Below are 72,089 nucleotides of genomic sequence, written 5' to 3'. Positions count from 1 at the left end.
ACAAGACTTTCACCAAAAATGGCTCAACACAAGTATGAGTTGCCAAATGAAGATGATATTCAATATGGTGATTATAATTTCTGCAAATTAGAGATTGATACAAGAAATTCAGACATCTTGGCAGATTTTCACTAATGAAACAGGGACCAACATTCAGCCAATAAAAGCTGTGAATGAATGTATCAACTTCAACATGTTGTGCACCAAGTTCTCCTTGCAATTTCTTACCGGTGGACATTTCAAGTACAGATTTTGTTCCTTCAAGGTCATTTGGTGTTTTACATAAGCTTTTTTGAATCTGAGGACTTGGTCCCAATTTCTGAAATCCTGAAACTGAATTCTGAATGCAGCAGTTCTTCAGCGGATCAGAATCTGATTCTCTGAATTTGGCAGCCTTAATTCCTTGAGCTGGAGTCTGAATTTGATGGTGGAATGTGAATTAGAGTTGCTAGATAATTGAACTAATCTCATTGTCTCCCCATTCTTATGCAAGAGCAAAACCAAACCTGCTGGAATCCAAGGAAGAGTGGCTGAATTGCTGCACATGTGTGGAACTTATGAAGAGGAATCTGAAATTGGTATATTAGCAGTGTGCCAATTTCTATTGCATTTTCTGGCCACCAACAACTTGAATTTGATCTCCTATCATTTTAGTGGTAAATGATACATTTATCTGAGCTGAATTCTTCATGACCTTCAATGAAATTACATTGAATTCAGAATTCTGAAATTGAAGCTAGAAAAGGAAAAAACAAACTAGAATTTTAGAAATCAGCTAAAATTTGAAATTTTCTTTTGAATATGGTTTTGAATGCAGGAATTATAGGGATTAGTTCCATATTAGAGACTTCCTATCTGACATTGATAGCATCACAAACGTTCTGAATTCTCGAAGATCATTCTCCATTGATGCAACTTGACAGGAATATGTTCTCTTGATCTGCTAATGTTCGAATAGTAGTAAATTGAGTTCCAAGGGGCTATTGTCGGTATCCATAAACCTTGTTTCAGGTCCTTATCTATGCGAAGTGAATGTTGTAAGTACCCCATGGTAGTTTTGATATGGTCAACTAAGTTAAAGTGTTTGATCCTTGTGTCTAAGTGTATAGAAGCTTAGGAACACAATGTTGGTGCAATTTGTACTAATAATCTAACTCGGGTTTTGATTAATGATAAATGGATTAAAGTTAGAGTGTTTGTGATATAATTGCTTAACCAAGTGTGTAGGAGTTGACGGGTCTGAAGGACCTAACACCAGGCTGAAATCTAGCTAGGTTTGTGGGACCTGATAGTTGGTGCAAAGTCCAGATAGGTCCACTGGACCTGATATTTGGCGGGAAGTCTGGTTTGGTCCACAGGACCTGACAAGCGACTGAAGTCTAGTTGGGTCTGCGGACCTGACAACTGACGAGAAGACCTGGTAGGTCAAAGGTATGTTAAGCAATTGTAGTTGGTAAGTAAGAGGTAAGCAATTGGAGGAGAGATCCAGTGAGGACGCGTTCCCGATTGAGGGAACTGTAGGTGTCGGTCCAGCTTAGGTCCATTTGGAAAACCTAAGCTGAGACCTTGACTAGATCCTAGTCTCGAGGAGATAGGATCTAATTACTACTCCTATCTTATTATATTGTGCTAACTCTATTTTACTAGATAAACATATTTTTATTTGCCTAGATTAACTCTTTTTTACATGAAGGAGAAGTGAGAAAAAGGAGTCCGGGCACCCGGAAGGGATCCAGGTGCTCGAACCAGCTCGCTCGGGCGGGTGCATGGACAGGCACCCGGGCTATCCTGGCACTTGAATTGGTCCAAGTGCCCGGACTAGAAAAGTTATCTAGGAGCTGAGTTGGAGTGTGTCGACTGGCCGAGTCCATGTCAACTGTCTAGGTGCCTAGAGGGGTCTGGCCACCTGGATGTGGATAAAACTTCGCAAATGAAGTTTAGATGAGAGGTTGCCATGTCAGCATGGTCCAAGCGCCCGGAGGGGTTCCAGGTGTCTGGAATAGGCCTATATAAGGGTATTTGACTAGCAGGTTCATAACATCAATTGCTATAACTTTTGTACTCACGTGTTGCTCTGAAAAGGTCTCCGAGATACCTAAAAGCTGCATCGACAACCGACGCTCAAGTTTTCAAAGTTGTATCGATATAATTTAATTCCTGTAATTGTACTTAAATTCTATAATTGCTTCGTGATTATAGTGATTGTCCAACAAAAGTACTCAACGAATGCGGGCCTTGGAGTAGGAGTCATCAAAGACTCCAAACCAAGTAAAACCACCTATGTTAACGTTCACTTTTTGTCTCTGTTCTTTTCTGCTGCATACTCTTGATTTCTGAAAAAGAGAAAAATGCTATTCACCCCCCCCCCCCCAGCGTATTTACATTCCTACACACAAGAAGTTGAGCAGAAGACGTAGCTACCAATTGTTGGTTGCTACTCGGAATACCGTCCTAGTTCCCCTGAACAAAAATTTGTACAAGCATAGAACTATCCTAGCTACCCATGTGCTCTACTAAAATTAAATTTGGATTGCAAACGATGCTTAACATTATTATTCCAAATTTCCCTTTAGAAGTTAAACTTGGATTGGGAACGAAACTTAACATTCTTACTCCAAGTTCAACCGATGTGATCTTCCTAAGTTAAACCATATTACAGAAGTTATCAAATATCTATTTCTAAGATCGGCTTCCAGGTTAAACATGGCGAGGCACTAGGCCTTCTTGGGTATGGGATCATCCACCACTTCCTATAAAGCCTCACAGAGAAATTGGATATTTAACTTCTTACAGTAAACTAGGTTTAACTATAGAGACCTTAATAGAAACACATTATCGAAACATGAAATTGAAAAATAAAATTGATAACAAAAACGATAACTTAAAAACCGATAACCTCTTGTATTTGGTTTTTCAAGATCTATACAAAAGATGAACTAGTTATGATGCGGAAACTAATAACTAGTTATACCTTTTATATCTTATAGACCTCTTGATCTTCTATTGTATTCCTCTCCTTCTCTTGGACATCGTGTGGGCGACGATCTTCCATGATGAAATCCACTCAAGCCTTCTCTTCTTGCTTCCAAGTTTCGGCCACCAGCAACCTTCAAGGATGATGAGTTTCGTCCACCAACCAATCTCCAATGGATGCTAGGAAACAATGCATCATTTCTCTTCTTCTTCTCCAAGCAAAGTCCGGCCACCAAAATCTCTCCAAGAAGGTGATGCTGCCGGCCACAAAGAAGAAGAATAGGGGAAGAGGAAGGGTCGGCCACAAGGAATAAGAGAGGAGGAATAATAGATGTGTTATTGGGTGATGCACCCATTCCTCCTCTTTTATATTCCTTGATCTTGGCAAATAAGGAAAGTTTTAAACATAATTAAAACTTCCTTATATTCCTTACCAATGACTAAAAAGGAAAGTTTTAAAACAAAAAAATTAAAACTTCCTTTTCTTCTTGTCATGGTCGGCCATATCTATTGCTTCAAACAAGGAAAGTTTTAAACATAAAATTAAAATTTCCTTATTTGTTTCCGATAAGAAATTTTAATTAAAAATTTCTTTCTTTAAATCTCTTGTTGGTTGTAAAAGGAAAATTATATAAATTAAAATCTTTCTTTTAAAACATGTGGATGGTTGCAAAAAAAGGAAAGTTTTATCAAAAATTAAAATCTTCCTTTTAACTACAAATAAGGAAAGATATCAAACTTTTCTTTTAATCCTTTGTAGAAAGCTATAAAAGGAAAGATTTAAAATTTTAAAAACTCTCTTTTAAAACCATGGCTTCCACATAAGGAAAGATTTAAAATTTTAAAAACTCTCTTTTAAAACCATGGCTTCCACATAAGGAAAGATTTAAAATTTAAAACCTCCTTTTAATCTTAATGTGGTCAGCCACCCTTGCTTGGGCTCCAAGCTAGAGCCGGCCACAACTTGGCTCCCTTCTTAGTTTGGTTTGGCCGGCCCTAGCTTGGGCTCCAAGCTAGGCTTGGCCAGCTACCAAGAGGTGGGTAAGAAGTTGGGTTTTGGTGGATATAAGACTTTATAAATAAGAGGCTACAATAGGGACCTAGAGGAGGAATTGATTTTGGTCTCCTGATGAGCTTGAGCTTCCAGTGTTCACCCTGAACACCCAACTCGAGTTCATCAATAATAACTCATACCACTAAAGAGTTATTATTACACTACCGCACCAATCCCATATTACAATATAGGCTCATTCTTATTATGAGTATGTTAGTCTCCCTGTGTTTAAGATATTGAATGTCCACTAATTAAATGAGTTACTGACAGCTCACTTAATTAATATCCAGCTCCAAGAGTAGTACCACTCAACCTTATTGTCATGTCAGACTAAGTCCACCTGCAGGGTTTACATGACAATCCTTATGAGCTCCTCAAGGGGACATCATCAACCTAGATTACGAGGACACAGTTTCATTCTATAATCAACAACACACCATATAAATAATATTATTTCCCAACTTATCGGACCTATTGATTTATCAAACTAAATCGCACCCTTTGATAAATTAAAGAAATAAATATTAAGTATACGTGTTTGTTATTATATCATGATTAAAAGTATGTACTTCCATAATAACAGAGGTATTATTCTTTTATATAGTCAGTATAAAAAGAAACTACCTCAAATGGTCCTGCTCAATACACTCATAGCGTATTAATGTAATTTTATAGTCAAGATAAACTAATACCAAATTATACTACAACCACTCCAATGGTTTGTCCCATTCCATATTGGTTGTGAGCAACTATTTATAATTTATAAGGAACTGATAACATAATCTTCTGTGTATCTCCTCACACCATGTTATCTACAATATAAATTAAATGGACAACTATACTTAGCATAAATATAGACATTTGACCAATGTGATTCTTATTTCAAAATAAATGTTTACAAAAAGTTAGACTTTTAGTATACATTCTAACAAAGGTTTCAGTTTAGGAATCCAAAATGGATCTAAACTGGACCAGCACCTAAAGTCCAAACTTGGACTCATCCTCACCGGAACTCTCTCCTCCAGTGACTTACCTTCACTTACCAACTTGTAGTCTATTGACTAGCCTCTCGACCCACCACGTCTCCCCACCATTTGTCAAGTCAGTAGACTCAACTGGACTTTGTCCTGCTATCAAGCCCCACGGACCCAGCCGAACTTCCTGCCATATATCAGGTCTGTCCTTTGACCTATCTGAGTTTCTCACTAACTATCAGGTCCTTAGACCTAGTTAGATTTTATCCTAGTGTCAGGTCCCCTAGACCCGTCAATCTCTGCACGTTCGGTAAATGCCTTAGATCACAAAAAACACCTAACTTAATTCATTTATCATTCATCAAAACCTAAGTTAGATCGTTAGTGCAAATTGCACCAATAATTATAATACAAAAAATTTACAACATTGCAAAAAATAAATTAAAAAGATATACTAACTCATAATATGATGATACTTCTGGACAATTCAGTAAAATATAGGTTTGGGATGCCCATCATTCTTTACCAATTAAGTATCTTTGCTTACATGGTCCACTTGGTCAACCAAGATAGTTAAAAATTGAAAATAAGTTCACATTTGGATTAATAGGACCTCATCATTTCTTCACGCTCTTCTCTTTTTGCTATGAACATGAGGTTCAAAATAATATGATGTAAAGTTGTTACTTCCTTCATAATGTATGCATTAACAATAGAGACTTCAACTCGTACTTTATTTTTTACCTTTTTCAAATAATATAAGAATCTGTTGGTAATAAAATAAATTATATTAAATATTACTATATAATAAAAGTAGTCATTTTTTTATTTAGATTGTCGAAGTATAAAAAATAAAAATTACACCTTTCAAATGGATACATCCATCGAAAACGGATAGGTCCTCTAACTTTGGCCTCGTATGGCAAATGAACCAAAAGATGTTCCAAGGAATCAAAAAAAGAGGGTGGAAATATCCTTTCTAAATTACATAAAATGTTTAGAATATCTCTCTCTAACTTCTCTATGTGTGAATGCCTCAAAACTGTTGAGCAAATATCATGTATAAAAATACTTAACTTCGTAATCACATCCCATACAAAATGTGGTATGAGTTCCTTAAATGTAATAGGAATGAGTCTTTGCATTATTATATGGTAGTCATAACTTTTCAAACCAATCAATTTGCATTCTTTCATATTGACACATCTTCCAAGATGAGAAACATACCCGTCTAGAAATTTTAAAGATTTCAACCATTCACAAAGACACATCTTTGATCCTTCTTTAATGTATAAGTACTTTTGGCTTTAGTCACCTACTGTTTTCATTGACATCAAGAGTGGGTCATTTACAAATGAGTCGCTTATCTTTTCTTGCATTCAGATTGTCTTTGGTTTTTCTGTTGATATCCATCACTATATTTATCATATTATCAAAAATATTCTTCTCAATATGTATTACATCGAGATTATGATGTATCAAATGACTAAACCAATACGGCAAATCCCAAAATATACTCTGCTTAGTCCATTTATGTGTACTTCCATATTTATATGTTGTACCATGTGGCTCTTCAATAACAGATAGAAAGTTAAGCACGCTATACCAAATATCTAGACTTGTCAATCTCAATGGCAGAGGTGTTCTTTCAATTCTATTTTAGTGAATTCATCTTATTCTTTCTAAAATTATGATTTGGTGGTAAAAATTATCTATGACGATCAAAATAACTTGACTTCTTCCCGTATTTCAATCTGATTGACTTTGATCTCTCCATACATATTGGGCATCCAAAGATACCAATGACACTCCAACCCGATAGCATACCATAAGCTGGAAAGTCATTTATGGTCCAAAGAAGGGCATCCTTCATTATAAACATCTGATTAGTATGAACATTATATGTAGGAAAACCTTCATCCCATAGTTGTTTCAGTTCTGCAATCAAGGGTTACATATAAATATCTATTAACTTCTTTAGATTTTGCGGGTCAGGCACAACCAATGTTAAAAACATATAAGATATTTTCATGCATATACAAGTGGAAGATTATATGGAGTTAAGATAACTAGCTAATAAGAATAATTTCTTCCATATTTTCCAAATGGAGCAAATCCATCAACACAGAGACATAATCTAATATTTCAAGTCTCCTTTGTAAATTTCAGATATGTTCTATCAAAATTTTTCCATGCATCTGTATCTAATGGATGACACATTAGCCTCTCTTCTGCTTGATGAGTTGCATGCCAAGTCATGTGTTCAGTTGTTGCCTTTGATGCATAAATTCTTTGTAACCTAGGAGTTAAAGGCAAATAAAACAACTGACTATATTATTTAAATTATTGTTAACTCCTTCTGGTAGTCTTGTACCTATCTTGATTACAGAATTTACAAACATCTGCATCATCTCCCCAATATAGCATACAACCATCTCTGTAAACATAAATTCTTTCCACCAGAAGACCTAATTCTTTCACGAATTTTTTCATACCGTAAAAATCAGGGGCAATATGTGATCACATGGAAATGCCTCTTTAAAAGTTTGAACAAAATCATTAAAATAATCTTGCGACATATTATGCTCTGCCTTGACATTCAACTGTCATGCGGTAAGAGATAATTTAGTATGACTGTCACAATCGGCTCATAATGGTGCATCTACAACACCCAACACTTCATGAAATTTGTGATATGTTTCATCAACACCTGATACTTCTGGCTCCCCCAACGGTGATGTATAAGTAGTAAACATTTGTTCAACTGTTGGAGGAAAACTAGAACTTGCACCATGCATTTTGGGAATGAAATTCTAACCTGTTGCATCAATTACCTCCTCTGATATGGATTTAATTGATTATAATAACTCTAATCATCACTAACTGAGACTAGTATGTTTCATTCATAATCCTCATTAGATATAAACGGTTCACCATGAGATGTCCAATTATAGTAATTCGGGGTAAAACCAAATATATAAAGATGTTCTTCAACTTTATCGGAGGGTAAAAATTTACCATTGTGGCATTTTCTACATGGACACCTTATCTTATTGTCATCCATATACTCAACATTACTAGTTGCAAAATTCAAAAATTGATTCAACCTAGTTACAAACTCATCAGTTGAACCCGACGTTTAGGTAAATTCATTTTGTACATTCTACATTTTGTCAATATTTATTTATTAAAACATTATTAAAAATTACTACACATAAATCTAAATTGAAGACAAAGGAACAAAGAGCGCTTTGTCAAATTGAAGAAACACACATATGTATTATATATCACTAGCATTAACGTAGAATCAAGCACAAGCACATTGTGTTTGGTAGATGAAATTTTGAGATGAGACATGCTAGTACTAGCATGCTATAGGAACAATCTATAGGAACTCTTTTGAGATGAAGATCTACAAGAACTCTTAAGTGATGGAACCCTAAGGTTGTTTTGATATGATCAAACAAGTTAAGTTAGGTCCAGTTGTATTTAACCCTATGTCTAAGTGTGCAGGAACTTAGGAGCACAGGAAGTTGAGCAAAAGACGTAGCTAGCGAGAAGGACAGCACGGGAGAGAGAGTCGACGGGCTCAGTGCGTCTGAGGGACGAGGTGCTATGAAAGAGTACACCGGCCGACAAGAAGGGAGCATGTGGTGTTTCCGAGGGACTAGAAGCCGGAGTGGAAGATTGCTTGAGGAGCAAAAGATGTAGCTAGCGAGAAGGTCGACACGAGAGAGAGCCAACGGGTTCGGTGCATCCGAGGGACGAATAGCTGCGGAAGAGTACGCTGGCGAATGAGAAGGAAGCACGCAATGATTCCGAGGGACGAGAAGCCGGAGTGGAAGCTTGCTCGAGGAGAAGGTCGAACGTTGGGTTTGGATGAGCCCTATTCCGAATGGCCGAAATCACCCAAGCGAGCGGAGCCGAAGCAGAAGACCTGGACTGAAGCAAGCGAAGCCAAAGCTGGAATTTTAGAGAGAAAGTCAACAAAATGTTGGCTTTCCCCCTTCGGGCGCTCGAAACGATTTTGGGTGCCCGGAGCAGTCCGGGGCGCCCGGAATGATTTCGAGCGCCCGGAGCAGGCCGAGCGCCCGAAACCCTTCCGAGCGCCCAAGACCCAAGTTTTAGCTACTTCGATGTGGTCTTTGACCGTTGCATCGAGGAAAAGTTTTTATCCCACTCCAGACGCCTGGAACCCTTCTAGACGCCCCGACCAAGGCTATAAATACAGTCTTGGTCCCAGAAGCTATCAACAACAAGAATTCTTGCAACAACACTTGTACACATCTCAGTTTTTGTTTAGATTCTTATTTTTTGTGCTTTCACTGCAGTAAAGAGACTTCTCCGCCTAAAGGAGAAACTAGTGTTATTCTATTCCTTGGATTAACAACCTCCCCAGTTGTAACCAAGTAAAACCTCTGAGCCTCTACTTTTTAGTTTATTTATTATTTAATGCAAGTGTTCTTTAATTAAGTTATTTGTCCGAGAAATGTTCTCTTGTTTGATTTTGTGCAGGGGATATTCAACCCCCCTTCTAGCCGGCCATCAACGGTCCTATATTAAGAATGAAAAGATTGGATCTACTACAATTAATCAATAATAAAATAATTAATTAAGATATACCTCAAGCAATCTTGCTATTAAATTTATATAACAATAAGTAATATTATAGTAACGAATGTAGATATACTTAAAACAGGTGAAGAAAAAAGAGTATCTCCAAATACACTAAGTTCATGGCAAAATGAGACTCGCACAAAAAAAAAAACATTACGAACTCAACAATCAAATATAAGGGTAACAATACTTTATAACTATTTGTAATTCAATTGAAATATGTAACAAACATCACTAACATAAAGAAAACTATACTAAATCTGGAGCAATTTGAAATTAACAATAACCAATCTATTCTAAATTAATGGCCAGCAAGTAGGGCTCGTGCATCTCCACGACTGGTGAGCAAGGGTCGGTCGTGGCCACGGCCACAGCTGGTCAGCATTAGCCACGACCAATAACAGCCATTACCAGACAACAGCGACCACTACCGACCTACAATAACCATGGCCGGCCAACAACATCCACTACCGGCAAGCAGCACCCCCTGCCAGCCAGTAGCGGCCACTACCAGCCAATAGTGGCCACAATCTACCAGCAGTAGCCGCGACCAACAGTAGCCCATGACCAACAACAGGCCACGGTCAGCCACCAGGGGTTGAGTGCGGCCAGCATCAGCCACGACCAACCAGCAATGGCCACGATCGGCCACCAAGGGTAAGACGCAGCCATGCCCGACCACCAGGGGCCGAATGCGGCCACGCCCGACCACCAAGGGCCAAACGCGACAAGCAGGAGCTTGACGAGGGCACCCTCGACTGACTACCATTGAGGAGGAGAAAAGAGAGAGGAGAGGGTGTTAACAGGTGGCTCATATTTGGATGAAGATCAATGCAATGGATGTCATGAAAGAAAAATCTGTTAAGATTTTTAATAAAATTCTGTTACGATTTTATATAACAGAATTCTGTTATGATTTTTCATAACAGAATTCTATTGTAATTTTTCATAACAAAATTCTGTTATGATTTTACCGGGTCTAGGGTTTATGCATTATTTATAGGGATCATTGTAAACCTATTCTACAACAACAATCACAAGAATCATTAGTGTGATTCTCTTGTATAGAGAGAATTCTAATAAAGCTTCGCCCTTTTTTGTGGAATAGGCACGCCGTCAAACCACGGTAATTCTTCTACATTCTCTTTTTCTCCTTCCTTATGTTTGCTCTCCTTTTGTGCGTCTTTGTCTTGTTACTCCATCTAATCTCTTTTCTCTCTTCCTCTTCTTCCTCACGTTAGAGGTTAAATGTGTTGCCCCCTCTTTGCACAACAATTGGTATCAGAGCTATAGGTTTTGGCGGATTTCTTCAACATGTCAGGGACGACTTCTATGAAGTTTGATATGGTGAAGTTTGACGAAATTGAAAACTTCGGATTATGGTAGAGAAGAGTCAAGGACTTGTTAGTGCAACAAGGCATGGTGAAGGCACCAGGAGAAAAGAAACCAGAAAGCATGGAGAGATCAGATTGGGAAAAACTTCAGGTAAAGGCAGTAGCAACAATCAAGCTTTATCTTACAAATGATGTGATGTACCATGTCATAGATGAGGAGTCATCGGTGGCAGTTTGGCAAAAGCTGAAAAGCCGGTACATATCAAAGTCACTGATAAAAAAGTTGTATCTCAAGCAAAAATTATTCGGGTTGAAGATGACAGAAGGAACCGATCTGAGCCAGCACATCAACGTATTCAATCGGATTGTAAGCGATCTGAAGCGGGTTGATATAAAGATCGAACACGAGGATAAGGCGCTGATGTTGTTGAATTCTCTACCTTTATCTCCTATGTACGAGAATTTGGTTACTACTTTGATGTGGGGTAAGGAAACTCTTAAATTAGAGGAGATCACAGGTGCATTGCTAGATTTTCACCAAAGGAAGAAAACAAGCGATGAAGTTTCTCAGGGAGAAGGACTTTTGGTAAATAGCAACCAAGAGCGTGGTAGGAGTAAATATCGACATGGATCGGGTAACAACAACAAGGATCGTTCTAAATCTAGGAAGAAAGTGATCATGTGCTACAAATGTGGAGGCAAAGGTCATATCAAGAGAGATTATCCAGAGATAAAGAAACATGTTGCAGAGAACAAAAATAGTTTGGCAAAGTCTGCAAACATAGTTGAAGAATAAAATTCAGAGAGCGGTGATGGAGATATGTTATCAATTATGTCGAGTTTAGAGCAGCTGATGGATGCATGAATTTTAGACTCTACATGTTCATATCACATAACTCTAAATAAGGAGTGGTTTGACACTTATAGGGTAGTGGATTCTGGTTCAGTGTTGATGAAAAATGATGCATCATGCAGAGTTATCGGCATAGGGAACGTCAGAATCAAGATGTTTGATGGTGTCATCAAGACCCTATGTGATGTCAGATATATATCAGAGCTAAGGAAGAACTTGATCTTGTTGGTGCAATATCCCTCAGGTCAAGGGTGACCTGGTTAACCAAGCTGAGTCTTGGTTAGGGTTTAGATGTTTGACAATAAGATATCGATTGAAGAAGAGTCAAGTAGGTCAAGGTTGACTGGATACTTGACTGGGAAGTCCTAACTGGAATGTCAGGCAGAAGGAAAGTCCTAGTGAGTGAAGCTAGGCAGAAGGAAATCCTGGTGAGTGAAGCTAGGTGAAAGTCCTAGTGAGTGAAGCTAGGCAGAAGGAAATCCTGGTGAGTGAAGCCAGGTGAAAGTCCTAGTGAGTGAAGCTAGGCAGAAGGAAATCCTGGTGAGTGAAGCCAGGTGAAAGTCCTAGTGAGTGAAGCTAAGGAAATCCTGGTGAGTGAAGCCAGGTGAAAGTCCTAGTGAGTGAAGCTAGGCAGATGGAAAACCCTAGTGAGTGAAGCTAGGTGAAAGTCCTGGTGAGTGAAGCTAGGCAAGGAAGGAAATCCAGATGGATCAAGGATGATCGGACATCTGGTGTTGGGAAGTCCAAGTAGGTCAAAGGATTGACTGGATACTTGGCAAGGAAGGAAGTCCAGATGGGTCAAGGTTGACCAGACATCTAGTGGAAGTCCAAGTAGGTCAATGGAGTGACCGGATACTTGGCACGACGAGTAAAAGTCCAAGTGGGTCAAAGGGATTGACCGGACACTTGGTGGGGAGTCCTGGCAGGTCAAGGGAGTGACCAGATGCGAGGCATTATGTACCAACAGGTCAAGGTTGACCGGATGTTGGTTAGGGAGGTTTGGGACTTGGTTTTGGGCAAAAACCAAGTGTTGGATCGATCCGTGGATTGATCCAGGCTGTGGATCGATCCAGATTCTTCCCAGCGAACAGAAAGCTTCTGGATCGATCCGTGGATCGATCCAGAGGTCCCGATCGATCAGCCGATCGATTGGGACGATGCTGCTTCGCGCGATAAGCGCTGGATCGATCGGCTGATCGATCCAGGCGCGTTTCCTGAGCACAGAGGCGCTCTAGATCGATCCGTGGATCGATCCAAAGCCTCCCCGATCGATTGGGAACATTCGAATCGATCGGGATCCGACCGTTGCGTCGTGTTTAAAGCCGCAGGCGAGCGTGGTCTTCGGCATATCTTTACGAGCTCTTCTCAGATTCATTCCAGCTCCTCCACAGCTCTCTACAAGCACGTGATCGCCAGTTCTTGAAGGTTCTTGGAAGCTTTCCAAGTCAAGAGGCGGATCTATTGCAAGAGGAAGAAGTTAGGGTTAGGGTTTTTACTGCACATCTTGTAAGCTTTTGCTTAACTTGTATTTCCCTTTCTTCTTCTTATATTGAGAGTGTTGTAGGGCTTCTCCGCCTTTGGTAGTTACCATAAAGGAGCGTTATTCATAGTGGAGGGTGTGTGCGTTGGTGTGGATCCTTGGATTAGTCACCTCTTGTGAGGTGGATACCAAGTAAAATCCTAGTGTTAGCGTTTTGTGTTTGTTTCTGTATTTTCCGCTGCACATCCAAGAAGAAACAAGCAACGCCAAGCAACGAACGCGACGAGCTATTCACCCCCCCTCTAGCTACTTTTGGTCCTAACAAGTGGTATCAGAGCGAGGCCGCTCTTCACCGGAATCATCGCCGGAAGGGTCAAGCATATCAAGAAAAGCTAGAGGGTGAAGAAGTTGGAGCAAATTCTTCAAGTTCAAGACTTCATCAAGCTCAACTTCAAGATGCAATTCCAAGATGGACTTGGATTTGACACAAGGGTGGCTCCACCATACACTTCCACGAGTTTTGATTCTTGGAGATCAAGAATCGAAAACTTTCTTATGATGGAGATAGAGCAATGGTTTGCTCTAATGGAAGGCTTCAAAGCTCCAACGAACTCCAAGGGCAAGCTTCTAAAGAAAAGCAGATGGAGCCCGGAGCAAGTCCAAAGGTGCGAGGCAAATGACAAAGTGACCAAGCTTTTGGTCAACTTATTGCCTAGCCACATCTTGGCTCAAGTTGGAGAATTCGAAGATGCCAAGGAGCTTTGGAGCAAATTGGCCAAGCTTCATGAAGAGATCCCCTCCACTGTACAAGATCAAGAAGAATCCAGAGAGGGTGACTCTTTGGAGCAAGACCAAGAGGAGGATTCCGAGGTTGAAAAATGCTCAACCTCCGAAGAAGAGGAAATCCAAGAAGCTTCATCCTCAAGGGAATGCAACGAAGGGAACAAGGAGAGAGCATACTCCTTGTTTCATATTCAAGATGATGAAGCCTCCACCTCTAGGATTGAGGGGGAGCAATCCTTGGTGACGCCGGATCAAGAAGAAGGAGAAGCTTCTACATCCGGGTCAAGAGACGAAGAGGAGGAAGAAGATTCTACCTCCACAAGTCAAGAAAAATCAAATGGAGGAGAATCAAGGTCCGATCAAGAGGAAGTCTCTACCTCCGGATCCAAAGGAAAAGATGCCACCCCTACAAGCGAAGGTAATAATACTCAAATTAAAAATAAAAATCATATAATATGTTTTGAGTGTAGGGAAAGCGGGCACTACAAGAGCAAGTGCCCTGAATTGGCCAAGAAGAAGGGCCAAGTGGCACAAAAGGGCAAGGTGAAGCCCAAGGAGACCGTCCCCGGAACGAAGAAGAGCAAGGAGCATATAATATGCTTCTCTTGCAATCAAAAGGGGCATTACCGGAGTCAATGCCCTAAGGGGAAGAAGACGGTCAAGGCTCAAGGAGGAAGCTCATCTCAAGGGAGAGCCTCCAAGGTAAAAAGAAAGGTAACATTTATTGAGCCAACCCCTTTACATCATGGTAAAAAGCATGATAGTTCTAATTTTTATCATTTTAATGCTATTTACCATAAAAATAGAAAGCATGAGGGCTTTAAGGAAAAGCATGTGGCCCTACATGCCAAAACTACCCAACCTAAGGTTAGGAAGGTAGATAGACACTTGGGCGGGAACACTAAGGAAAATAGATACATGCCCAAGATCAAAAATGCTCATGGACCAAAACCTAAGGATTTAATGATAGAAAATCAAGTCTTGAGGTCAAGACTTGATAAAATGGAAAAGACCCTAAAAAGGATGGAAAATATCCTAAAAGGGCAAAATGAGCAATACCTAGGGCTAGGAGCACAAAGGTCATCCAATGGCCATAGAGGTTTGGGATACAAACCAAAGGTTAAGAAGGATGTGCCCACTTACCATAGAGTTCCATATAGTTATGGAACAAACCCTAGGTCTAGTGGTCAAGCCAAAAATACTAGGGAAGTCATCCCTAAGAGTATTTTTACAACAAATGTGACTAAGACTTCTAAGAAGTCTAAGAAAGTCACTAACAAGGTCACAAGGGAGGCTATCCCTAGAGTTGACCTAGAAAAAGTGACCAAGGCTTCTAAGAAGCCAAACAAGGTCACTAGGAAGGTATCTAGGGAAGTTATCCCTAGTAAATACCTAGAGCATCCAAGGAGCACCAATAGGTGTTGGGTTCCTAGGAGCATCTTCTCTACCCCATAGATGGGTTAGAGAGTGTCAACTCCGATTAGAAGGGTAGGTAACCCAACTTTGAGGAAATTGACACTCAAGGAGCATTTTCAAGGTTTTTGTTAACCTTTGAAAATGAAATGGAATTATTATTTACTCCTTGAAAGAGTAAAATGTGCCTAATGGTGGAAAATTGATTTTATCTTAAAATGGCACAAATTAAGAAAATCTTGAGAACTACCAAGTTGGGATTTTGGTATGTTCTTAGGAAATTTAAGGCAATCCGGGCCTTAAATTTAAAAGTGCTACTTTTGTGGAAAAATGAAATTTGCCAATAATTGAGGAATACGCTTAATTTCAATTGGCATACATTAATCAAGGGAATTAGAAATGCCAATTTAGGCTTTGGTATTTTCTTGAAGCACTTTAGGGCAATCTAGGTGTAAGTTGTAAGTTTAGCTAAGATTTTAAGGATGCTTAGATAGTTAATCTAGGTATATTTTATTTATGCTAAATCTTGTCATGATTGTTTGCCCATCATATGCCATGACATCATAACTAATTTTGCATTCATATTTTATTATGAAAAATACAAAAATACCATGTCATGTCATGCATACATCATGTAGTTATAGGAATATTTCTTTTGAAAGTTATTTTATTTTGATGTATGCCATAACATTATCATGCATTAGTTTAATTCCTTGTAATTAAGGACAAAAGGCATTTAACAACAATTATTAACAAGTGACATCCTTGGTGGATGTCTAGTATATATCTAAAATGCCTAGATAGATATGCATGATCCTAGAATAGGGCAAAACCAAAATCTTACATCTCACAAGGACTATAAGATGACTTGTATGTGTTTTAGTGCACATTAGATACAAGTGAGATGTTAGGAAGATGAACAAAACTCAAGATGTTGATTTAGTGCATTCTTTTGAGTTTTAGGTTCATCAAAACACATAGTTATGTGTTTTCCCATCATTGGGAAAGCTAATGTACAAGTCATGTGCATTAAGCCCAAGGAACATGGTGGGATATTGGTTTTGAAAATGTTTTCAAAATGATTTTGGAAAACATTGGTGAAGGCTATCTTTTGATAGTAATCACCATTGAATAGTTAGACACAAACTTGAAGAAAACAATACAGTTTTTGCAAGTTTTCAAGTTTGTGTCAATCTTTGAAAATATGATGTATTTTCATAGAAAACTATTTTTCCTTGATAGTATATACCCTAAACAAAGTCTACACAAAATTTCATGATTTTTGGATTTTTGTAGAATTTTCTAGGGGTTTCTGAAGTTGACTGAAATGGAATTTCAGCAACTATCAGAGCTCCGATCGATCCATGGATCGATTGGAGTGCTGGATCGATTCAGAAGGCATTTCCCGCGAGCAGAAGCTCGCTGGATCGATCAGCCGATCGATCCAGGGTGTCTGAATCGATCAGTGGATCGATTCAGAGAGGTTCAATCGATTGGAACCCAACTCCAATCGATCCAAGTTGCTGATTTTGGCTGGGAAGGCCTGATTTCAGCATCTTTGAACCGATTTTAGTCTAGGTAACCATTCCAAACCCATAAAATACATTTGTATACATAAAAAGGGTGTTTTCATGTGAAAACAAGGATGGATTGGTTAAGGAAGGCTAAGCTGAAGTTTAGGTTGAGGTTTGTTTCAAATTTTGAATATTTGAACCTCAAAACTTCTAAAATTGGTTTTCCTAATGGTTTAGGGATTCCAAGTCATTGTTGGTGCAATGACAGAAGTTACCACCATGTCTTTAGGGGGAGGGACTCTTTAAAGACATGAAAATTATTTTTCATGAACCTTGGAAGGTGGTTAACCTTCTGTTGTGAACTTGCTCAAGGTTGAGCATTTAAACTTGAAATGGGGATAAATGGGGAGTGGATATCCTCATCATTTCAAGTGGCAACTCAAGTGGTTGAAAATGCTCAAGGTTGGGTATTTGTCAACATTGAGGGAGAAGTTAAGGATAATGAAGGGTATGGGACCTTCAATATTGAGTTGATCACAATGAGTGAAATTGTGATCACGCTGAGCAACTCTTCAGGGGGAGAGTCTTCAACAAATGGAGTTGTTGAAATGTGCCCAAAATTGGAGCATAGGTTGATGTGTGTCCAAAGACGGGTTGATGTGTTTTATTAGTAGGGGGTTGATGTGTGCCAATAGGGGGAGAATGAAAGGAAGTAAGTTAGGTTTTCATTACCTAGAGGGAGTTTGCCCTCTTAGGGGGAGAATGAAAAGCTTAATTTATGGGTTCATTACCTAGTGGCATGAAGAAGGAGGCTATAGGATTAGCCTAACTTACATGTGGGATTGTAAGTGTTATTGTGGTATTGTCAAACATCAAAAAGGGGGAGATTGTTGGTGCAATATCCCTCAGGTCAAGGGTGACCTGGTTAACCAAGCTGAGTCTTGGTTAGGGTTTAGATGTTTGACAATAAGATATCGATTGAAGAAAAGTCAAGTAGGTCAAGGTTGACTGGATACTTGACTGGGAAGTCCTAACTGGAATGTCAGGCAGAAGGAAAGTCCTAGTGAGTGAAGCTAGGCAGAAGGAAATCCTGGTGAGTGAAGCTAGGTGAAAGTCCTAGTGAGTGAAGCTAGGCAGAAGGAAATCCTGGTGAGTGAAGCCAGGTGAAAGTCCTAGTGAGTGAAGCTAGGCAGAAGGAAATCCTGGTGAGTGAAGCCAGGTGAAAGTCCTAGTGAGTGAAGCTGGCAGAAGGATCCTGGTGAGTGAAGCCGGTGAAAGTCCTAGTGAGTGAAGCTAGGCGGATGGAAAACCCTAGTGAGTGAAGCTAGGTGAAAGTCCCGTGAGTGAAGCCGGGCAAGGAAGGAAATCCAGATGGATCGAGGATGATCGGACATCCGGTGTTGGGAAGTCCAAGTAGGTCAAAGGATTGATGGATACTTGGCAAGGAAGGAAGTCCAGATGGGTCAAGGTTGACCGGACATCTGGTGGAAGTCCAAGTAGGTCAATGGGTGACCGGATACTTGGCACGACGAGTAAAAGTCCAAGTGGGTCAAAGGGATTGACCGGACACTTGGTGGGGAGTCTGGCGGTCAAGGGAGTGACCAGATGCGAGGCATTATGTACCAACAGTCAAGGTTGACCGGATGTTGGTTAGAGGTTTGGGACTTGGTTTTGGGCAAAACCAAGTCTTGGATCGATCCGTGGATCGATCCGGTATGGATCGATCGGTGGATCGATCCAGTTCTTCTGGATCCACGGATCGATCCGTGGATCGATCCGAGGCCCGATCGATCACCGATCGATTGGGACGATCTTCGATTCAGCGCTGGATCGATCGGTGATCGATCCAGCGAGCTTATCAGAAGCTCGGATCGATCCGTGGATCGATCCAAAGCCTCCCCGATCGATTGGGAACATTCGAATCGATCGGGATCCGACCGTTGCGTCGTGTTTAAAGCCGCAGGCGAGCGTGGTCTTCAGAATATCTTTACGAGCTCTTCTCAGATTCATTCCAGCTCCTCCACAGCTCTCTACAAGCACGTGATCGCCAGTTCTTGAAGGTTCTTGGAGGCTTTCCAAGTCAAGAGGCGGATCTATTGCAAGAGGAAGAAGTTAGGGTTAGGGTTTTTACTGCACATCTTGTAAGCTTTTGCTTAACTTGTATTTCCCTTTCTTCTTCTTATATTGAGAGTGTTGTAGGGCTTCTCCGCCTTTGGTAGTTACCATAAAGGAGCGTTATTCATAGTGGAGGGTGTGTGCGTTGGTGTGGATCCTTGGATTAGTCACCTCTTGTGAGGTGGATACCAAGTAAAATCCTAGTGTTAGCGTTTTGTGTTTGTTTCTGTATTTTCCGCTGCACATCCAAGAAGAAACAAGCAACGCCAAGCAACGAAGCGCACCGAGCGAACGCGACGAGCTATTCCCCCCCCCCCCCCCCCTCTAGCTACTTTTGGTCCTAACAGATCTCACTAGGCACACTGGATGGTATTGGTTGCAATTACAAATCAGTGAGAGGGATGATGAATGTCAGCAAGGGAGCTTTGACGATAATGAAAGGACAAAAGGTAGTAGAAAACATCTACAAGTTGATATGGACTACAGTTGTAGGTAGAGTCGCTTCAGTGAAGTCTAAATCAAACAGTATTATCTTGTGGCATATGCGGTTAGAGCATATGGGTGAAAGTGGGGTGCTAGAACTTTACAAGAGAGATTTGTTGAAGGGTGTCAAGACATGCAAGCTTGAATTCTGCAAATTTTATGTTCTTGGGAAATAAAGCAAAGTGCAATTCAAGACGGCAACAAATAAGACTGAGGGAATTTTGGACTATGTACATACGGATCTCTAGGGACCAGCCAGTGTAGCATCACATGGAGGGAACTTGTATTTTGTGAGTTTTACTGATGATTTCTCATGAAAGGTCTGGGTATACCTTATGCATTACAAGTCAGAAACTTTTGCAAAGTTTAAACTATGGAAGTGGAGAACCAGACCGGAAGAAAGATCAAATGTCTTAGGTCAGACAATGGGACTGAGTACACAAATTCAAAGTTTTAGGAATTTAGTGAGCAACATGGGACAATGAGACATTTCTCGATTTGCAGGACACCTCAGCAGAACGGGGTAGTAGAAAGGTTGAACAGGATCATCATTAAGAAGACAAGATGTCTCAGGCTGAATGCAGGGCTTGCAAAGAATTTCTGGGCTGAAGCCGTTAACATGACATGTTATCTCATTAATAGATCACCAAGGGCAGCACTAGAAGGTAAAGTATCAGAGGAAATATGGACAAGGAATCAAGTAGATTACTCTCATCTTTGAGTTTTTGGATGTCCAACCTATATGCACATATCTAGTGAGGAAAGATCAAAGATGGATGCGAAGTCAAAGCAGTGCATTTTTCTGGGGTATCAGAAAGGAGTTAAAGGCTTCAAGCTTTAGGATTCTAAGGCAAGCAAGGTGGTGATCAGTGGAGATGTGATGTTTGAAGAGAAAACTATGCTACAACGTACTCAAGAAGAAGGAAAGGAAACACCACAAAACAATATGGAGAAAGATGTTATGTAGGTGGATCTAGAGACTCATGACTTTGATGATTCTAGCTCAGAGCACATGGAGCATCACACTATAGCTAGTGGTAGAACGAGACGAGTCGTAAAATCACCCACCATATACGGATTCGAAGACTTGGTATCTTATGCGCTTATCACTAGTAGTGGAGACCCTACATCTTTTCATGAGACAATACACAGCTCTGAGAAGAATAGGTGGACTGGTGCTATGGCAGAGGAGATGGAGTCATTGCATAAGAACTAAATGTGAGATCTAGTGGAACTTCCTGAAAGAGAGAAAGCTATAGGGTGCAAGTAGATATTCAAGAAGAAAGAAGCAATGTCTGAGGGAGAAGAAGTGAAATTCAAGGCTCGATTGATAACAAAGGGGTATTCACAGAGAAAGGGGATTGACTATGAAGAAATTTTCTCTCCAGTGGTAAGATTTATGTCAATTAGAGTGGTGTTGGCTTTGGTGGCATATCATGATTTACAACTAAAGTAAATGGATGTGAAGACTACATTTATTCATGAAAATTTGGAGGAGCAAATTTTTATGTCACAACCTGAGGGATTTAGTCAACCCGGACAAGAGCAGTTGGTTTGCAAGTTGAAGAAATCGCTCTATGGATTGAAACAATCTTCTAGGCAATGGTACAAATGTTTTGATTCATACATGATTCAAAATGAATATAGAAGATGCGAGTATGACTGCTGCACATATGTGAAGAGTCTTGAAGATGAATCATTGATTTTCTTACTATTATACGTAGATGACATGCTCATTATTATTAAAAAAATGAAAGAGGTTGATAAATTGAAGAGGCTATTGAGCAAGGAATTTGACATGAAAGATTTAGGAGAGACCAAGAAGATTCTTGGGATGGAGATTCACAGGGATAGAGCTGCAGGGAGATTATAGTTATCTCAATGTAGCTATGTGGAGAAGGTGTTGGATACGTTAAACATTGAAGAATGTAAAGTCGGTGAGTACACCCCTGGCGCATCACTTCAAGTTATCCAGTACACAGAGTCCAAAAATGGATGACGAGATCCAAGAGATGTCATAGGTTCCTTATGTCAGTGCAGTTGGTTATCTAATGTATGCCATGGTTTGTACGAGACCAAACTTGGTGCAAGCAGTTAGTATAGTAAGGAAGTTTCTCTCAAATCTTGGTCGACAACATTGAGATGCAGTGAAGTGAATTTTCAGATGCTTGAGAAATACAACTGATTATGGCATCATGTTCAGTAGACAACCGGAAAATCCTTTAGTTGTTAGGTACGTAGATACGGACTATGTAGGAGATTTAGATAATACGAGGTCTACAACAGGATACGTGTTCACAGTGGTAGGAGGATCTATTTGTTGAAAATATATGATACAATCTATTGTTGCATTGTCTACTACGAAGTTGGAGTACATGGTAGCAGTTGAAGCAGCGAAGGAAGCTTTATGGCTTATAGGATTGGTCAGAGAACTAGGTGTTTAGCAAGGTGGAGTCAAATTATTTTGCAAGAGTCAGAGTGCTATCTATTTGGCAAAGAATCAGGTGTATCATGCGAGAACCAAGCATATTGATGTGAGATTTCATAAGATCAGAGAGTTGATTGCTTCCGGAGAAATTAAACTTGAGAAGGTTCACACTATAGACAATGCTACAGACATGTTAACAAAACTAGTGACCACAGAGAAGTTCAAGCATTGCTTGAACTTAATTCATATCTCTAAATGCTAGAGGAAGGAATCCCAGACCCAGAAATCCAGTGGAGTTTTGTTCAGATACTCGTGTTCTTCGAAGGGGTGAATATTCATCAAGGTGGAAACTGTTGACGAGTGGCTCATATTTGGATGAAGGCCAATGCGATGAATTTCATGAAAGAAAAATCTGTTAAGATTTTTCGTAATAAAATTATGTTACGATTTTATATAATAGAATTCTATTATGATTTTTTATAACAGAATTCTGTTATGATTTTTCATAGCAAAATTCTATTATAATTTTACCGAGTCTGGGGTTTATGTATTATTTATAGGGATCATTGTAAACCTATTGTACAACAACAATCATAAGAATCATTAGATGTTATTCTCTTGTCTAGAGAGAATTCTAATAAAGCTTCGGCTATTTTAGTGGAGTAGGTAGCCCGCCAAACCACAATAACTCTTTTGCATTCTCTTCTTCTCCTTCCTCGTATTTGCTCTCCTTTTGTGTGTCTCTGTCTTATTGCTCTGCACGATCTCTTTTCTCTCTTCCTCTTCTTTCGCACGTTAGAGGTTGAGAGGAGTTGCCCTCTCTTTGCGCAACAGAGGGGGAGCTTATGCTTCGTCACCTTCGCCATCGTCGCTAGGGAGGGGAGATTAAAGAGAAGAAGGAATAGAAATGGGGCCGACAGGGAGGAGAGATGCACGATCGGAGGGAGGTCGGCTGCAAGGGGAGAGTGAAATTTGGGATCGGGTGGGTTTTCGATTATGTGTTCTTTTTATTTTTCAATTCTGGGATGAATCTTGGATTCATCCCAGAATTGGCGATGAATCTTGTGATTTGTCCCAGAATTAGGAGAATAATATGAATATATAAAATTCCAAAATCTCTAGGTTCATATTTAGGTTTACGATTCTTTTTATTATTATTATCATTATTTCAATTCTAGGAAGAATCCTAAATTCATCCCAAAATTGGCAACGAATATAAGGATTTGTCTCTAAATCTAGGATGAATCTAGGATTCGTCACAAATTTAGGGACGAATCTAGGATTCATCACAGATTTAAAAAAAAAAAATCAGAACCCCTAAATATAGAACTAGAGATATTGAATTTTATGATACAAGTTTCCATATATTCGTACTGTTCTCCTGAACATAAAAATGCTCTCATCTATAATTTTAACTAAATATATTAAGTATAATAATTTTTTATAATAAATTATATTTGTTTATAAAAAAATCATATTTGATTATCATATTTATATGTTAATTTTTTAATATTAAGATAATATTTTTTTAATATTAGGTTAAATTGTTTGTGTTAAAAAAAATCATAACTCCCAATGTATTAAGTCAAAATAATGAATGAAAATATTTTTATAATGAGCAGAATAAGACGAACACATGTAAATTGGTTTCATGTCATTCGAAGATATCTGGATCAATATTTAGGATTTCGAACTAATTCCTATTAAATTTTAAGTATTTTTTATTTTGGGATAAATTTTAGATTCATCCCGGAATTGAGGATGAATACATAATTCGTCCCAGATTTGGTTTCCTTAAAATATTAGCCTTTTACGATGAATTATTAATTCGTCGTAGAATTTACAACGAATTTCATTTTCGTTGCAAATGTGGCAATGAATATTTTATTTCTCCCATAATTTGGAATGAAAATTAAATTTCATCTCAGAATTGATAACTAATTTTATGTTAAAATTTATATTGGTTGCTACTTTATGATAAAATATTTACTATAGTTATTTATATGTATTTTATAGTGATGACAGAAGAATACATACCGACATCCTCGAATTTATGAAATAATTTATTAATGCATAATATTTTACGCGGATCGATCATCTTTCTATCAGCATCACACGCGTATTGATATAAATTATAATAATATAATGATTCGTGAAAATCTAGGTGGATTGGTGAATTAGCAGCCCTCGACGTGCATCTTCAGCTACTCGCCAATTTTTGATTCCCATTCAATCACTCAGACAGGCGTCTTCCTCTTGACTTCCTCGTCTACAAAATATTATGACAACTTTTAGTCCATTCATCATTCACTTAATCTCGAATGTTATTTCACTTTTTCCAAGTTTAATATTATTTTATTATTTCACATTTAGAAAGTGTGAATAACTCACTCAGTGGTGAGTGGTTTAGCGTTTCAAAGTTGGCTGCTAGTGCCAGGTAGTGAGTGAACGTCAAGGGACACATAAATCTAGTGCGAATGTGGACTCATATCAATCCCCTCCGACAACTTTTGTTTCTCTTTCAATTTAGTCAAATATGATCAACAAAAAAGACTGATCATGATATATGTATATATATATATTCAGAATTTTAAACATGATCAATTAAAAAATAATAAATATAATTAAGAAGTTATAATATATTTGCTACTCGATCATTAATCTAGAAGCTCTGCGCACCATGAATGCAGTGTCTTTGTGTTAAATTTAGCAATATTTTTTAAATGCAATGTGAATTTGAATCCATTAAAATATTTTTTACCTTTATTCAATACAGTGCACAACACAGTGCTAATAGTTCATTCATCTTTATGCAATGTTTTAAAAACAAATTAAACAAATAAATTTATATTAATTCACAGATAATTACTTTACCTATATTTTTTAAAGGGCAAAAGTCTGAAGAACACTCCTTTTTTTTCTTCCAAATCATCCTATTCTACTATTCAGTCATATATAATTATCCAGTCATTTATAATTATCCAACTGTCCTGAAACATTTTTCACTATCTGTTATCTAAATTACGGCCATCTCAATTATTTTTGATGTCCTAGGTAAAAAATATTTAGATTTTTTTAATTATTTTTAGAAATTTTAATATTCTAACTTTTAAAAATGTAAAATTAATAATTAAATTTTTATATTTCAATTTTGATAATAATTTTTTTAATTGATAAAATTATTAAATTATTTAATCTTCTGACATATTGTTGAACATAAATAAATAAAATTTTATTAATTTTAATTTTAAAAAACTTATTTTTGTTGAATATATACTAATAGGTAAGTATTCTATAAGTTATTTATGTAGTGGGAAAATAATTTATTTTTTTATAAGTTTAATATTTAAAGTGTTATTTTTAATTTGGAGTTATTATTGTTTTTAAAAAATTTAATCCTGAAAATAAATCTAAACCATATATTAGATAAATATCATATTTCAAAAAGTTTTCAAGATTCAAAATAAAGTCTAAAATTTTCATCTAAATAAGAAGAGAAATTGAAATTGGTCATTTTTAATTTATACAATAAAAAAATTCAATTTAATGCTTTAAGAAACTAACATACTATTTTGCATTGAATGAATGAAGAAACACCATTCTCATCAAGAAGTGGAAGTAAGTGCGAAGAAAGAAGATCACTGATAAGTGATGGGGGAGAAAAACTGAGGCCCCCTTTGAGGATATCATCGGTAAAGAAGGAGAAGGGCATGAAATTATTAGGTGACAGATGAAAAGCGGACAGGTATATAGACGAGAGAGTGGAAGGGCACGAGATCACTGGTGCAAAGGTGCACATTTTTTAAATCAATATAGAAAAGAAAAAGTTGGTTAAATATTAAAAAATAAGATATATAATTTAAAAAATCAATAACAAATAAAAATAAAATAATTTAAAGTTAAAAATAGATGTCTCTTTTAAATTAGTCTAAAATTTAAAAATGAATATTTTTTAAAAATTGATTATAAATAATATTAAAATATAAAAATGGCTCTTAAATTAATCATGTGTTTTTTAAAAAAAAAAATAATTATAAATAATATTAAAATATAAAAAATTGAGGCTTCATGAAATGGGGCCCCAATAAAATGAGGCCCTAAGCATAGACCTAACCACGGGTTAGGTCCTCATCGGCCCTGGCCCAAGCCCGTAATCGAGTCAACGGACTAGCTACTTGTTGACACAGGTCACGAGCCAAAATCGTAACCGACCCAACCCCCCGTCGGGCCGGTTACAATTCAAATCTATTTTTAACCGTCAATCGTCGGTTCAAATCGTCGATCGCAGGTTTGGACCGGAGGTTCAATGGGTTTTTTTTTGTTAAAAATATTTTCTCAAAGGTAGGATTTGAAACCACATCTCCCATATGAAAGCCAAACAACTTAATCATCCAAACTATAATTATTATTATTATTATTATCTTATGTGAATTAATTTATTAATATCTAATCAATAGTTTTCTTTATAAATTTGATACACAACGAACAAATATTATGGGAATAAAAAATGAAAGTGAATAACAACGAAATAAAAGGATTAAAAAATAAGAAAATTATATGGGTTTTGATTCTCATATACTCTAAGAGATATGTAAGTAACTTAAATAAGTGTGCAAGTTTTCTTATATGAATTTATAATTTTAAATTTTAATATAATAATATTAAATTGTGGTAAACCATGGTGAATCGTGCATGAACCATGAACTAGCGATTCTGAACCGTAAATTGTAATCATCTTGGATAATTAAGGTTAAGGGTTGACCCCCTATGAATAATTTAACCGGTGGTTCTGAACCGTTGAACCATCGGTTCTGAATCGTCGAACTGAATCATGGTTGGATCTAGGCACAAGTCATTATGACCTAAGCCTTGAGCCGGTACTTGTCTAAATCTTCCGCCTAAATCTTAAATTGGTCGAACGTATTGTAGCAGCTACAATTTGATAGTTACTGCACATGTTGTACCAGTTACGATTTCGTAATTACTATAATACATACTTAATCTATTCAACGTTAGGAGAAATTTGCATTGTAACAGTTACAAAACCATAGTTACTATAACTATTATAGCAGTTAAGAAATCATAACTACTGTAGCAGTTAAGAAATCATAACTACTATAACGCGGATTTGACATTCATGTTGTAGTAGCTATGAAATTGTAGCTACAATAACGCGAATTCGACTTGCTCACTTAACATTCATGTTATAGCAGCAACAAAACCGTAGTTGCTATAATATATGTAGCAAGTACAGTTCGTAACTGCTACAGCGTGCTCGACTAGTTCAAAAATTATGTTGGAGATAACAATACTAAACAGTACTAGAAAACAGTTGAGTAATTATACATGACTAAATAATAGAGTGAGACGCTCTTTTAATAAAGAAATTAAAGTAGGATGCCTCTTAGATGATTTGGGAAAAAGAACGTCTTCTTGATTTTAGCCATTTAAAATTGTACATTTAAGTATATATAGATATAGAGTTGTATTATGCTGCACGTACGTCTAACCAGGTGTGCATGCTTAGAGATGGAGTCCACATGGGTAGAGGCCCACTTAAGAGTGCACACCTGGCGTGTAGCGTGTAGTGTCTAGCATGTATAGTTATAATATATATCGGTGTAAATATATTAACTAGTAATCGTGCGCACACATTACATGTGTAATATAATACATGAATACGTGTAAATTAGTATTCGAGGCTCATAAATTAGACTTGGTAAGGGTGTGTCAGACTTATGCAGTAGTACAACATAAGAGCGAGTCTCCCTCATAAAAATTAATTTAATTTTTTATATCATATATTAAACTGATATAAAAAGATATTACACTAGATCTTAGCTAAAAGGTCGAGAAATGTATGCTTTCTAATGTTATCTGCCCAAGATATTTATAGAAACTTCTCTGCTCGTAGTGTTGTCAATGCTAAGATGTAGGATTAAAAAGAATCATGACAGTGCATATTTTTTATATAAAAATTAATCAGAAAAATTACTAATAAGTCTTAAAATTATTTTTAATATGGAAAGAAAAAAAATATTAACGTAATTTTATTTTAGACTTCGCCAAAATTAGTTAGCAAAGAGTTCATATTTTTAATAAAATAGTAAGATTATATTCTCTATTAGAACGATGTTTTCATTAAATTTGAGAGATAACACTACCTTTTTAAAACTTGATAAAAGAATTTTTGAAAAATGATTAATGAGGTCAGGTAACATCGAACCTAAGGTGATTGGTCTAGCCCTATGGAAGTTTTTCACTAGCCATCAGGATAAATCGGAAAGCGCACATAGCGGACGACCCAGAAGCCTAGCATCTCTTTATTATGTGTCACATTTAGAGGAAAAATTCTACAAATGCACTATAACTGGGAATCAAATCATGAGTGTTCGAGGACAGAGTTGAGTTGGCTAGTGTCAGGTAGAGTTTCTACCATAGGGTATGAGTTCAAATCTCGATAAAGCTAAGGAAAAAAATCCCTCCCCGCACTGGTCAACTATAGCTTTCCAATTTACCTGGTAAGAAAGGATAAGTTATACCTTCTTGTAAAGAAGGGGAAAGGAAAATAAAAGATTTTTTATTTCAATTTTATCTCTATTCTTGATAGTTTAAGAAACTTTCTAATTTCTAACATTACTATACCACCAGGAGTCCAATTCCTTCACCTCCTTCACAGCTCGCCTGTCGTTGGATCATCGGAGGAGAAGATCTGACGCGTCTTCTAACTAAATTAAAGGGAACAACTATTTTTGCAATCAAAATTTAAAAGATCTATACTTTTTTAATTTTACCATCAAAATTTAATAAATTTTAAAAGAACAAGGATTCTCATCATCAATGTTATCTTCTAATTTTTTATTTGAGGTTTCTAAAATCATTATTTTTATTAATTCATTATTTTCATAATTCTATTGATAGTTGATCCGGTGGTAAGAACAGGGGACCCCGTTCTGTGAGGTCAACGCCACGTGGGAGTCAAAGTGGAAGGATGCCCGTCTGGAGATGGGACGTCCGAACGGCCGACCGGCCGTTCGGTGGAGTCAACGTCCGTAGAGGGCTAGGTCCGACCGGACGGCCATCCGGCCGTCCGGTCGGTATCGGGCTGATGGTTAAAGGCGCCCTGTAGGAAGTCAGGGTTCTGGCGCTCAGGGGGAAAGATCGCAGGGACGAGCGGACTGCACGCTTGGCCCAGGCCATAAGGTAACATACTGCTAATGGTCTCCACAAAGCACGTGATGGAGAATCGCCCCAAGTAAATCACCGCATAATGCCGGCCGGATGTTGAAGGAGCTGGCCGACCGGACGACAGATCTGAAGCAAAGGGGAAAAGGTCAAGGAACGTCTTTTTCTGACAGCAGGTATGTTTCACGAGCAGGCCATGCTCCGAATCTTATGACAGGAGATTTCGCTGTCCCATCGAGGACATGCTTGGACTGTAGCAGTATGGGTCAGGGAAGCTCATTGACAAGCCCTTACGGGGGTATGGGCCATGGACACGTGTACACCTCGGTAGGTGTACACCCACTTCTTCGCTGCCCTATATAAAGGCCCTCTTACTTCGCTGGAGGTACGCACGCGACTAGTTTTTGAGCCCCTTTCTCTCTATTGAACTTCGCTTGACTTGAGCGTCGGAGGGTCGCCGCCGGGAACCCCTTCCCGGCCCGACTTCTGTGCAGGTTCGTCGGAGCTTTGGAGGCCTACGCCATCGATTAGGAGAGCGACACGTTCCCAGCGTCCTTTGGTTCGGCGATTCGGACAGGATCAATAGTATAAAAGTGTTATTTTTAAATAATTAACTAATTTAAATAATAATATAAAAAAAATAATTTTATTATTAAAAATAATTAATGTATATTTATAAAATTAATATTATAAAAATATCTAATTTAAAAAATAAAAGTATTTTTATAATTTTATCTATTTAATCTTTATTTTTTTTCATTTTCTTCCAAATAAAGCAACATGATGCGGTGATGATGAAGGGCCTCACCCCGCTGCCACGGTGGAGGTCAAAGGAGGTCAAAGTCAAGACGACCAATGAGTGAACGACATCAGCCGGTTGGGCGAACCATGCTCCGACCGGGGATTAGGCTCCAACCCGCCATCTTTGACACGGGGAGCAATCAAACAACCGACATATAAGGGAGGCGACGCTCAGAAGTCGAGCCGAGCGGCTACCCCGCTCAGCAAGACAGCAGGCATGACATCAAGAGTTCAACTCCGGCCGAGCGGCTACCCGCTCAGCCAGACAGCAAAGTATGACATCGAAAGAGTTCAACTTTGATCGAGCGGCTATCCCGCTTGGCCCAGCAATAGAGCATGCATACAGTGGACTTCCGGTTGAGTGGCTATCCCGCTCGGCCCGACAACGGGCAACACATGGACAGTGAAATTTCGGCCAAATGGCTATTCCGCTCCGCCAAGCAACAGACACAATAGGATATCTTTCGACATCCTTTTGGGAGCTAGTGTCACTGACAGGCGGCATGGTCAGAAGAGGATCGTACAGCGAAAGCTTTCATCGTCACTTCAGAGATATGCTCGGTCTGTTAAGGTACTGTATCAGGAACACTTTACTGATAAGTTTTTTCAAAGAAAGCTTCGAGATGTGTGCTCGCCTTGGGAAGCGTGCACACGCGCTACTGAAGCTCTATATAAAGGGAGGTCCAAGCATCAGCGGAGGTATGCGATATTTTTTCTGTTGCGCTACAGTCTTCTTGTTGCTCCGCTTACTGCTTCTTCTTCTTTGCTGGAGACTGACTTGAGCGTCGGAGGGCCGTCGTAGGAGACCCCTTCCCTGGCTCGGCACTGACGTCAGTTGTGTTGCAAGTCGGAGTGAAGTCCATAGGAGGTCAGCGGGAGTGCCACATCCCCAACACCCATCTCATCGACTTTCGGACAAGATCATATTTTGCATCGTCTGTAGGAACGTCACCTGCATCCGAGCCAAGAAGATGGAGGACGCTGGACGACTCACCACCATGACGCTCACTTAGGAGGAGCTTGAGATTCTCGTTTAAGCCCGAGCAGCAAAAATGATCGAGTAACAACAACAAGCATTGGTCGATCCGCAAGCTCCACAGCTTGTAACATCGGCAGTCGGCAGACGAACGGGGTCGGAAGACCGAACGGAGCAAATCTCCGTATAGGGGTAGAACCGAAGGCCGACCGGCACACAGGGGGAAGCGCCGCCCGCGCCGATCCCCTTCTATTGAGCTTTGTTCCAAACCCCTTCGAAGATAGCCCAAGCGCATCAGGAGCAGGGATTATCTTCATATGATGCTCCCGTTCAGGATGCACGGAAAGGCAAAGCACCCCGAAACAACACGTCTCCCGAACGGGTCAACCAGCAGTTCTCAGAGGAGATCTTACAAGACCCTCTGCCCCGACACTATACCCTGCTGGCGATCGGGACGTACAACGGGTCGACCAACCCAGATGATCATCTGGATCGATTCGATAACGAAGCCATGCTACACCAATATACGGACAGAGTGAAGTGTCATGTCTTCCTCATGACTCTCTCCAGATCGGCCCAGCGCTGGTTCAGAAGACTACCATATCAGGAGGTTAGGACACGTGTCGTACAGTATGTGGCCTCCGATCAGCCGAAAACGACAAGAGGCAAGATATGGACACTCATGTTTTGCTCTTTCCACCAATCATCGACTCACAACATGCAAGACTACCGCAGTATGATGCCAATCGCTAGCCGACTGGCTCCAAGAGGATACCGTTGTCGATCTCCAACTCCCGATTGGCGACAAAGGCATTGATCAACCAGCGGGGAGAGGAAGAAAGAAGGGAGCCCGAGTGTCATCACCATCAGCGGAGGGACGACACCGACCCCTCCCGAGTCCCAGCTGAGTGAAACAGATACTCCACTCGGGAAGAAGAAAATAGGAACAACTCTTCCCCAGGAGAGATAGGCATGATCGCTGGAGGGTCGATCGGCGGCGACTCCAACAGAGTCAGGAAGTCGTGCGCCCGACGGCTAGAGATCCATGCGATAGGATACAGCAAGGAGAAGGCCGAAGGGCTCGAGATAAGCTTCGCTCCCAATGACTTGGAGGGAGTTGAGATCCCTCACAATGACGTGCTGATCATCCAAGCGGTAATCATCAATTACACTATTCACTGGACTTTTGTTGATACAGGGAGTTCGGTGAACATTATTTTCAAGAAGACGTTCGATCAATTACAAATTGATCAAAGTGAGTTGTTGCCCATGATGACCCTATTGTACGACTTTACGGGCAATGAAGTACTGCCGCTTGGACAGGCTCAATTGGTCGTCTCGCTCGGAGAAGAGCCATTAAAGAGAACCAGGACCAACTTCATTGTAGTGGATGCACCATCGGCCTACAACGTCATCTTAGGCCGACCGTCCCTCAATGAATTCCGGGCAATGGTGTCTACGTACTGCCAAAAGATCAAGTTCCCGGTGGACGACCGGGTGGGTGAAGTCAAAGGCGACCAATTGACCGCTCGGCGATGCTATGTCGAAATGGTCAAGTTTGAAGTGAGAAGCACTCGGAAGAATCCGCACTTGGAGGTGAACACCATCACCAAAGAGGTTCAGGGGTGAGTCTACGAAGAAAAGACCAGTCTGAAATCCAGCAGAGCCAGACGGAGGCCACCATGTTAATCGCGACCGATCAGGAACTCGGGAAGGAGGCAGAGCGACTGTAGAGCGTGAATCATTATCTTCAACCCTAGAGGGTTGGATGAGAGATCCGCAAGTGAATATTGTCCTTTTGTATGTCTCCCGAACGCAAGGCAAAATTCGAATAAAAAAGTAAAAGCCTCTTGAAGTGTGCCTACATTGACAGTCGAGTGGCGACCTTAAATTCTTATCTCCATCAACAGTCAAGCGACGACCTTAAACCCTTATCTCCATCGACGGTCGAGCGACAACCTTAAACCCTTGTCTCCATCGATGGTCGAGCGGCGACCTTAAACCCTTGCCTCCATCAATAGTCAAGCGGCGACCTTAAACCCTTGTCTCTATCGATGGTCGAGTGGCGACCTTAAACCCGAGTCTTCGTCAAATCGTCAAGCGGCGACGTTAAACGCGCGTCTTCATCAACGGTCGAGCGACGACCTTAAACCCTTGTCTCCATCGACGGTCGAGCGACGACCTTAAATCCTTGTCTCCATCGACGATCGAGTGGCGACCTTAAACCCTTGTCTCCATCGACGGTCGAGCGGCGACCTTAAACTCTTGTCTCCATCGACGGTCGAGCGGCGACCTTAAACCTGAGTCTTCGTCAAATCGTCGAGCAGCGATATTAAACGCGTGTCTTCATCAACGGTCGAGCGACAACCTTAAACCCTTGTCTCCACCGACGGTCAAGCAATGACCTTAAACTCGGAATCTGCATCAAACCGTCGAGCGACGACGTTAAATCATTGTCTTTACCGACAGTCGAGCGACGACCTTAAACCCGAGTCTATACCAAACCATCGAGTGACGATGTTAAACTCTTGTCTCCACCAACGGTGGAGCAACGACCTTAAACTCGGGTCTTCACCAATGGTCGAGCGGTGACCTTAAACCCGAGTCGACATCAAATCGTCGAGCGGCAACGTTAAACGCGAGTCAACATCAAATCGTCGAGCGGCGACGTTAAACGCATGTCTATATTAAATCATCGAGCAGCGACGTTAAACGCGGGTCTACATCAAATTTTTGAGCAGCGACGTTAAATGCGAATCTACATCAAATCGTCGAGCGACAATGTTAAACCTGGGACTTTTAGCAACCCGGGATATGTTGACCGACCGGCTCGGATGTTTTGCTATAGCTTTCCGTGACTGACCGAAAAGATACCGCTTAGGGGTAGTGAGAATACCGCCGAGCAAGTGTATTTTAACGGGACAAACACATAAGAAAGTAACGCTGAACAGGCGGTAGTGCATTGATACTTGGAAGATTACAAAAAGGGGAGGAATACAAGATTGCTCCAACTAAGCTCACTCTTTGTAATCTAATACGTTGTCCGACAGAGACGTGGTGAGCTTGTCCCGGCTGATGATGTTGTCGATCATAGCAGTTGGTAAATGGCCTCCTTCTCGGAGCTGGTCGATCGTCCCGTCGATCACCAGATCGAACAGCCGGAGTGCCTGGTCGAAGATTTTATCGTTGAAAGTGTCCGAGCGGATGTAAGCTTTCTTCCTGGTCTCAAACCTACTCGACTCGACATCTTGGTAAATCTTCAAAGCCACTCGGGAGCCCCCAGCTCATCCTTGATGGCGGCTAGCGCAGCATCCTTGGAGGCAAGTTAGTCACGAAGGGTCGTTTCTTCGGTCGAGCGACTGTTCCGCTGAACGATCAGGAAGTCCTCGGCTTCCTTGAGCTTTTGAGTGAGGGACCGGGCCTCCTTATTCTTCTCATCGAGGTCCGTGATGACCCGGTTCTTTCGCACATTCGCTGACTCAATCTTATTATCAAAAGTGGTGACTTATTTATTAAGCCGCTCCAACATCGTGGCCTGCCCGACGCTCTTGGCCCGTTCGGTGTCAAGTAGTTTGTCGCTCTTCTCCATAGCGGCCCGCAGCTTGGCCACCTCAACGTCTATTTTTTCTTGAGAAGCAGAGGATTGACCGCTCGAGGCCTTCAGCTTCTTAACCTCCTCCTTCAAAAAGGCGAGCCTCTGGCACAAAACCAGACTCTTTACCCAATACTGTAGTCAAGTGAGGAAAGGTAATCGTCGATCGACAATAAAGTAGGAAAGTACACTAAGGGGAACATTTACTCCAATGGACATCTAGGTATGGCTGTCCGCAAGCGCGCCCGGAAGCATCATTGTCGCACGGGCTCAAGCGTCCTCCTAGATTTTGGCGAATGGCCCCTGGATGATGATCTGATGCTCGAGGGCTCGAGACTCAGCGCTCGACTCACGATATTCTTCGATCGGCAGGTGGAGGATCGTCGTGATATGGCGCTGGCCGCTCGGGGCTGATTGAGCCGAGGTCGCTCGGCCTGACGGTCGGGAGGTGGACGCCGGACGGATGCCGGACTTTTTTACCTTTGAGGGCTTCGAAAGCGGCAAGAGTCCCCTGTGGCAGATCAGCCAAGGAGAGAGTCCGATCAGACGACATGGAGGCCGCCGTTTGAAGGAGAGTCGGGGTCGAAGTTTCGACCCGCTCGGTAGACCGCACAGCTGAAGTAGCAGAGCGCAATGAAGGCTCTACTCAGTGCCTCTTGCGCTTGTTCAGTGGTACATCGGAGGAGGCCGAGCCTGATGGCTCCTCAACCAGGATGATCGAGCGCCGCTCGGATGGAGGTTGTGATCCTGTAGCGGCTCCTCTGCTCAGCGCATGGCTGGCTCGCCTCTGCTCACTAAGATGGGTGTCGCATCACTCTAATCCTGAGGCTCTTGGTGTGAGCGATCGGCTGCAGGCTGCGGTTCGCCAGTTCTTTAATAGCAGCCGCATTGATCGCGGCATCCTTGAGCTTCGCATTGGCAGCTAGACGTGCTCGCAACATGACTTCGACTGTAAAAGAGAAAGAGAAATCAGTTAGCATCAAAGGAAGAATTAAAGAAGCTTCATACCTAGGCTGGTCGGCAGTCGGGTGCGGATCAGACTTAAGCCGAAGATATAAAGGATGTCTTCCAATAGCAACTTGTGGATGTCGTATTTCTGACCAGCCAACATCGAAGCTGCGTTCAGGTAGTCTGATCAACTCTTATAACTTTTTAAGGGACGTTGAGGCGCCACTTCAAGCTGCCAGTGGGTCGGGAAGTCTGGTCGCTCGAGAAGGGGCATGAAGAAAAAATATTCTTTCTAATGCTTGTTGGAGGTAGGCATCTTGTCAAAGAATACTAAACCGACTCGAGACTAGAAGAGGAAAGTCCTCGGATTGGACAATTTAGGGTAATAAAAATAATGAAAGATCCGGGATGTAAGAGGTGTAAGAGGAATGTCGTGCAGACGGAATAGGACAATGACTCCGCACAACAGCCGTAAGGAGTTCGACACTAATTGAGGAAGAGAAATGCGGAAAAACTTACAAACAACTGAAATAAAGGGGTGGATCGGAAACCGCAGACCAGTGATAAACTGATCCCGGAAGAAACAGATATAGCTGGTCGGCGGAGAATTGAGCCAATCGGAGGGAGAAGGCAGAATGATCTGATGATCGGAAGGGATTTCAAAAACGTCTCTCAAACTCTCAGCGTCGCCACCATCGAACCTAAACTCCATAGATATATACTAGAGTCCAGGGATAGAGGTAGGTGAATGTGAAGAACTTGCCATGGAAACTGAGAGCAAAGAGAAAAGGCGGTCAAAAAGAAGAAACACGAGTGTAAGGGAAAGGGCTTACTGGGAAGTCGTTGGAAAACAAGTAAAAAGAATCGCCAAGGAACAATGGCGGAAGGTCGTCGGAGAAGGTCTCACAGGAGCAGAGGAAGGTTGCTACTAGAGAACTCGAACTCGAAGACGAAGTGTGCGAAGGAGGCGACGTAGCGGGCTTATAAGCCATAGGAGCGGCCGAGCGAAGCCATCCGATCTAGGTCTCGGAAACCTAGGCGAAGATCAAGCCGTTGAATTCAAACCGTCAAACGTCACATCACGTCTGTCACGTCAGGCGTGCGGTGGCATCGGGCACGACACGTGGCGCCTCACCACAGGTCGGCATTTAATGACGGCATGGAAGCGCGCTCAGCCTTAATGCGTAGAGATTTGCACGATTTCCTAGAAATCTGGTGATGCCAGCATGGCTCGCGCTCACCCAAGACAGCCCAAGGAAAGATTTCACAAGTGCAAACTTTCGTCGTGTCGATCAGATAGAGGAAGCATATCTATGCTCGAACGACAAGCTTCAACAGGCTGATTGGCGAGGATCTGTCTTATCTCGATCATAAATCACACAGTGTCGAAGGCCGATTGGGAGGAAACCTACTTGGACAATTGTCCAATTAATTGGACTGCAACCTCCTTCGACTAAACTTGAGGGGGAAGCTTATGATGCGGTGATGATGAAGGGCCCCACTCTGATGTCACGGTGGAAGTCAAAGGAGGTCAAAGTCAAGACGGTCGACGAGTGGACGACATCGGGCGGTTGGGCAAACCATGCTCCGACCGAGGATCAAGCTCCAACCCGCCGTCTTCGACACGAGGAGCAATCAAACAACTAACGCTCAAGGGAGACGACGCTCAGAAACCGAGCCGAGCAGCTACCCCGCTCGGCAAGACAGCAAGCATGATATCAAGTGTTCAACTCCGGCCGAGCGGCTACCCCGCTCGGCCAGACAGCAAAGTATGACATCGAAAGAGTTTGACTTCAGGCGAGCGGCTATCCCGCTGGACCCAGCAACAGAGCATGCGGGCAGTGGACTTCCGATCGAGCGGCTATCCCGCTCGGCTAGACAACGGACAACACGTGGACAGTAAAATTTCGACCGAGCGGCTATTCCGCTCGACCAAGCAACAAACACAACATGCTATCTTTCAACATCCTTTTGAGAGCTAGTGCCACTGACAGGCGGCATAGTCAAATAGATGATCGTACAACGGAAGCTTCTACTGTCACTTCAGAGATATACTCGGCCTGTTAAGATAATGTGTCAGAGACACTTTACTGACAAGTCTTTTAAGAGAAAGCTTCGAGATGTGTGCTTGCCTTGGGAAGTGTGCACGGGCGTTACCGGAGCTCTATATAAAGGGGGTCCAAGCATCAGAAAAGATATGCGATATTTTACTATTGTGGTACAGTCTTCTTGTTGCTCCGCTTACTGTTTCTTCTTCTTCGTCGAAGATTGACTTGAACGTCGGAGGATCATCATCGAGCACCCCTTCCCTAACTCGACATTGACGTCAATTGTATTACAGATCGAAGTGAAGTTCATAAGAGATCAACGAAAACATCATATCTTCAACATCTATTTCATTAACTTTCAGATAGGATCATAACCCATAATAATTTTTCCTGCCTCCCAATTAAGAGGAAGTTAAATACATTTTCCTATCTTCTCTTTTCACCCCCATTCAAACGTAGGGTTAAAGTTGGGTGCAGGCGTGCAGCTTGCTGCCGGTTCCTTCTTACCTTGATTAAATTGGACACATGTCCAATCAACCAACCTAAATACCCAATCGTTTTCGCCCAGTGCCCGTCCCTACACCGGGCCACCAATTCCTTTCGCTCTATTTAATGGTCTCATCTCTCTTCTACCCCCCTTCTTCCTCTGAGAAACCTCCATTGTTCAACCGCCCGATTAGCTCCGCCCACAGATCCAATGGAAGTGATGGTGGTGGAGAGCCCGCACATCGCCCGGAGTTACAGCGACTGCAATCGCCGCCGTTCCGACGATTCCCCACTCGTCCGCTGTCAAACAAGCTGCTCCTCCTCCCTCCATCGCTTACTCGTCCACTCCGCCGCCGAATGCTCCGACGACGCCATTTGCAAGCTCATCGCCGACCTTGACTCGCCCTCCATCGAATCCAAGCGCCTCGCCGCAACGGAGCTCCGTTTCCTCGCCAAGCACAGCCCCGAGAACCGCGTCCGTATCGCCCGCGCCGGCGCCGTCGCTCCCCTCGTCGCCCTCCTCTCCCACCCCGATCCTCAGATCCAGGAGCAAGGCGTCACCGCTATTTTAAACCTCTCCCTCTGCGATGAGAACAAATCCGCCATCGCCGGTGCCGGCGCCATCCGCCACCTCGTCTTCGCTCTCCGCTTCGGCACCCCCGCTGCCCGTGAGAACTCCGCTTGCGCCCTCCTCCGCCTCGCCCAGCGCGACGACCTCCGAGCCGCTATCGGCTGCTCGGGTGCCATCCCAGCCCTCGTCTCCCTCCTCGAGACAGGCGGACCTCGCGGCAAGAAGGACGCCGCCACCGCCCTCTTCGCCCTCTTAGCTGCGAAGGAGAACATGACCCGGGCAGTGGAGGCTGGAGCGGTGCGCCCCCTTCTGGATCTGATGGCCGATCCGGAGTCGGGGATGGTAGACAAGGCGGCATACGTGCTCCACCGGGTGTTGTCGTTGCAGGAGGGGCGTAGGGCAGCGGTGGCGGAGGGCGGCGTGCCTGTGCTGGTGGAGATGGTGGAGGTCGGGACACGCCGGCAGAAGGAAGTATCGATGCTATCGATTCTCGAAATATGCAAGGAGGGCGCTGCGTACCGAAGAATGGTAGTCCGCGAGGGCGGCATTCCGCCAGTCGTTGCTCTGGTTCAGTCCTCCTCGGAGAAGACGAAGGAGAAGGTAACCTCACCTCCGACCTAACTCGGTGCTCGGACTCGAACGGATAAATTATTTCCTTTAACGGACAATTAGCGGAAAAAAAATTAAAATATTTATTTTTTCAAATATTTACAGGCGGAGGCGTTGATTGCGCTTTTACGGCAACCGACCGCACCATTTTCATAGTTCAGGCTTACCGACACGTGTCGGCAGAAGGTGGGTAAATAGTTACTTTCGGCCGCCGCATCCTATCAACGGAGGTGATGATGGTCGGCTCGTTTTTTTTTCCCCTTTTTTGTTTTAGTGAAAATGGTCGGGTTTTATTATATCAGAAACTCGTTTTTTTTTAAAGAAAAAACGAACGAGCTGTCTGGTCTTTTGAATGTCCTGGGTCGGACGTTAATGATACAAGTTGTAGTGTACTAAATTGCTAGTGCACTTGTATTGAACTATGTGTACAAATAATTTAATTTGGTTCCACTCAATCAATCTCCATATTTCTCCATTGGAATAATAATTAATTGCTAATAAGACAAACAAAATCAGTAGCGGATTTGCATCTTGGCTTGATTCTTAATAATTTATGACACGTGGAGGTAGGATATGCAAGCAATCTCATCATCTCCTTTTAATTTATGGTTTTTGGTGGTTGCATGACTATTTGGTGGGATATATCATGTAAATAAAAAAAGAATGTAATTTTTTTTAAAAATATAAATGTATTGTTAAAGTCTAGACAAGAAAACTCAAAATTCATGCCGACATCCAATTTATGCATCAATATTTAAAAAATAAAAAAGGAAAATCAAGATAACTTTAGTTGTTGTGATATATGCTCCTCACTTGTTTCCTCCTATAATGTAATTAAACAATGATATAAATAATTAAATTGGAATGAGGTGCCACATCTAAATCTGATCCAAATCTCTAAGATAGTTTTTTTTTGTTTTAATTTAATTTTCTTGCTTTGTACCTATTGTAAGAATACTAATTATCATTATTATAAGAATGTATAAGAATGAAAATGTGAACGTTGTGGCTTAGGTGGGTGTTGGGTGTGATTGTTGAACGTTTATTATGGATGGCAACAACTCATGTCTCCTAAAATCGAGTTAAGACGTTTGTTTGTTGAGGGTGATTTGATAAATAAATTTGTTATTGTTAATAAATTATGGGAGTATATCAATTATATTAAGTTGATTTTGATTTCAATTTAAGACCAGGAATCCAATTTGTCAGAATCTATTTCATTCAAATTCAATAGCTAAAAAAAATGGCAGCTCCTTATTTTAGGAATCATCAGGAATCTAATTTGAAAGAATCTATTTCATTCAAAGCCTTTTATTTTATGAATCATCAGCTTGTGGCATAAGCATCTCCCGCCTAAATCTTAAACTTGTCATATTTGTTATAACAATTATGAAATCATAATTACTATAATGGTGTAACAACTATAATGACGTAGCTGCTACAACGTAATACAACTCCGAATCAAGATTTAGGTTGGAGATGCATGTGTCAGAAGCATCCATATGTCAAAAGTGAGTAGTGTACAAGAAGGTATTTATGTCATTTTACAAGAAGATGGGGTGCCCTTTTGATTAAAAATCAACATAGGGCGTCATTGACGATTTGGTAAAAAAAAATTACCCTTTTTAGTTTTGTTTAAAAAAAATATTTGGGCTACCAAAGGTGTAGTGCGATATAAAATACTCAAAAGAATAATAAAACGAATAAGATTTGAATTTCAAATGAAATGAATATTTTTAAAGGTCAATTTTTGAATGAATGAGCATAAGTTGTATTTTGAATTTATCTAATAGATGAACTAAAGAGAAGATAGACTATCTGTTGGTAGTTGGCATAGATGATCAAATTTAGATTTTGATGGATAATAAATAGATTAAAGTTAGACACTACAAGAAAATAGTAAAATAGCAACGAAATACTCATTTGTAGCTAGATTGCATTATTAGCGGCGAAATACAGGTTCGTCGCAAATAATAATATTAAAAATTTAGTTTTGCGTAAGGTCATAAATATTTGTAACGAGTTTACCATATTCATCACTAAAAGTTTAGTATTAGTGGCGAATTAAGTTAAGAGTAATGATAAGCAAAGAGAAAAAAATCTTAAGGAAAAGCTTAGAGATAGACACATAAATTCATGACCCTCCATTTTCACTTTTGTGCGCTCCATCAGTTTATGTGTCTATCCCTGAACTTTTCCTTAAGATTTTTTCCTTTGCATATCATTTTTCTTAAGTTAATAGTAGTTACTATTTTTTTGAGTGGGGGCCCATAAATAAAAAAGGATTAGCGACGAATTTGGAAATTTCGCCGCTAACCCTTATATATTAGTAGCGAAAGTAGGCAATTCGCCGCTAATCCTTATTATTAGCGGCGAAATTTGAATATTCGCCACTAATATATTAGCGGCGAGTTTTCCAGTTTTGCCGCTAATAAAATGGATTAGCGACGAACTTTCATTTTCGTCGCTAATTTCGTGCCCTACTTTTCCCTGAAGCCACCGCGATTAGATCCACCTTCTCCTCTGTGCGCTCTCTTCTTCTCCTCTGATGCTGCTGCAATAAGGTTTTAGGTTTTAGGGTTTAGGGTGCGCGATCTCTTCCTCTCCTCTGTGCGCGCTCTCTTCTTCTCCTTTGATGTTGCCGCGATCAAGTTTTAGGGTTTAGGGTGCGCGATCTCTTCTTCTCCTCCAACCCTGCCGCAAATCTTCCTTGTTCTCGCGAATCCTCCTTCTTTTCTACTCTGACTCCGATGACTCCTGCTCCGACCTAGCTCAGGTTTTCCTCCGCTTCTTTCCTAATATGAGAAAAGGTATTACTATCTATATATTTTTTTTCTCTCCATATGATTGCACATATATGATCTTGTTAGCAGTGTGCTTGTCTTGTTATAATTTTACAGAAATTATCTTGCTGTTAAATTTTGAATAATGAATACGCATTTCACTTCTATGCTCACTAAATCCTTTACATGTCCATCCCTTCACATGCCCTAAATTTCTTCTAGTGTTTGAATTTTTATACTTCTTGTGTTTTATATTTTGGCCATATATTTCATCTAAGCTCCAGTTGTTGTTTAAGGATTAAATGACATGTTTTGAGTTGCTTTAGGACAATCTATCTATATCAATAAGGGAGGGCAAGGTCATCCATTTGGTACCTGCATGCGCAAGATTAAGGTCAATAGAACTCACTAGTACTGTGATGCATTGTAAATTCACATGTCATGTTAAGATATGGTCAATTGACGATCATGTTAAGATATGTACTTATTTTACCTCGATGGATCATGTTTAACAAATTATTCTGAACTTCTCTTGTTGGAAGCTACATAGTTGATAATTTTTCAGTTATTTTGATATGATTAATTAATTTAAGTTATTTAATGTAAGTTGCTTATGAATTTCATTAAAACTTATCATCAAACTTATTGATAAGAGTTATTTATTAAACAATATGAATTTTTTATATGTTTAACTAGGTTTTTAAAATATGGATAAAAGTTAGATAATGCTCGAGAATTGGATTAGCCTTGAATATATAAATGAGTTAAATCAGTTTTTAAATGTGACAGAGAATTATATGATAAGTCTAAATTTATCCAATATTCGTTGTCCCCGTCGAAGGTGTGACAATTTATTTAAATACGAGTTGGATTATGTTCGAGGACATCTTTATAGGTGGGGATTTGACAAATTATATAAAGTCTGGAACTTTCATGGTGAAGCTTCTACATCATCTGTTAATATAAATATTATCAATGAAGATGAACTTGATTGTGATTTTGAAGAAGATGATTTTCAAGACATTTTTATTGATTTAAGAAATACAGAAAATATCAAAACCAAAGGGCCTCAATTAGATGATATTAATGAAAACATGAATACAGATGATATTAGAGGAAGTTATAGCTCAATGTTTGAAGAAGTAAAAAAAAAATTGTATCACACTTATACTAATTTTTCTGTATTCAATTTTTTGGTCAAGTTAATGCATATGAAGGTGTTAAATGGCTGGAGCAATAAGTCTTTTGATATGTTACTTCAGTTATTGCAAAAGGTATTTTTTAAATCGAATGCGATTCCAAACTCTCATTATGAAGCAAAGAAAATGTTAAAGAGTTAAAATTGGCATATGAGAAGATACATGTATATAAGAATGATTGTATATTATTTTGAGATGAGCACGAGAATAAAGATATATGTCCAGTGTGCAAAGAGCCTAGATACAAGTATGATGGTAAAGAAGTATAAATCTTTCGAGTTAAAGTATTGGTCAAATTTAAAGTTGAGACATAATTTAGATGTGATGCACATTGAAAAAAATATTTGTGATGCTTTGGTTAGCACATTATTTAATATAGATGGAAAGTCAAAGGATACGTTTAAATCAAGGTTAGACTTGCAAGATATGGGGATTAGAAGTGAATTGCATTTAAAGAAAGTTGGAGACAAATTTTATAAACCATATGCAAGTTACATGTTGACATTGGAAGAAAGACATGCATTTTGTCAATTTCTAAAATCCGTGAAGTTTCTTGATGGATATGCTACTAATATATCTAGAAATGTGAATGTAGATGATGGAAAGTCACATGGACTAAAATCACATGATTGTCATGTCTTATTGCAAAGAATGCTTTCAGCTGTTGTACGAAATTTTTTCCCAAAAGATATATGTGGTACACTAATTGAGTTATGTGATTTTTTTTTAAAAAAAAATAACTGCAAGATCTTTACACACAGTGGACTTATATAAAATAGAGGAGGAAATAGTATTCATATTGTGTAAGATGGAGCGAATATTTCCTCTAGCATTTTTTGATATTATGGTTCATTTGACAGTTCATTTACCCCGTGAAGTCATGTTAGCTGGACCTATTTGTTAGGACCAAAAGTAGCTAGAGGGGGGGGGGGGGGGGGAATAGCTCGTCGCGCTTCGTGGTGTTCGGCGTTGCTTGTTTCTTCGAAGATGTGCAGCGGAAAATACAGAAACAAATCACACAACGCTAACACAGTTGGTTTACTTGGTATCCACCTCACAAGAGGTGACTAATCCAAGGATCCACACCAACACACACACCCTCCACTAAGTAAAACTCTCCTTTATGGTAACTGCCAAGGGCGGAGAAGCCCTACAAGACTCAACACAAGAAGAGAGGGAAAGGATACAAGAAATACAAGCTTACAAGCTTACAATGAGTACAAACCCTAACCATAGCTTCTCTTCTTGGCTTTGATCCGCCTCTTGACTTGGAAACCTTCCAAGATCCTTCAAGAACTGGCGATCTGAGCTTTGTGAGTGCTGTGGAGAAGCTGGCAAGAGATCTGAGATGAATCTGCGAAGAGATATCGAAGGAATCGTGCGCCTGCGGCCTTTATCGACGCCAACGGTCGGATCCCGATCGATTCGAATGTTCCCAATCGATCGGGGAGGCTTTGGATCGATCCACGGATCGATCCAGAGCGCCTATGTGCTATGGAAAAATGCCTGGATCGATCCACGAATCGATCCAGCGCTTATCGCGCGAAGCAGCAGCGTCCCAATCGATTCACTGATCGATTGGGACATCTGGATCGATCCACTGATCGATCCAGAGGCTTTCTGTTCGCTGGGAAAGGTCTGGATCGATCCACTGATCGATCCAGAGTCTGGATCGATCCAGCACTTGGTATTTGCCCAAAACCAAGTCCCAAACCTCCCAAACCAACATCCGGTCAACCTTAACCTGTTGGTACGTCATGCCTAGCATCTAGTCATTCCCTTGACCTGCTAGGACTCCTCACCAAGTGTCCGGTCAATCCCTTTGACCCACTCGGACTTTTATCTTCGTGACAAGTATCTGGTCACTCCCTTGACCTACTTGGACTTCCACCAGATGTCTGGTCAATCCCTTTGACCCATCTGAATTTCCTCGTGCCAAGTATCCAGTCAATCCTTTGACTTACTTGGACTTCCCAACACCAGATGTCCGATCATCCTTGATCCATCTGGATTTTCCCTTGCCTGGCTTCACTCACCAGGACTTTCACCTGGCTTCACTCACCAGGGTTTTCCTTCTGCCTGGCTTCACTCACCAGGACTTTCACAGTCAAGTATCCTGTCAATCCTTTGACTTACTTGGACTTCCCAACACCAGATGTCCGATCATCCTTGATCCATCTGGATTTTCCCTTGCCTGGCTTCACTCACCAGGACTTTCACCTGGCTTCACTCACCAGGGTTTTCCTTCTGCCTGGCTTCACTCACCAGGACTTTCACAGTCAAGTATCCAGTCAACCTTGACCTACTTGACTCTTCTGCAATCAATATCTTATTGTCAAACATCGAAATCCAAACCAAGACTCAAGCTTGGTCAACCAGGTCAACCTTGACCTAAGGGATATTGCACCAACACTATTTTGTCACGATGGATGTATCCCTTTGAACGATATTTGGGCAGACTAAAAAAATATATTCGTAATAAAACAAGGCCTGAAGGATCTATTGCAGAGGGCCATATTATAAATGAAGCATTGACTTTTAGTTCTTTATATATGAGTCATATTAAGATAAGATTTAGTAGGCCAGAATGAAACAAAGATGTTCAACCAGTAACATGTAATTTAAGTGTTTTCTCATAACAAGCAAGAGTATTTGGCAACCAACATAATCTGAAATTGCCTTTGACTTTGTATAAGAAAGCACATTGGTATATTCTCAACAATTGTAAAGAAGTTGACCAATATAGAAAGTAAGTTTTTACATTATTTAATTTTATTATTTATATTTTATTATAAAATTATAATTTAAATATTTATTTATGCAGTGAAGATCTACAACTTCAGTCACATAAAGTTTATTCAAATCAACTTCTCTAATATCATGAGAGAGATTTTCCACGATGATTTAGGAAAATAACGATAAAGTAAAGAATTTAAAAAATTCAGATTTCATAAATGAGTTGTATTATTTAACAATCGGACCTGATGTTGATGTTGAAGTTGAACTCTATAACGCCTGCATTGTAAATGATATTCAATATCATACAAGGTCCCGTGATTCTCGCAGAACTACTTAGAATAGTGGGATTAGCATACCATCATCTGATTGTTGGAACCCCAGGTTGTTTTGATGTGATCAAACAAGTTAAGTTAGGTCCTGTGGTGTTTTGACCCTGTGTCTAAGTGTGCAGGAACTTAGGAGCACAAGAAGTCGAACGGAAGATGCAACTAGCGAAAAGAACGACACGGGAGAGAGAGCCGACGGACTCTGTGCGTCTGAGGGACGAGGTGTTGCGGAAGAGTACACCAGCGGACGAGAAGGGAGCATGCGGTGTTTTCGAGGGACGAGAAGTCGGAGTGGAAGATTGCTCAAGGAGCAAGAGACGCAGCCAGCGAAAAGGTTGGCACGAGAGAGAGCCGACGGGCTCGGTGCATCCGAGGGATGAAGAGTTGAGAATGAGTACGTTGGCGGACGATAAGAAAGCACGCGACAATTCTGAGGGACGAGAAGTAGGTGCGGAACCCTGCTCAAGAAGGCTGAAATTGGGTTCGGGTGAGCCTTATTTTGGTTGGCCTAAATCACCCAAGCGAGCAGAGCCGGAGCAGAAGACCCGGACTGAGGCGAACAGAACAGGAGCAAAGAGCTCAGACCGCAAAAAGTCAACAATGTTGACTTTAGTGATCCGGGCGCTCAAAGCGATTTCGATGCCCGGAACCCGACTTTGACCAGATCACAATTTGACCATGATCCGTTGCGAAGGGGATAAAGTTTTATCCCCTTCCAGGTGCCAGGAAGCCTCCAGGAGCCCCGACCAAGGCTATAAATACAGCCTTGGTCCATAAGCTTTTCAACACAACAAGCAATTGTAACAACACTGATGTGCTTTCCTGTTTTATTTAGCTTCCTTCTTTCTGTACTTACACTGCTATAAAAGAGGCTTCTCCGCCTGAAGGAGAATTTAGTGTGATAATCTTCATTGGATTAACAACCTCCCCGGTTATAACCAAGTAAATTCCGGTGTCTCTTTTCTTTTAAGTTCAGTCTTTAATTATTTATGCAAGTGTTATTTTAAAAGTCCGAGAAGAGTATCTCTTTTATTTTTGTGTAGGGCTATTCAACCCCTCCGACAGTCGGCCACCAACGGTCCCTAACAAATGGTATCAGAGCCAGGACGTCTCAGAAGGGCTAACGGCCGACTAAAGCAACTAGATGGCCGGAGCTAACATCTATCCACCAACGTTCGAGGGGGAGTTCGCGTTTTGGAAGCGACGAATGGAGGTATTTCTTAAAATAGATTTCAGTATTTTACTAATAATGAAATATGGTTATGAAGCACCAAAGAATGCGAACGGAGAAGAAATTGAAAAATGCCTCTGGACCAAAAAGCAGCGCGACGATTTCATGTCAAACGGTAAGGCTGAATATCATCTCATAAGTGTACTACCGAAGGAGGGTCTCGACAGAATTGGCAACTACCAAAGTGTAAAAGAACTCTGGAAAAAGTTCTTGAAGCTCCACGAAGAACTGATTGAAGCCAAATCCGACTCCTTGATGGACACCGAGTCGTCATCAGAAGAATCCGAGACCGAAGAAATTGTCGAGAGAGCCCTGATAGCCAAATTCCTTCCCGAGGATATAGAAAGCTCATCCCTGATGAGCATCGATGAAGGGGGAGAGTCTTCAAAAGAAAGCAGCTCAACAGGGGGAGCATCAGAAGACGACAAGGTAAGTCAGGTACAGTCTCTACCACCTGACCAAATATTCAAATTTATAAAGTTATTAACTAAAGATTATTACATGCTAGAAAAAGAAAATAAAAAACTAAAATTAACTTTAGATAAATCTTGTTTGTTGGAAGATCTTAAAAGATTAGAAATAGAAAATGATAAATTAAAATTAGAAAATGATAATTTGAAAATACAAGTAGATATTTTGAAAAATCATGCATGTTTAAATAATCAATATATTAGAAAATTTTATGGATTAAATTGGTAGCTTAGATACCATAAGGGACAAATTAGAAATATTACAAAGAAATATGTCCCTAAGAAATTTCTAATTAATCCAGTTGGTTGGAACCTATATTGAGTTCCTAAGTCTCGTCTTACTTGAACCTTAATTTAGACTTAGCGCTTTCAGCGAGAAAATTAAATATTTAATTTCCTTATGAAGCTTTGTCTAGAAGTGGCTGATGATCCAATAACCAAGAAGTCATAGTGGCTCGCCACAGCCTGAAAGCCAAGATATTGAAATAAAGTGTTTAATTGACTAATTGATAAAGCATTAAATTGAAATTAGATAATGCTTTAAAGGGTTATTCAATTTTTTTTGAAAATTCTCAAAAAAAAATTTTGCTTGCAAATTTCTTTTAATTAGAAAATTTTCACAAAAATATTCTTACTTTAAATAAATTATTCAAATAATTTTTTGGAAATTTCTCAAATTTTTTCAAAGTTGTCTAACTTAGAATTTTTTCTGCTTAAATTTTACTTAGAATTTTTTCAAAAATGATTGCAATTTTTTTTATATCAAAATAATTTTCAAACTTTTCAAAATTATTACGCTTAGATTTTTTTTTTGAAACCCCATTTTTATGTGATCAAAGGGGGAGAAGGAAAATATTAAGTCTAGAGGGAGGTAGATCAAATTTTTTGTACTTTCATGCAAAATTTATTACTCTTGATTTATGTTGGTTTACCCTATCTTAACTTGGATTGCTCACATAAAAAATAGAGAGATTGTTGGAACCCCAAGTTGTTTTGATGTGATCAAACAATTTAAGTTAGGCCTGTGGTGTTTTGACCCTGTGTCTAAGTATGTAGGAATTTAGGAGCACAAGAAGTCGAGCGGAAGACGCAGCTAGCAAGCAGGACAGCACAGGAGAGAAAGCCGACGGGTTTAGTGCATCTGAGGGATGAGGTGCTGCGGAAGAGTACATCGGCGGACGAGAAGGGAGCGTGCAGTGTTTCCGAGGGACAAGAAGTCGGAGCAGAAGATTACTCGAGGAGCAAGAGACGCAGCCGGCGAGAAGGTCAGCACGGGAGAGAACCGATGGGCTCGGTGCGTCCGAGGGACGAAAAGCTGCAGATGAGTATGTTGGTGGACGAGAAGGAAGCACGCGATGATTCCGAGGGACGAGAAGCTGGAGCGGAAGCCTGCTCGAGAAGGCTGAAATTGGATTCGGGTGAGCGTTATTTCGGTTGGCCGAAATCACCCAAGCGAGCGGAGCCAGAGCGGAAGACCCGGACCGAGGCGAACAGAACCGGAACAGAGAGCCCGAACCGTAAAAAGTCAACAATGTTGACTTTAGTGGTCCGGGCACCCGGACCCAATCCGAGCGCTCGGACCAGTCCAGGCGCCCGGAGCGATTCCAGACGCCCGGAACTCAACTTTGACCAGATCATGATTTACCGTGATCCGTTGCGAAGGGGATAAAGTTTTATCCCCTTTCAGGCGTCTGAAACCCTCCAGGCGCCCCGACCAATGCTATAAATACAGTCTTGGTCCAGAAGCTTTTCAACATAGCAAGCAATTGTAACAACACTTGTGCGCTTTCCTGTTTTGTTTAGCTTCCTTCTTTCTGTGCTTACACTGTTGTAAAAGAGGCTTTTCTGCCTGAAGGAGAATTTAGTGCGATCATCTTCCTTGGATTAACAACCTCCCCGGTTGTAACCAAGTAAACTCCGGTGTCTCTTTTCTTTTGAGTCCAGTCTTTAATTATTTATGCAAGTGTTATTTTAAAAGTCCGAGAAGGGTATCTCTTTTATTTTTGTGTAGGGCTATTCAACCCGTCCAACAGCCAGCCACCAACGATCCCCAACACTGATGATGGTGTCAATTTAGATATTTTTTGGAGTGTTGAAAGATGTTGTTCAACTATTTTACTCTTTCAAGTATAAAGTACAATTATTCTGGTATGAATGGTTTTAATGTAATCTGAAAAAAAATTAATGATTGAAGAGTTTGATCTCTTATGTATTGACACTTCTAAAATATGGTACGCTGATGACCGATTCATTTTGGCCAACCAAGCAAATCAAGCTTATTATTTAAATGATATAAGTGTGGAGGTCATTAGAAGGTAGTACAAAAGGTTCAACATCGAGAAATATATGAAGTAACTGAAGTTGATGAAGTATCTAAAGAAATTGAATCTTGAAATAATTTCAATATTGAGACTAACCAGGATATTTCTTCTAATGAAGCAACTTCAATAGTTGGTGATGACTTAGAGATATCCCAACTTTGTAGATTAGATGTTTAGCATCAACATATAAATATGTCAAATGTACAAGTTGAGCTGACTAGTGATGCTCAAAGTTTTCTTAATGATGAAGATGAAAATATTGAAATTGATAGTGACCCAGTCAAATATCTCTTTCAGATGATGATAGTGATTAATTTTTATTTACATGGTATTTATATTTTTCTTTATTTTTAATTCATTTATATAAGATAAAGTTTTATTACTTGTAGATGCATATATATGTTGATATATATTTGTTGATTTATACATGATGATTATGTGACAGTCATGTCGTCCAAGAGGATTGAGCATCTACCAATTATGCAGACACTTACTGATGATAGTTCTTCTAGTGGTTAGTTGTTTTATATTTAAATTATAAAATTTTTATTTAGGTATTTCATTTTTTTAATTGTTAACACTTTTGCATTTGCAGGTCGGCCGCTATGTAGGGAGACACGTGGCACACATTATAATCGGTTGTGATGCCAAATCTCTAACCAGGGTAGATTACCTATTACTTTTCGTCAGAGCGATGGGCATCTAATTAGCCCAAACGCAGCTTCATTTATGACCAAGTTAGGTCTCTCGATAAAGAAGTTTGCTCCTTTAGAGTTAAGAGTTGGAAGCACGTCCCCGTTGATAATAAAAGGATGATATATGATCGATTATCAGTAAGTATAAGTAATTCAACACATTTATAATCACTCCTTTATTATTAACCATATGCAAAATAATTTTTTTTTAAGCTGCTTTTGATATCAATTTTCAGGAGGTTGCATCGTCAATTAAAGGAGACTGATCAATTAATTAGTGCATGGTATAGAGATAATAAAACCAAAATGCATAACCATTATAAGAAGTTATCGCACCTTTCTCCTGTTGAGCGCCGTCAACATATTCCAATCGAGTTTTGTGAGACTCAAGATGATTGGAACTACTTGTGCGCTTTGTTTGAATTTGAGGCATTTTAAGTAACTCATTCTATAATAAATGTCTTTTTTATATAAAAATTTAATTATTTGTTCTGTAATTATTATTTTATTTATATGAAATTTTGTGTTATAGAAAATATTTACAATAAATGTTGAAAATCGAGGGAAGCTCCCATATAACCATCGCGGAGGTTCTAAATCATTCATTTAGTATATTTACAATAATGTAAGTGCTAATTTTATAGTTTTCGTATATTGTTTGTTGCTAAAATATTAACACATTATTTTTTTAGATTGATCAATCACAAAGAAAAAATCGGATTACTGTCTTTAATGAAACTCATTATAGCTCCTCAAAAGGGTGGATTGACGACACGACCAAAACTACTTATATATGTTATGACCTTATTTAGTGAATTTGTTTTAAACTGTGTATTATTATTTTATGCTATTTTTAATATATTTTTTTTCTAGGATGATATGGTGAGACTACGTGATGAGTGTATTCAAACACAAAATTCAGAAGTGGGCATCGATGTAGTCCAAATTTCAAATACAGTTTGTGATCAGGTTCATGATACTCATTCTTATATTTGCTGGTCATGTTTGACACAATTTGATTGATACTTGCAAATTTTGTTACTATGTAATTTCTTCTATAATTATTAATTATTGCTACTTGTTACTCTCTTCTAGGATTTTCACAGTTACTAATCATTAAATAGTTATGTGTTATTTTAAAACATGTTGAAACTTGTATCAGGTCCTCGGTACTCGTTCGAGATACATTAAAGGACTTGGAAGTGGGCCAAAACCAATTAGATCCACTTCTTCAGATGCCATCTCCTCATCCAGAATAACTAACACCGCATTGTGTGAAAAACTTGAATCCGCCCAAGAAGAGTTAGCAAACACCAAAGTTCAATTAACAAACACCCAAGATGAGTTAGCATCAATGACATCAAGACAAAATATGTTTGAACAAATTCTTAACCGATTAACATCTAGAGCATTAGATTTCTTGATCCATGATTCATCTTCGGCTCCACCTCCTCCTCGATCTTAGACTTTGATGTTGTGAATTTTTGAATATGAACATGATGTTGTTAAGTTTATTTCTTGTAGAGTTTGATGTTGTGGATTTTTGGTTGTGAACTTGATGTTTTGAACTTGTTACTTGTTGTGTACTTTATTTGTTGTGTTACTTGTTGTTTGACTTTGATATTGAGTACTTGCATCTCTTGTTTGTGAATGTTGCTAGAGTTGTGAACTTATACTTTGATGAAGTATGACCTGTTTGTGAGTTTATTTGTGAATTTGTTGTTAGAGTTATACTTGTATAAGTTTGTGAATATTGTTGGTAGAGTTGTGATTGTTGTGAATATTGTTGTTAGAGTTGTGATGATTGTATAAATTTGTAAATTTGTATACTATTGGGGTTACAAGGTTGTAAACATAGTCCCACATTGAAAACACATGGGAAAGATCATGGGTTTATAAGAAAAAGATATCTCCATTAGTATAAAACATTTTGGGTAGAGCCCAAGAGCAAAACCATGAGGGTTTATGCCCAAAGTGGACAATATCATATCATTATGGAGATATCAAACAATTTTTCGATCCTACAATTGGTATCAGAGCGAGGTTGCTCTTCACCGAACAAACCGCCAAAAGAAGCACGAGCTAGAGCCGTGATCCAAGATCAAACCATGTGAGTGAAATCTTGAACGAAGTAGGGGAGGCCCTGAGCAGGTCAAGAGTGACCTGATGTTTGAGGGGGACGCTGTGGTTCTTTGTTGGAGGGGGGATTATTGGGGTTACAAGGTTGCAAATATAGTCCCACATTGAAAATACATGGGAAAGATCATGAGTTTATAAGAAAAAGATATCTCTATTGACATGAGACCTTTTAGGTAGAGCTCAAGAGCAAAACTATGATAGCTTAGGCCAAAAGTTGACAATATCATATCATTGTGAAGATATCTAAATTCTTTTCGATCATACATATACAAGATATGATTGAAAACAAAAAATGTTTTTTTAAAAAAATTAATGATTAGCAATGAAATGTGATATTTCGTCGCTAACATGTATGGTTAGCGATGACTTTATCAAAATTCATCGCTAAACAATTAAATGTATCAGCACTTATCATAAACTTTTGTGGCGAAATACGATTGTGTTAGCGATGAATACAATAGGGTTAGCGACAAAATTTATCCAGTTCTAAAAAATTATCAATGACGAAAGACGGAAAATTGTAGCAATTGTTTGCAACGAATTCAAACGAATTTGCCGCAAACCTTTAACTTAGCGACGAATAAAACAAGTTCGTCGCTAACAATTTAGCTATGCTTATTATGGTTTAGCTCCGAGTTTTATCACGTCGTTAATATATTAGCTATGAAATATAAATAATCGTAACTAATAAGTGTTTATGACAACCGTACAACAACGAGCGACGAAAAGTTATCATTGTAAATATTTGTTAGCGACGATTATTTATATATTAGCGGTGAGTAATTTCATCGCTAAATATAAACTTATAGTGAGATGTGCTTGTGATTTAATCTTGTTACCGAGTGTGCAACATTGACTAACTTGACGGATCAAAAGGACCAGACACCAGGCAGAAAGTCCGGTCAGGATGTGCAATTCTCAATTAACAAAGTCCAGATGTGGGATTTTGGTAAAAGATCAGGATATTCAATTCCCGATGGGTTGAAGACTGGAAGTGCGATTCTGGCAGGAGGTCGGGATGTTCGATTCTTGATTGGTGAAGTCTGGATGTGCGATTCCGGCAGGATGACCTAGTGGATCAGATTGGATGCTGAGGAGGTACCTTAATATTTGGTAAGTGGAGGTAAGTCATTGGAGGAGAGCAACTTAGTGGAAACACACCCCGTCTGAAGGGACAGTAGATATCGGTCCAATTTATGTTCATTTTGGAAAATATAAATTGAGACCATAACTAGATTCAAGTCTGGAGGACAGAATCTAATTAATACTATTTTTATTATACTAACTCTGTCTTGTAGGTTATTATTTATTTTAGGTTAACATGAACTTACAGGATCAAATTGAACAAAATGTCTCAAGTGAACAATATTTGAGGCGTCTTCCATGCGAAGGAAGACGGCTTAAGCTTAGCGATGGAAGACGCCTTAGATGGCATGGAAGGCGCCTTTGGTCGGATAAAATAGAAAGCTTCGTTGACAATAAGAACCGACTTTTAAGGGATAGAGGTTGCAGTTGAAGGTGCCTTCAGTTGTGTTGAAGGTGCACGTCTTCCATGAAGTTAAACAAACCTCTATTACAAGCTCTACGTTATCGTTCGACGTTCCGATTGATTCGACTTTGCGCTACTGCCCCACTACAACGCTATTGTGCCTGACTACTGCTAAGAAGTTGTCCAACACCGAGCTCAATCCTAGAAATTACAAGTGTTGGGTAACTTCTATTTACAGTCAATTTCTTTATTACTTTAAAAGGAAAATATAGGGTTGTTATACTCTTCTGATAGTGAATTGCCTATCAATAGGTCCGAGGGACCTGGGCCATGGAGTAAGAGTTGACGAAGACTCCGAACCAAGTAAAATCGACTGTGTCTTTTTTGTTGTTCTAATTTTTCTACTACATACTTTGATTTCAAAAAAGTTTTTAAAACACATGATTCACCCTCCCTCTCTTTCATATGTGTCTCGATCCAACACTATGTATCTCTAGAATTAATTAGGTGAAACATATACAATTATTTTTTTTTGTTTAAATCTAATTTTAGAGAGCCATTGTATTTACCCATCAATTTTTTTAATCCAATTGTTTAAATTGTGAACTCAATTAATTAATTAGAGAGGTGGACGACCTTCCCCGATTTACCCACCGGTAAATTTGAAAGCTCAAGTGGATATACGTTCAACTTCTTAAAAATTTTATTTCATTAGAAAAAAATATAACTATAGATGCTTTAGAGTATGCTGAATGTTTTGCTACGCCCTGTCCGAGGAACTAAGTAGACGCAAACCGAGAACTTCATGGGGAGTTGACCCTCTTGATTATGAGATTTCATTGTCTGAAAGTAGAAGACAAGATTTAGTGTATCTATCCAATTCAAATCTAGTCCTCGATCGTTTGACTGAAATAAATACGAGAGAGTGAGAGTTCACTGAAAGTTCGTGAACACCCCCTTGCAGTGGTGAACTGTGTTCACAGGCATCTCGTGAAATCGATCCTCCATCTACCCCTTCCATGTCTGAATGCTACTTGACAACGTTGACTTCGACGAGATAGAAATAGATATGATAAAATCTCAGGACATAATTTTTTTTTATAAAAAAATCTACTACTTCTCCTGTAATTAAAAGTCTCCATATAACTTTTTTTTAACGCCCAATACTATGAATCATATATCTTTATTTATTATTTTTCATTTAATATTTATATATATTAATTATTATCTTTGATTTAATTTATTTATAATTTAAATTAATAAATTAATTAACTTATGAATTTTAATTTAATTATAGTAATTTGTATTGTTTTTAACTTATCAAATATATTTAGGGGACGTTTGATTTAGGGGAATAGAAGTAGGGAATGAGAATGAGAATCATTGATTGTCATTGTTAATGTTTGGATTATAGGAATGGGAATACAAATAAGGGAATGAATCCTTGAAATTAGGTAATAACTCATTCCCATGTACCTCCCCTTCAATGAGTCATTACCCTATTTTCATCAATCAAAATATTCCCTTATTCCAAAAATACCCTTGACCTAAAACTAAAATTTTCTCCTTTAATATCAAATATCAAAATATATTTATTTATTTTTTCTTTCGTATCACTTCTCTCTCCTTGTTATCTCTCATCATATTTTATCTCTCATCATTTTTCTCACACATTTTCTCTCTCTTTAATCCCTCCTATCACACTCTCTTTTCTCTTTTTTTTCTCATTACACTTTCTCTCTCATCATACTTTCTCTCTCCTCAATCTCTTTCATCGCACTCTCTTCTTTCTTTTTTTTCTCATCATACTTTCTCTCTCCTTAATCTCTTCCATCACACTCTCTTTTCTCTTTTTTTTCTCAACACACTTTCGCTCTCATCCTACTTTCTCTCTCCTCAATCTCTCTTGTCACACTCCTTCCTTTTTTTCCTCAACAGACTTTCTCTCTCATCATACTTTCTCTCTCCTCAATCTCTCTCATCACACTCACTGTTCTCTTTTTTTTCTCATCACACTTTTTCTCTCATCATACTTTTTCTCATCACACTCTCTCTCTCCTCATTTTTTCTCATTACATTTTCTCTCTCTTCATTATCTCCCATCATACTTTCTCTCACATCATTTTTTTTTCTCTCATATTCTCTCATCATGCTCTCTCCTATCACACTCTCTTTTCTCATTTTCTCTCATCACACTTTCTCTCTCTTAATTATTTCTCATCACACTTTCTCTCTCATCATCCTTTCTCTCTCATCATTCTCTTTCATCATATTTTTTTCTCACATTCATCTTTCTCTCACATCTAATTTTTTTCTCTTATTTTTCTTTAAGGGTAAAAAAGGAAATTTTGACTTATTCCGATAGAAAATATACAACTAACCAAACATTGCTTTTAAGAGTGATATCCATGCTCATACCTATTCTCATTCCACAATACAATGATTCCCATTCCGATTCCTATTCCTAGGAAAGAACCAAACGCCCCCTTATTTTTAAAAAAACAAATAAGTATTTTAATTGTTTAAATCAATATTATTTTTTCAATAATTAATGGCTCCATCTTACATAGAAAAAAAAATAGATTTAAAAAAGTAAACCTGCTCTTAACTAAAAACCCCAAAGTCCACCTCTACACTCATGAAAACTTTTTTATTCAATTTTTTTTTTAATTCTACGAACCTTAAAGCATCTCCAATATAAGCTTTCTCAAAGGTTCGTAAAATTAAAAAACTTTAATAAAAAAAATTTTGAAGATTGTGTAGGTGAGATTTAGGATTTTTAATTTAAGAGCACGTTTGAATTTTTAAACTATTTTTTTTTAAAGTGGAGCCAAAAATTAATATGCATGAACTTTTCCAAACAATTAAAAAATAAATTATTTGATGAAATGTTTAATTATACTATTTTTTTCATAAATAATTAGTAATAATTAAAATGGTATTTTTTTTCTTTTGAAAATAAATATATTTGAGATAAGCTAAAAATATACAAATGATTATAATTAAATTAAATTTATAAGATAATTAAATATTACATAAAAATTATATATTTAATTAAATTTAAAATCCTAAATTTATTAATTTATTAATTATTAATTATAAATAAATTAAATTTAAGATCATAATTAATTAAAATATCAAATAAAAATTATATAGAAATATTAAATGAAAAAATAATAAATAAAAATATATGTTTTATAGTGTAAGACACATAAAAAATTTGTATAAGATTTTTTTTTATTACTAAGAGTATAATAGAATTTTATAAAAAAGATAGATCTGTTATCTTAGCGGCCTCTAGTGTCGGCCTATATAATAGATTTTTATATTTATGATATGATATTAATGTGGCATATTAAAAATTATTAAAAAAAATTTTGAGAGATTTAATCATTTAAAATATCTGAAGAGTTTTTTTTTTATATGATATAACCTTGATATAATATATTTTAAAAAAAAAATAAAAAAAATATTGAAAAATTAAACATTGAAGTGCCCTTATAAACAGCGGATGATCTTACCGGCATAGAAAGTCAAGTAGTTGATAAAAAGGAAGAAAAACAGTGTACGGGAATCGACAGATTTATCCACTGCACTGCCATTTCCGACGAAGAATTCAAAAAAAAAATTAGAATATTATCTTTTTAATATTAATTTTATTTTATCTGAAAAGTTTTATCAGTCCAATTCAGAATTACGAAAGAAAAGGAAAGAGCTTTAAGGGACGCGTTTTCTTTCAATTTCCGGGACCTTCCGCTTTCTATATATTAGCTGTAACCCTTCAATCAAATCGTCGTCATTTGTCAATTTCCAAAAAATGAAACGGTGCTTCGGTTGGTGCTCCGCCGGCGCCGGGGCCGAGGCCGGCGCCGGGGCCAGCGCCAGCGCCAGCAGAGAAGGAGGAGGTGGCAGTGTGGAAAGCAGAGATGGGCTTCTTTGGCATACGGACCTCAAGCCGCACTCCTCCGGCGACTTCTCCATTGCCGTCGTCCAGGCCAACGACTCGCTCGAGGACCAGGGGCAGGTGCTTGCCTCATCCTCCGCCACCTACTTCGGCGTCTTCGACGGCCACGGCGGCCCGGAGGCCTCTCGCTTCGTCAACGCCCGCCTCTTCTCCCACCTCCACGGTATCGACGCTTTGGTACTCTGGTTCGATCATTTTTTTTTTTCAGTAGGATTCATAACGTTTTTCTTCGCAGAGTTCGCGTCGGAGCAAGGAGGCCTCTCCGTGGAGGTGATACGCAAGGCGTTCACCGCCACCGAGGAAGAGTTCCTGCAACTGGTTAAGCAGTCGTGGCGTTCCCGCCCAAAGATCGCGTCCGCCGGGTCGTGCTGCCTCGTCGGAGCCATCGCCGACAACGTGCTCTACGTGGCGAACCTGGGCGACTCGAGGGCGGTGCTCGGCCGGCGGGGAGCCGACGGAGGGGCGGTGGTGGCGGAGCGGCTGTCCAGGGACCACAATGTCGGGGAGGAGGAGGTGAGGAGGGAGCTGACGGAGCTCCACCCCGACGACTCCCGCATCGTCACCTACAACAGAGGCGCCTGGCGAATCAAAGGGATCATCCAGGTCACAAACACTCACCGATCTCTCTCACTTCCAAAGATCCCACGCTCTTGGTCTAACACGCGCCGTGTTTTCAGGTGTCAAGATCCATCGGGGACGTGTACCTGAAGAAGCCGGAACTCTCCGGCGACGCTCTGTATCAGAAGCTTGCCGCTCCGGTCCCCTTGACACGGCCCGTGGTGACGGCGGAGCCGTCAATCAGGATACGCAACATCAAGCAGAACGACCTATTCCTGATATTCGCATCGGACGGCCTCTGGGAACATCTGAGCGACGAAGCTGCCGTAGATATCGTCTCCAACAACCCCCGATCGGTTTGTTCTTCTCTCTCCGTTCAATTTCCAGTTCTTGATTCGCGATCCCTAATTGTGGTTGTGGCGCAGGGGATAGCGAAGAGACTTGTACAAGCTGCCGTCGCCGAAGCAGCGAAGAAGAGGGAGATGAGATACGACGACATCAAACACGTGGAGAAGGGGATCAGGCGGCTGGTCCATGACGACATAACGGTCATAGTCATCTACCTCAGCCACGGCGGCAGCGACGACGGCGAAGAAGGAGAAGGTTCCAAGTTCGAGGGAGGCAATGTCGACTGCACTAATGCACCGGTGGACGTCTTCTCGCTCCATGCTGCATAATTCAGGCAACCTTAGCATATTTGAAATCGTGTTTATGCTATCAAATAAGAAAGAACTGGGATGAAGAATAAATTTCTAAAAAACTTATTGTTGCAAAAATAAGTTTAAAAATGTTTAGAATTATAATTCTTAAATCATAAAGCATGCTTATTTGTCTACGACTAAGAGGGTGCTCGTATCACTTCCGAACGCTTTGACCCCAGTTGCAGACGAATGGCACGGACGATAAATTGGGGAGTATATCATCTCGTTATATATATATTGATACGGTGCATAATTGTAGGATCCGGCCGTCAGAAGTTAAGGAGACGTGGTAGTCAGAAGTCAAGGAAATGTGACAGTCAAAAGTCAAAGTCAAAAAGACGTGACAGTCAGAAGTCAAGGGGGGTGGCAGTCAACAGTTAGGAGGATGTGACAGTCAGCAGTTAGGGCGGCGCTCAAGTCAGGTACCTTTTTTCCAGAAAAATAGTGTACAAAGGAGAAAGAAAGTAGAAGACAAGTGTGAATATGCAAGAGAGCGTACCTGCGTGAGGGAGAGGACCTCCCTTTTTATATGACAGTGCGTACCTTCTGGAGTCTGACTAATGTCAGATAATGTCGAGTGTCAGGGCTTGTTGGGTGATGGGGGACACATGGCCTCCTATACACTGAAGGAAGGTTCCTTTCGTAGGTGACTGCAGACCGTTGGAATATTCCCTGATACTTAGCAGTTATTTTCTGACAGACGATTACGATTCCTTGACCTTGTTGTCATGTAGCGCTTTCTATCCTGACCGAGCATGAATAGGGCAGTTCAGGATGATCAATCAGGTATAACACCTGGCCTAAACCTTGGGGGATCGGGAGCCATGGAAAGATCGCCCAAGAGCTGACCGAGAGTTAGCTGATCGGGAGTTTAGCTTCCTGAGAGCACTAGGCCTAAGTACAACTAGGTTGTGAGAGCCCAACCCGTCAAATCCAGGTCAGGTATCACCTTGACTATCTACTCAAGTGTCTCAGATATGGAGTTTCGATCTGTGAGAACACAACCGAGAATCAAGTTGCTGACGTCGTCACCCGGTCTTACTTCCTCTTTCCATACCTATTGACTGCCTTGTCCCTTTGGCTTCTGATTGTCACATCCCCTTGACTTTTGACTGTCACATCCTCTTGATTTTTGACCGCCACGTTCCCTTGACTTCTACTGCCCAACCTTATCAGACCCCACCATTATGCACTATATCACAAGCCTTCCCCCTAAGTCTAGTCGAAGGAGACTCAAGTCCGACTGATTAGACTCATGCTCTATGATCCTGTCGGGAGGCTGAGAAGACGGACCTGCCTGTGTGATGCGTCTGGAAAGTTGACCGTATCCCCATGACCCGGCTGATGAGTTGTCTCCTGTGTTGACCAAGTCGTCGGAAGTCCTCTGGTCAACAACACCTGCAGCCAGCGACCGGGTTGCCTCGATCCCTCGTACCTCGATGCTCGAGGTGGGTCCCGCGAACATATGAGCATCCAGATAATAATATAGAAATAAATGCACGAATAAGGAGTATGAGAACGTATCCTGGTCCCGGGGGGTGCCCTCGAATGAGCCGGTGAGCTGATCGTGATGCTGATCGAGTCATCACGACCCTGACGAATAGATGGGTGTGAATCAGTCGAGGAGCCGGAGCTGAGGACGACGGTACAGAATCTGGTGCAGCACGGATCCGGAAGGCGGCATGTAGGCCGAGACATGACAACGACACCTAGGCCGAAGTACCACGGCACGCAGGCCGGCTAAGATCAATAACCACAATCATAATAACAATACGAAACGAAATATAACGACTCGAAGGTCGGCACCCAGCAATGGTCAGATCTGAACAGGGAGCGGTGGACACAACGACTGTGAAGCCGCCGGGGTCGACTATGGGGGCGCCGGAGCTGGCTGTACGACCACAGGACGAGGTGGCGGCGGCTGTGGGAGAGGCGGCAGCCGCTGTACAGCACCAGACGCGGGAAGAGGTGGCGGTTGGCGGATGCGCTGGTGGTCTATCGGCTGCCAGTACGCCTGGTGGCGGCGCAAGGCGCTACCGGCAGCGGCGTGAGGGAGAGAAGAGCAGCGGTCGGTCTGTCCGGTAGTCTGGTGGCGGCGTCACGAGGAGGAGGAGAGGAGAGGCAGCCTTCGCCAGTGTAGCGAGGAGAAGAGGGAGAAGAGTGATGGTGGCGGCTGGCCATGGCACCGGCGAGGCGCATGAGTGGACGAGGAAGAAGTTTGCTTCCTATTGGCGATAGCGGAGGAACTCCCCTGTGCTAGGCGGCGGTGGAGAACTCAAGCACCTCTCTGTGCTCGGCGGCGGCGGCGGAAAAATAACGGAAACAACACCTGTCTCCAAGTGGCGACGCTGCAGTAAAGATGCCGGGGGAGAGGAGAGGGATGGCCGACGGCCGATGTCCGCGCTTGATGAGGAGGGAGGAAGAAGTCTTGCTGGTGGCGGCCTCAAAAACGTGAATCCGCCCCTTCTTCACGAACCCCCTCCTCCTCTCTTAATGCCGTAACAGTGAAAAGACCCCCTTACCCCTCTCTCCCTCCCTATTTACCTCTATACCCTAAACTGCATCCGCATCACAATCCTTCCCTTCAAGTCTAGTCGAAGGAGGCGCGAGTCCGACTGACTAGACCATGCCCAAAACAGAATCGCTACCGAACACGAAATCAGATCATGGGGCTCGTCTTATCACGTTGAACGAGTAGCTATGGCGAGGCCACACAAGTGACTCAAGTAGTACCAAGCGAGCGACGAGAAACAGCGCAGTCCGGGCGACGGAGATAAGGCAGTATAGGTAGAAAGACGAGCGATCGAGCACGCGATCGAGAAGATGTCGATCAGACAACCCGAAAAAATGCGAATCAAGTAATCAAAAGAGCGTCGTACGAGAGACAGTAGCAAGGCCGAGTGAACTACGAGAAATAATACCAAGTCGGCCACCGGACTGATGCCGAGCGAATGATGCTGAGCGCATGACCGCGAAGATGCCAACCGGGCGATCGGAAGGATGGAAATCGAGCCTCGCAAAATGTCAGCCGAATGACTATAAAAGGTGACTGGGCGTCCTAAAGAGCATCGATCGTGCGACCTAGTTCAAGCATGTGGCCGAACGGATGGCCGAGCGATATCGATCGAACGGCTATGAGAGTGTTGACCGAACAACACCAAGGATATTCAACGGGCGATCGTAAAAGCTGGCCCGACAATCGAGTAAAGCTAAGTGGTCGATGCTGAACGGACGCATCACACGTGAACTGAACTGGAGTGTAGCCCGTGAGTCGAAGACGCATGGACGCGAAAGTCGTGAGCTGAACGGGCGCATCGCACGCAAAATCAAATGCGCATAGAAACGAAAGTCGTGACCCGAACGGACACAAAGCCTATGAGATATTATGGCCCTAAATCAGCGGCGATACTCTCGTTCGCGACCATTGGAGATAGTTTGACCCCGAACGGGGGAGATAAGCTGCTCTGACATGCTCCGCGACCCGTGAAAACTGCTTGAGCCCGAACGGGGGAAATAGATGCTCTTATAAGCTGGTCTGTGACCAGTGAGAAGCGCTCAACCCTGAATGGGGGAGATGAGATATTTGATAAGCTGGTCCGAGGCCAGTGACGACCGCTCGACTCCGAACGGGGGAGATGAAATAACTGAAGCTAGCCCGAGACCAGTGAAGACCACTCGACCCCGAACGGGGGAGATAAAATAACTGATAAGCTGGTCCGAGACCAGTAATAATCGCTCGACCCCGAATGAGTGAGATAAAATATCTGATAAGCTCGATCCCGAACGGGGGAGAAATAATACCCGATGAACTGGTCCGATGCCAGTGATGATCTCTCGACCCCGAATCGAGGGAGATAGGAGATCCGATAAACTCGACCCCGAACCGGGGAGATAGCTGCTCTGATAAGCTCGACCCTGAACGAGGGAGAAAGAATACCCGATGAACTAGTCCGAGACCAGTGATGATCTCTCGACCCTGAATCGGGGGAGATAGGAGATCCGATAAACTCGACCCCGATGGGGGAGATAGCTGCTCCGATAAGCTCGACCCCGAACGGGGGAGAAAGAATACCCGATGAACTGGTCCGAGACCAGTGATGATCTCTCGGCCCCTGATCGGGGGAGATAGGAGATCCGATAAACTCGAACCCGAACGGGGGAGATAGCTGCTCTGATAAGCTCGACCCCGAACGGGGGAGAAAGAATACCCGATGAACTGGTCCGAGACCAGAGATGATCTCACGACCCCAAATCAGGGGAGATAGGAGATCCGATAAGCTCGACCCCGAACGGGGGAGATAGCTGCTCCGATAAGATCGACCCCGACGGGGGAGAAAGAATATCCGATTAACTGGTTCGTGAATACTGGGGTTTTTATAGTCGTCAGTTCGACTCTGGGGTTTAACGTCGCCGCTCGACGGTCTTCAAGCCAATGGGTTTATAGTTGCCAGTTCGACTCTAGAGTTTAACGTCGCCGCTCGGCGATCTTCAAGTCAGGGTTTTTATAGTCACCGGTTCGAGTCTAGAATTTAACGTCGTCGCTCGACGATCTTCAGGCTGGGGTTTTTAAAGTCGCCGGTTCGACTTTAGAGTTTAACATCGCCACTCGACGGTCTTCAAGCCGGGGTTTTAGTAGTCGCCGGTTCGACTCTAGAGTTTAACGTCGCCGCTCGACGGTCTTTAAGCCAGGGTTTTTATAGTCGCCGGTTCGACTCTAGAGTTTAACGTCGCCGCTCGACGGTCTTCAAGCCAGGGTTTTTATAGTCGCCGGTTTGACTCTAGAGTTTAATGTCACCGCTCGACGGTCTTCAGGTCGGGGTTTTTATAGTCGCTGATTTGACTCTAGAGTTTAACATCGCCGCTCGACGGTCTTTAGGCCGGAGTTTTTATAGTCACCGGTTCGACTCTAGAGTTTAACGTCGCCGCTCGACGGTCTTCAAGTCGGGGTTTTTATAGTCGCCGGTTCGACTCTAGAGTTTAACGTCGCCGCTCGACGGTCTTCAGGCCGGGGTGTTTATAGTCACCGGTTCGACTCTAGAGTTTAACGTCGCCGCTCGACAGTCTTCAAACCGGGGTTTTTATAGTCGCCGGTTCGACTCTAGAGTTTAACGTTGCCGCTCGACGGTCTTCAGGACGGGGTTTTTATAGTCGCCGGTTTGACTTTAGAGTTTAACGTCGCCGCTTGACAGTCTTCAAGCCGGGGTTTTTATAGTCATCGATTCGACTCCAGAGTTTAACGTTGCCACTCGACGGTCTTCAAGCCGGGGTTTTTATAGTCGTCGGTTCGACTCTAGAGTTTAACGTCGCCGCTCAACGGTTTTCAGGCTAGGGTTTTTATAGTCGCCGGTTCGACTCTAGCGTTTAACGTCGCCGCTCGACGGTCTTCAGGTCGGGGTTTCTATAGTCGCCGACTCGACTCTAGAGTTTAACGTCGCCGCTTGATGATCTTCAAGCCGGGGTTTTTATAGTCGCCGGTTCGACTCTAGAGTTTAATGTCGCCGCTCGACGGTCTTCAGGCCGGGATTTTTATAATCGCCGGTTCGACTCTAGAGTTTAACATCGCCGCTCGACGATCTTCAAGTCGGGGCTTTTATAGTCGCCGGTTTGACTCTAGAGTTTAAAGTTGCCGCTCATTGGTCTTCAGGCCGAGATTTTTATAGTCGCCGGTTCAACTCTAGAGTTTAACGTTGCCGCTTAACGGTCTTTAGGCCGGGCTTTTTATAGTCGCCGGTTCGACTCTAGAGTTTAACGTCGCCGCTCGACGGTCTTCAGGCCGAGGTTTTATAGTCGCCGGTTCAACTCTAGAGTTTAACGTCGCCGCTCAACGGTCTTCAAGCCGGGATTTTTATAGTCACCGGTTCGACTCTAGAGTTTAACGTCGCCGCTCGATGGTCTTCAGGCCGGGGTTTTTATAGTCGCCGGTTTGACTCTAGAGTTTAACGTCGCCGCTCGACGGTCTTCAACATTGAGCTTGCAACTCGGATAATATACGCGCCGGCCGATCGGCACGGGGTCTTCGACATCGAGTCGGTGGCTCGGATAATATACGCCCGACCGATCGTCACGGGGTCTTCGTCATCGAGCCGGTGGCTCGGATAATATACGCCTGGTCGATCGGCATGAGGTCTTCGACATCGAGTCGATGGCTCGGATAATATATGCCCGACCGATCGGCACGGGGTCTTCGACATCGAGCCGGTGGCTCGGATAATATACGCCCGACCGATCGGCACGGGGTCTTCGACATCGAGCCGGTGGCTCGGATAATATACGCCCGACCGATCGGCACGGGGTCTTCGACATCGAGCCGGTGGCTCGGATAATATACGCCCAGCCGATTAGCTCGGGGGCCTTTGGCATCGAGCCGGTGGCTTCGATAATATATGCCCGGCCGATCGGCACGGGGTCTTCGACATCGAGCCGGTGGCTCGGATAATATACGCCCAGCCGATTAGCTCGGGGGCCTTTGGCATCGAGCCGGTGGCTTCGATAATATATGCCCGACCGATCGGCACGGGGACTTCGACATCGAACCGGTGGCTCGGATAATATATGCTCGGCCGATCGACATGGGGTCTTCGATATCGAGCCGATGGCTCGGATAATATATGTCCGACCGATTGGCACGGGGTCTTCGACATCGAGCCGGTGGCTCGGATAATATATGCCCGGCCGATGGCTCGGGGACCTTTGGCATCGAGCTGGTGGCTCGGATAATATACGCCCGGCCGATCAGATCGGGGGCCTTTGGCATCGAGCCGGTGGCTCAGATATGATGGAAACCCGGCCGATCAGCACGAGAGTCCTCGCTCGAGAAACTATAATAAATTCTATGACCAAAAGAGAATATAGCTGAAAAACTAACATGCCAACCAGCAGAGGATCTGACTCCCTTTCTCGACTCCCGAATACCCGTGGAGTGAGGAGGATAGGATATACTCGTCGAAACCCATCAAGGCCATGAGGATGTGGGAACTTTTCGGGTCGTCTGTCTTCACGTTCCAGACCAGGTGCGTTCTCACAGACGGTGCCAATTTGATCCTGTCGGGAAGTTGAGAAGACAAACCTGCCGATGTGACGCGTCTGAAAAATTGACTGCATCCCCATGACCCGCCTGATGAGCTGTCTCCTGTGTTGACCAAGTCGTCAGAAGTCCTCTGGTCAACAACACCTACAGCCAGCGACCGGGTTGCCCCGATCCCTGGTACTTCGATGCTCCAGGTGGGATCCGCGAACATATGAGCAGCCAGATAATAATATAGAAATAAATGCACGAATAAGGAGTATGAGAACGTACCCTGGCCCTGGGGGGCGCCCTCGAATAAGTCGGTGAGCTGATCGCGATGCTGATCGAGTCATCACGGCCCTGACGAATAGATGGGTGTGAATCAGTCGAGGAGCCGGAGCTGAGGATGACGGCACGGAATCTGGTGCAGCACGGATCCGGAAGGCGGCATGTAGGCCGAGACAAGACAACGACACCTAGGCCGAAATACCACGGCACGCAGGCCGGCTAAGATCAATAACCACAATCATAATAACAATACGAAATGAAATATAACGGCTCGATGGTCGGCACCCAGCAATTGTCAGATCTGAATAGGAGCGGTGGACACAACGACTGTGAAGCCGCCGGGGTCGATTGTGGGGACGCCGGAGCTGGCTGTACGACCACAGGACGAGGTGGCGGCGGCTGTGAGAGAGGCGGCGGCCGCTGTACAGCACCAGACGCGGGAAGAGGTGGCGGTTGGCAGATGCACTGGTGGTCTATCGGCTGCCAGTATGCCTGGTGGCAGCGCGAGGCACTAGCGGCAGCGGCGTGAGGGAGAGAAGAGCAGCGGTCGGTCTGTCCGGCAGTCCGGTGGCGGCGTCACTAGGAGGAGGAGAGGAGAGGCGGCCTTCGCCGGTGTAGCGAGGAGAAGAGGGAGAAGAGCGATGGTGGCGGCTGGCCATGGCACCGGCGAGGCGCATGAGAGGATGAGGAAGAAGTTTGCTTCCTGTTGGCGACAGCGGAGGAACTCCCCTGTGCTAGGCGGCGGCGGAGAACTCAAGCACCTCTCTGTGCTCGGCGGCGGCGGCGGAGGCGGAAAACTAACGGAAACAGCACCTGTCTCCAAGTGGCGACGCTGCAGTAAAGATGCCGGGGGAGAGGAGAGGGATGGCCGGCGGCCGATGTCCGCGCTCGAGGAGGAGGGAGGAAGAAGTCTTGCTGGTGGCGGCCTCAAAAACGTGAACCCGCCCCTTCTTCACGAACCCCCTCCTCCTCTCTTAATGCCCTAACAGTGAAAAGACCCCCTTACCCCTCTCTTCCTCTCTATTTACCTCTATACCCTAAACTACATCTGCATCACAAGCCTTCCCTTCAAGTCTAGTCGAAGGAGGCGCGAGTCCGACTGACTAGACCAAGCCCAAAACAGAATCGCTACCGAACGCGAAATCAGATCACGGGGCTCGTCTTATCACGTTAAACGAGTAGCTAAGGCGAGGCCACACAAGTGACTCAAGTAGTACCAAGTGAGCGACGAGAAACGGCGCAGTCCGGGCGACGGAGATAAGGCAGCATAGGTAGAAAGACGGGCGATCGAGCACGCGATCGAGAAGATGTCGATCAGACAACCCAAAAAAATGCGAATCAAGTAATCAAAAGAGCGTCGTACGAGAGACAGTAGCAAGGCCGAGCGAACTACGAGAAATAATACCAAGTCGGCCACCGGACTGATGCCGAGCGAATGATGCTGAGCGCATGGCCGCGAAGATGCCAACCGGGCAATTGGAAGGATGGAAATCGAGCCTCGCAAAATGTCAGCCGAATGACTATAAAAGGTGATTAGGCATCCTAAAGAGCGTCGATCGTGTGACCTAGTTCAAGCGTGTGGCCGAACGGATGGCCTAGCGATATCGATCGGACGGCTATGAGAGTGTTGACCGAACAACACCAAGGATATTCAACAGGCGATCATAAAATGCTGGCCCGACAATCGAGTAAAGCTTAGTGGCCGATGCTGAACGGATGCATCACACGTGAAATGAACTGGAGTGTAGCCCGTGTGTCGAAGACGCATGGACGCGAAAGTCGTGAGCTGAACGGGCGCATCACACGCGAAATCGAATGCGCACAGAAACAAAAGTCGTGAGCCTAACGGACACAAAGCCTATGAGATATTATGGCCCGAAATCAGCGGCGATACTCTCGTTTGTGACTATTGGAGATAGTTTGACCCCGAACGGGAGAGATAAGCTGCTCTGACATGCTCCGCGACCTGTGAAAACTGCTTGACCCCGAACGGGGGAAATAGATGCTCTTATAAGTTGGTCTGTGACCAGTGAGAAGCCCTCGACTCCGAATGGGGGAGATGAGATATTTGATAAGCTTGTCCGGGGCTAGTGACGACCGCTCGACTCCGAACGGGGGAGATGAAATAACTGAAGCTGGCCCGAGACCAGTGAAGACCACTTGACCCCGAACGGGGGAGATAAAATTACTGATAAGCTGGTCCGAGACCAGTAATAATCGTTCGACCCCGAACGAGTGAGATAAAATATCTGATAAGCTCGACCCCGAACGGGGGAGAAATAATACCCGATGAACTGGTCTGATGCCAGTGATGATCTCTCGACCCCGAATCGGGGGAGATAGGAGATCCGATAAGCTCGATCTCGAACGGGGGAGATAGCTGCTCTGATAAGCTTGCCCCCGAACGAGGGAGAAAGATTACCCGATGAACTGTTCCGAGACCAGTGATGATCTCTCAACCCCGAATCGGGGGAGATAGGAGATCTGATAAGCTCGACCCCAAACGGGGGAGATAGCTGCTCCGATAAGCTCGACCCCGAACGGGGGAGAAAGAATACCCGATGAACTGGTCCGAGACCAATGATGATCTCTCGACCCCGAATCGGGGGAGATAGGAGATCCGATAAACTCGAACCCGAACGGGGGAGATAGCTGCTCTGATAAGATCGACCCCGAACGGGGGAGAAAGAATACCCGATGAATTGGTCTGAGACCAGTGATGATCTCGTGACCCCAAATCGGGGGAGATAGGAGATCCGATAAGCTCGACCCCGAACGGGGGAGATAGCTGCTCCGATAAACTCGACCCTGAACGTAGGAGAAAGAATATCCGATGAACTAGTTCGTGAAGACCAGGGTTTTTATAGTCGCCGGTTCGACTCTGGGGTTTAACGTCGCCGCTCGACGGTCTTCAAGCCAAGGGGTTTATAGTCGCCGGTTCGACTCTAGAGTTTAACGTCGCCGCTCAACGGTCTTCAAGCCGTGGTTTTTATAGTCACCGGTTCGACTCTAGAGTTTAACGTCGCTGCTCGACGATCTTCAGGCTGGGGTTTTTAAAGTCGCCGGTTCGACTTTAGAGTTTAACGTCGCCACTCGATGATCTTCAAGCCGGGGTTTTAATAGTCGCCGGTTCGACCCTAGAGTTTAACGTCGCCACTCGACGGTCTTCAGGCCGGGGTTTTTATAGTCGCCGGTTCGACTCTAGAGTTTAACGTCGCCGCTCGACGGTCTTCAAGCCGGGGTTTTTATAGTCGCCGGTTTGACTCTAGAGTTTAACGTTGCCGCTCGACGGTCTTCAAGCCGGGGTTTTTATAGTTGCTGGTTTGACTCTAGAGTTTGACGTCGCCGCTCGACGGTCTTCAGGCCGGGGTTTTTATATTCACCGATTCGACTCTAGAATTTAAAGTCGCCGCTCGACAGTCTTCAGGCCGGGGTTTTTATAGTCGCCGGTTTGACTCTAGAGTTTAACGTCGCCGCTCGACGGTCTTCAACAATGAGCTTGCAACTCGGATAATTTACGCCCGGCTCATCGGCACGCGGTCTTGGGCATCGAGCCGGTGGCTCGGATAATATACGCGCCGGCCGATCGGCACGGGGTCTTCGACATCGAACCGGTGGCTCAGATAATATACGCCCGGCCGATCGTCACGGGGTCTTCGACATCGAGCCAGTGGCTCGGATAATATACGCCCGGTCGATCGGCATGAGGTCTTCGACATCGAGTTGGTGGCTCGGATAATATATGCCCGACCGATCGGCACGGGGTCTTCAACATTGAGCCGGTGGCTCGGATAATATACGCCCGGCCGATCGGCACGGGGTCTTCGACATCGAGCCGGTGGCTCGGATAATATTCGCCCGGCCGATCGGCTCGGGGGCCTTTGGCATCGAGCCGATGACTCGGATAATATACGTCCGGCCGATTAGCTTGGGGGCCTTTGGCATCAAGCCGGTGGCTTCGATAATATATGCCCGACCGATCGGCACGGGGACTTCGACATCGAACCGGTGGCTCGGATAATATACGCCCGGCCGATCGACACGGGATCTTCGACATCGAGCCGGTGGCTCGGATAATATATGTTCGACCGATCGGCACGAGGTCTTCGACATCGAGCCGGTGGCTCGGATAATATATGCCCGGCCGATCGGCTCGGGGACCTTTGGCATCGAGCCGGTGGCTCGGATAATATACGCCCGGCCGATCGGCTCGGGAGCCTTTGGCATCGAGCCGGTGGCTCGGATATGATGGAAACCCGGCCGATCAGCATGAGAGTCCTCGGTCGAGAAACTATGATAAATTCTATGACCAAAAGAGAATATAGCTGAAAAACTAACCTGCCAACCAGCAGAGGATCTGACTCAATTTCTCGACTCCCGAATACCCTTGGAGTGAGGAGGATACGATATACTCGTCGAAACCCATCAAGGCCATGAGGATGTCGGAACTTTCCGGGTCGTCTGTCTTCACGTTCCAGACCAAGTGCGTTCCCACAGACGGTGCCAATTTGATCCTGTCGGGAAGCCGAGAAGACGGACCTGTCGGTGACCCGCCTGATGAGATGTCTCCTATGTTGACCAAGTCATCGGAAGTTCTCTGGTCAACAACACCTGCAGCCAGCGACCGGGTTGCCCCGATCCCTGGTACCTCAATGCTCGAGGTGGGTTCCGCGAACATATGAGCAGCCAGATAATAATATAGAAATAAATGCACGAATAAGGAGTACGAGAACGTACCCTGGCCTCGCGGGGGGGGGGGGGGGGGGGGGTGCGCTCTCGGATGAGTCGGTGAGCTGATCGCGATGCTGATCGAGTCATCACGACCCTGACGAATAGATGTGTGTGAATCAGTCAAGGAGCCGGAGCTGAGGATGATGACACGGAATCCGGTGCAGCACGGATCTGGAAGGCGACATGTAGGCCGAGACATGACAATGACACCT

The 72,089-nt window shown here is 42.1% G+C and overlaps 2 protein-coding genes and 1 pseudogene across 2 annotated transcripts; 2 read left to right on the top strand and 1 right to left on the bottom strand.

Annotated features, from left to right (window-relative positions):
- Positions 1 to 27,741: 27,741 nt before the first annotated feature.
- LOC122007670 lies at positions 27,742 to 27,883 on the bottom strand (annotated as a pseudogene).
- Positions 27,884 to 38,207: 10,324 nt separating this feature from the next.
- LOC122006411 (U-box domain-containing protein 4-like) lies at positions 38,208 to 39,692 on the top strand. The gene is made up of 2 exons (XM_042561907.1): positions 38,208 to 39,228; positions 39,343 to 39,692. Exons 1-2 carry the CDS (start codon positions 38,269 to 38,271, stop codon positions 39,391 to 39,393), a joined length of 1,011 nt encoding a protein of 336 aa, XP_042417841.1. The 5' UTR covers positions 38,208 to 38,268; the 3' UTR covers positions 39,394 to 39,692.
- Positions 39,693 to 58,427: 18,735 nt separating this feature from the next.
- Positions 58,428 to 59,986, top strand: LOC122003949 (probable protein phosphatase 2C 78). The gene is made up of 4 exons (XM_042558911.1): positions 58,428 to 58,756; positions 58,829 to 59,196; positions 59,271 to 59,507; positions 59,577 to 59,986. Exons 1-4 carry the CDS (start codon positions 58,447 to 58,449, stop codon positions 59,826 to 59,828), a joined length of 1,167 nt encoding a protein of 388 aa, XP_042414845.1. The 5' UTR covers positions 58,428 to 58,446; the 3' UTR covers positions 59,829 to 59,986.
- The last annotated feature ends 12,103 nt before the right edge of the window (positions 59,987 to 72,089 follow it).

The sequence above is a fragment of the Zingiber officinale genome, chromosome 7B (assembly GCF_018446385.1).
Source record: "Zingiber officinale cultivar Zhangliang chromosome 7B, Zo_v1.1, whole genome shotgun sequence".
NCBI classification, from domain to species: domain Eukaryota; kingdom Viridiplantae; phylum Streptophyta; class Magnoliopsida; order Zingiberales; family Zingiberaceae; genus Zingiber; species Zingiber officinale.
This window is presented reverse-complemented; position numbering and strand designations above follow the sequence as displayed.

Bases quoted from the DNA above. Each gene is read 5' to 3' on its own strand.
- LOC122006411 (XM_042561907.1), top strand. From the start codon at position 38,269: ATGGAAGTGATGGTGGTGGAGAGCCCGCACATCGCCCGGAGTTACAGC. The intron at 39,229-39,342 runs GTAACCTCACCT...AAATATTTACAG, and splicing joins CGGAGAAGACGAAGGAGAAG to GCGGAGGCGTTGATTGCGCT.
- LOC122003949 (XM_042558911.1), top strand. From the start codon at position 58,447: ATGAAACGGTGCTTCGGTTGGTGCTCCGCCGGCGCCGGGGCCGAGGCC. The intron at 58,757-58,828 runs GTATCGACGCTT...TTTTCTTCGCAG, and splicing joins CCTCTTCTCCCACCTCCACG to AGTTCGCGTCGGAGCAAGGA. The intron at 59,197-59,270 runs GTCACAAACACT...CCGTGTTTTCAG, and splicing joins GAATCAAAGGGATCATCCAG to GTGTCAAGATCCATCGGGGA.